Source organism: Lingula anatina, unplaced genomic scaffold (assembly GCF_051362555.1).
Source record: "Lingula anatina isolate TDL-2025a unplaced genomic scaffold, LinAna3.0 unanchor82, whole genome shotgun sequence".
Lineage (NCBI taxonomy): Eukaryota > Metazoa > Brachiopoda > Lingulata > Lingulida > Lingulidae > Lingula > Lingula anatina.
Window position 1 is genome coordinate 2643829 of NW_028257603.1, and position 72089 is coordinate 2715917.

General features: G+C 17.4%; 7 non-coding genes across 7 annotated transcripts; 2 read left to right on the top strand and 5 right to left on the bottom strand.

Annotated features, from left to right (window-relative positions):
* Positions 1-2920: 2920 nt before the first annotated feature.
* On the bottom strand, positions 2921-2993 carry Trnae-uuc (transfer RNA glutamic acid (anticodon UUC)). The gene has a single exon. It is a non-coding gene; the product is annotated as a tRNA-Glu (tRNA).
* Positions 2994-3005: 12 nt separating this feature from the next.
* Trnan-guu (transfer RNA asparagine (anticodon GUU)) lies at positions 3006-3078 on the bottom strand. The gene has a single exon. It is a non-coding gene; the product is annotated as a tRNA-Asn (tRNA).
* Positions 3079-25241: 22163 nt separating this feature from the next.
* Positions 25242-25326, top strand: Trnal-caa (transfer RNA leucine (anticodon CAA)). The gene has a single exon. It is a non-coding gene; the product is annotated as a tRNA-Leu (tRNA).
* A 4922-nt stretch (positions 25327-30248) lies between these two features.
* Trnak-cuu (transfer RNA lysine (anticodon CUU)) lies at positions 30249-30319 on the bottom strand. Its single transcript has one exon. It is a non-coding gene; the product is annotated as a tRNA-Lys (tRNA).
* Positions 30320-33894: 3575 nt separating this feature from the next.
* On the top strand, positions 33895-33966 carry Trnaw-cca (transfer RNA tryptophan (anticodon CCA)). The gene has a single exon. It is a non-coding gene; the product is annotated as a tRNA-Trp (tRNA).
* Positions 33967-71254: 37288 nt separating this feature from the next.
* Trnar-ucu (transfer RNA arginine (anticodon UCU)) lies at positions 71255-71328 on the bottom strand. Its single transcript has one exon. It is a non-coding gene; the product is annotated as a tRNA-Arg (tRNA).
* A 179-nt stretch (positions 71329-71507) lies between these two features.
* Trnam-cau (transfer RNA methionine (anticodon CAU)) lies at positions 71508-71581 on the bottom strand. The gene has a single exon. It is a non-coding gene; the product is annotated as a tRNA-Met (tRNA).
* Between the last annotated feature and the right edge of the window lie 508 nt (positions 71582-72089).

The window sequence follows — 72089 nt, forward strand, 5'->3', positions numbered from 1 at the left end:
AGAAGATGAATTAGTTTCACAAGATATAGTTTCTAGTGATTTTTATGGTGTTATAAATAAAAATTTAATAAAAATTGTTAATAAAAAAACAACATCTATTTTAAAAATTGGAATTTGATTTGATTATGAAACTTCATTTATAAAAAGTGTTTTTAAAACTATTCAATATATTGTAGGAACAATTGGATTTAATAAATAAAAAAAATGGTTAAATTAAGATTAAGAAGAACTGGAAAAAAACATTCACCATCATATCAAATTGTTGCAATTGATAGTAGAAGAGCTAGAGATGCAATTTTTTTGGAAAAAGTTGGTCATTATTTTCCATTAGAAAATAAAGTTGATATAAAAAGAGAATCTGTTTTAAAGTGATTAGAAAATGGTGCACAACCAACAGAAACTGTAAGATCTATTTTAAAAAAACAAAAAATTATTAAAGAATTTACAGAAAAAAAACAAGAAATATTAAAACAAAAAAAAATCACAAAAAATAAAATAAAAGAAAATAAAAAAGATATTGAAAAACAATAAAATTTTTATTATTTAAATAATGTATGACAAATTTGTAAAAAAAATAATTGATAATATTTTTGGCAAAGATAATTCAATATATGTTATTCAATCAGAATTGTTAAAAAGTGATTTTGAAAAAAAAGTCATACAAATTGTAATTTCACCTGGTAAAAAATATTTATCTAGAGTTGTTGGAAAAAATGGTGAGACAATAAATACAATTAGCAATTTGGTTAAAATTAAAGGTTATTTAAATAATTGTCAAATAATTATAGATATTGCAAAATAAAAAATTATTAAAAATAGGAAAAATAATTAGATTCCATGGTTTAAATGGTTTTATTGTTTTTGAAAAATTTTCATGAATTGGAAAATTTGTTTTACCAATAGGAATTAAGATTTTTATTAAAAAGTATAATATTTTTGTTGAAATAGAAAAGTATTTTTTTAAAAAAAATAGACAAATAATTAAATTTAAAGAATTTAATAGTTTAAATGAAGTAAAAAAATTAAAAGATTTATTTTTAGAAATAACATCTAAACAATTTGAAGAAATATCAAAATTACCTTATTTACCAAATTTAATTGGATATGATTGTAATTTTGAAAGTGAAAATATAGGAAATATAATAGATTTTTTTTCAACAATTTCAAATCCTATTATAGAAATTAAAAGTAAAAATAAAAAAATTTTAGTACCATTTGTAAAGTTATATATTAAATATGTAAATAAAGAAACAAAAACTTTATTTTTAACAAAAAAATTTAAAGAATTAATGTTTTAAATAAAAAAAGTTAAAATAAATTTATTATTATGAAAAAATTAAATTTTTATTTTTTATCTATTTTTCCAGATTTATTTGAAGTTTTTATGAATCATTCAATTGTTAAAAGAGCAATTAAAAATGAATATATAAGTGTTAATTTAATAAATTTACGAGATTTTAGTATTGATAAACATAAAACAGTTGATGATTTTCAATTTGGTGGAGGAAATGGTATGGTTCTTATGGTTGAACCAATATATAAAGTGATACAAAAGTTAAAAACAGATAAAAATGGAAATTTAATAACTATTTTATTAACACCACAAGGTAATATATGAAATCAAAATCAAGCAAAAAAAATACTTGAAAACAAAAACAACAATATTTTATTAATTTCTGGTAATTATGAAGGTTTTGATGAAAGAATACGTGATTTTGTAGATTTTGAAATATCAATTGGAGATTATATTTTAACTGGTGGAGAATTATCTTCTTTAGTTGTTTTTAATACATTAATAAGATTAGTTCCAAAAGTTATTAAAAATTTATCAAAAGAAAATGATTCTTTTACAATTGATGGTAGATTAGATTTTCCTGTATATACAAAACCAAGAAATTTTTTGGGTAAAAAAGTACCAGAAGTATTATTATCTGGACATCATAAAAATATAGAAAAATGAAGAAAAATTCAATCTATAAAAAAAACAATTAAAAAAAGACCTGATTTAATTAAAAAATTTCCATTATTAAAAGAAGAAAAAGATTTAATTAATAAATAAAATATTTTTTATTAATTAAATTTTTTTGTTTTAAATGAAAATGGCATTAATTTTTTTATATTCGTTTCAATAATTTCATCTTTACCATTTATTAATAAAACTTTAGTTTCTAAATTAGCTAATTCAACCATTATTTGTCTACAATTACCACATGGTGAAATAAAATTACTTGAATTATAAATAAGTATTTTTTTTATATCTTTTGCTTTTTTGCCAGATATATTAAATGCTGAAAAAGCAACTACTTCAGCACATATTGAAGAAGGAAAAGCAGAATTTTCAATATTATGTCCTAAAAATATTGAATTATCCTTTGTTTCTATTAAACAACCAACTTTAAAATTTGAAAAAGGACAATATGCTGTTTCTGCAATTTTTTTAATTTGTTTAATTAATTCTTTTATTTCCATTAAAATATATTTTATAACAATTAATATATGAAAACAAATAATATAAAAACTGAAATTTTAATTTTAAAAAAAAATTATAATGAATTAATTTTGATTTTAGAAAATTTATTTTATTTATTAAATAATACAAAAATTATAGAAAATAAAAAAATTTCTTATTCTTTTTATATATTTTTAAATCAATATTGATATTTAATACAAAATGATACATTAATTAATTTATTAAAAGAAATAAAAAAAATAGATATTTTAGAATTTTCTTTTTTAAAAATAGATTTGTATAAAAAAGAAAATGAATGAAATAAAAATTTAAAAAATATTAATTTTTCTAAAAAAAATATTTTTTTAATGGTTAAAAATTTAAAAGTTGATAAATATAATAAAAATAAAAAATTAATAAAATTATGAGAAAAAGAAATTATTAATTTAAGTATAAAAAGTTAATTTATGGTGACCCGTAGGAGACTCGAACTCCTGAATGCTGGTGTGAAAAACCAGTGTGTTAACCACTTCACCAACGGGCCATTTAAAAATGGCGCCCAATACAAGATTCGAACTTGTGACCTTTTCCTTAACAGGGAACCGCTCTAACCACTGAGCTAATTGGGCATTTAAATAATATTATAATTGATAAATTGAAATAAATAAAAAATTATTAAAATAATTTAATTTAATATTATTTTATTTGATTATAATATTTAATATATAATTTATGGGGTTTAAAATATAATAATGAAATTTATAAATAATAATAAGCTATTTTGTTTGTATAAAAATGAATGTAAATGTAAAGATAATGAGTCAGTATTTAAGTTTCATCAATTTGGTGAATATATATTAAATAATAATGGAATTAAACATCTATTTATATATGGACCTGATGGTACTGGTAAGACAAGTTTAGTTGATCAATTAAAAAATGTTGATGGAAAATATTTTGAAAATAATAATAATGTTAAATTTTTTTATTTTGATAGAAAATTTGTAAATAATTTTATAATAAATGACAAAATTATAGAATATATAAGTAAAGAATTATTTTTAATAAATAAAAATTTTGATTTAAATTATTTTGAAAAAACAAAAGATTTTAAAAATTTAGATAGTATTGGACAAAAGAAAATGTTAGCATTATTTTCATTTTTTATTTCATTAAAAGAATATTTTTATAATGATAAAACAGATGTTAAATACATTATTGTTTTAGATGATGTAAGTGATTATTTAGATTATTTTGACAATTTTTTGATTGATTTTTTTATTTTTGAATTTATTAAAAAATTTGGATTAAATAAAAAAATACATTCAACATTAATGCTTTCACATAAAATATCATTTTTAAATTTTTTTATAAATGAAGATGGTAACAGAAATGATAGTCGATTATTTAGAATTTTTAATGATAGTAAAAGATTTTTAATTGAATTAAGAATTGAAGATTTAGTTCAAACTGATTATTTATTATTTTCAAAATTAGTTAATAATACTTTTTTTTCAGAAAATAAAATATCTAAATTTGAAAGAAATATTAATTATGTTTTATTTTGATCATTATCAAGAAAAGTTATTGAAAGTATTTTGACATCAATTATAAATATAAAAAATCAAAGTAGTATTAATGTACATAGAAGAGGTTCTTTTTCACAATTTTATAAATATATAGATTTTTTATATTTAAATGAATCAGATGAAAAAAAACAAAAATTAATTCATTTTTTAAAAGTTTGAAAATTTATTCAAAAAACAATTATTGAAGATAATGTTACAAAATGAGTATTTAAATTTAAAGATATAAAAAATATTTTAGAAATTTTTCAAGATTTTTTTTATAAATTAAAATTTTTAGATGAAGAACAAAATAATTTGTGAAATCAAAAAATTAAAAGTTTTGATTTATCAATTGAAGAATTTGAAATAACAGAAAATGAATTTAAGAGTTGATTAGAAAATAATTATCAAAATTTAAAAATGAATAGTGATAATGGTGTTTTACAAAATCTTGAATATGAAAAATATTTTTTAGTTAATTATTCATATACAATTTTAAAATTATTATTAAAAGAATATCCTCATGGTAATAATTTTTCAAAATTTCATCATTCAAATCATGAAGAAGAACACAAAGCTTTTATTTTAATAAGACATGCTGGAAATAATCTTTTTCCATATATTTTTAATTATAATAAAGAATTTTTTGATAATTTATTAAAAATAATAAGTAAATAATTTTTAATGAATTGATTTATAAATGAATTTAGAGTTCAATAAATTTAATAAAGAAATAAATGAAAAAGTAGATATTTTTGATGTTATCAAAGAATATTTAATATTAAATAAAAAAGGGAAAGATTTTATAGCACTTTGTCCATTTCATAAAGATAATAATCCTTCTTTAGTTGTATCAACTAAAAAACAAATTTTTAAGTGTTTTTCTTGCGGAACTGGTGGAACAGCAATAAAATTTGTTGTTTTATTTGAAAATGTTTCATTTTTAAATGCATATAAAATTATTGCAAAAAAATTTAATTTAAAAATTGATGAAGAATTCATTAATAAAAATAAAATTAATCAAGATCAAAATAAAAAATTAGAAATATTAGAAGAATTACAAAATTTTTATAGAATGAAAATTTTAAATCCAACAAAAGAATTAAATCAATTTTTAATTAAAAGAAAAATTAACATAGAAATTATAGAAAAATACAATTTAGGTTTTGCACCAAAAAATGGTTTAGAATCAATAAATTTTTTATTGAAAAAAGGTTTTAATGAAAAAGAATTATTAAAAACAGAATTATTTAATTTTAATTTTAAACATGAATTAATTGATTATTTTAAGGATCGTTTATTGTTTCCATTAACAAATTATGAAAATGTTTTGGTTGGTTTTTCAGGAAGAACAATTTATAATTTAAAAACAATTTCAAAATTTATAGTTTCACGTGATTCAGATGTTTTTAATAAAAAAGAAATTTTATTTAATTTAATAAATATAAGAAATAATTTTAAAAATGTTCAAACAATTTATTTAACTGAAGGTTTTTTAGATGCAATTAGATTAACAGAATTAGGTTATCCAACAGTTTCAACTTTAGGTGTTGAGTTATTTTCTGAACAAATTGGTTTAATAAAAGAATCATTTAAAAAAGTAATCATTGTTCCAGATGGTGATTTTGCAGGTAGAAAATCAACTATTAATAATTCTTTAAAGTTATATGATTTTAAAATTAAAACATTAATTTTTGATCATAAAACAAATTTAGATCCTGATAAATTATTTTTAAGTAACCCAAATATTTTAAAAGAAAAAGAAAATCAAATAATAGAACCAATTCAATTTTTGATAAATCAATATGAAAGTGGATTTTCTAAAGAAAAACAAGATGAATTTATTAAAATTTTAATAAAGTTTTTTTTGTATTTATCAGAAATAGAAAGAGAATATTGATTAAAAAAAGTAGAATTAAAATTTAATATTTCTTATAAATTGTTTAAAAAAGAATTAGAAAAATTAAATATTAAAATTAAAAAACAATCTGAATTAGTTAATAAAACACAAAATAATATATTAAATAATGAAGAAATTTTATTATCTTTTTTATTATTTTTTAAAGAAGTTAGAGAAAAATTTAATTATTTAAATTTTAGATTTAAAAGTAAAGAAAATGAAGAAATAAAAGATTTTATTTTTGATTTTTATCAAAATAATTTATTATTAGACAAAGAAAAAATATTAGAAAAAATAGAAAAATTAAAAATTAATAAAAATAAAATAAAAATTTTATTAGATAATTTTTTTATTAAAACAACATTAAATTTTGATAAATTAAAAAAATATCAAACTTTTAATGAATTGTTTAATAAGTGTAAAAATTTAGAAATTGATAATAAAATTAAAAAAATAAAGAAAATAATGAAAACATCAAATGATTCAAATTTATTTTTAAAATACAGAAAACTATTAAAAGATAAAAAAAATATAGTATTTTTTAAAATTTAATTAGATAAATATTTTAATTTATTATTTTTTTTAGTTTATCAAAAATAACAACCATTGCAAGACTGTCTAAACCACAGTATTTTTTTAAATTATTTGTTATTTTTTTTTCTCATTCTTCTTGTGAAATTAAATTATTTATATAATTATAATATTTTGATAATGCTTGATCACCACTTTGAATTTTTAGATTTTTATATGAAAAGGTAGGATCTAAACTAGGTAAAACATATTTAATTGATAATGAACCCATAAAATCTTTAAAATAAATATTAAAATTACTAAAAAAATCTTTTAAATCAACAATATTAAAAATTATTGTTTCTAATATATTTTTTTCTTTTTTTGTTAATAAATTTGCATCATTTTCAAGAATTTTTTTTATAATTTGTTTTTCAAATGGTATATGATATGCAACATATGTACCAAAATCATATTCTTTAATATATTTTATAAAATGTTTTATAAATTCTATTTTGGGATTTTTTTTAGAATTTATAATAAATTCTTTATGTATTATATTTTTTTTTGTTTTTAAATCATAGTTTTTATTTAAAAGAATATGTATTGAAAATTGAAATGGTATTTGTTGATAAACATTTGAATTTTCAAAAATAGGTATAGCAATTGGACATGTTTCAAAATCAAAAAAATAAATAGGATATTTATATTTTTTTAATTCATTTTTGGCTATTTCTATATTTTCAATTTCTGGTGCATTATTTTTTACAATATCAATTTGTCTTAAATGTTTTTGATTAATTATTTTTGAGTATTTTGTATAATTAAAGTTATTTAAATTAATATCTTTAAAATTATTTTCTGATAATATTTTCCCTTTATTTATTCTTTTCATTCTGTAAAGTTGTGTTATATTATGCATTGGTAATGGTTTTTTTATTAAATATGTACAAAAATTATTTTTTTCTTCTTGACAAAATGAATTATTTTCTATTTTTTCTTTAATATCTTCTCATGAATAATTTAATCATTTTTCAACATCAATAAGATCGCCTTGTATATTTTTATTAAGAAATTTATCAAAATTAAAAATATCATTTATTTTTATTAATTCATTTAAATTTAATTGTTTTTTATAAATATAATCAGAATTTAAATGTACTATATAACAATTTTTAATTTTAATATTTAATTTATTTAATAATCATTTTTGATATAAAAGATCATTTATTAAATCTTTTTTATCAGTTTTAATTCCGCTGTTACCTTTACCTTTTATTTCATAAATATCAAAAGAATTATCTTTATTACGTTTTAAAAGGTCACATTCAGTAATATAATTATTAAATTTAAATGTTGGATGATAAAAAACACTATATTTTTTATCATTTAATAATTTTTTTGTTTTTTTAATTGGAATTGAAAATCTATTTTTTATTATTTCAAAATTAAATGAAGAATATAAATTTGAAAAATGTTTTTTTACAGTTTTTTCAAAATTTATTCCATTAATTATTCTTATTTCAAGTTCTGAATTTACTTTTTGTTTTATTTTTGAATTATATTTAAAATTAGATTCAAATTTTTTTTGTTCTTCTTTATCTAAAAATAATATATTTTTTTTACATCATTTTTTTACTTCTTCATTTGATCGATTTCTCATCAATCACATTAATTTTGGACATTTTTTAAATGATTTAAAATCTGATTTACGTATATTGAAATTATTATTCATCACGTTTTTTAATTTCAGGTCTAAATATATCTTTTGTTTTTTGTTCTTTTTTATTTATATTTTTATGTCTTAATTCTTGTTCTTTTTTTCAATTTTTTATTTTTTCAAATTGTTCTTTTTTATATTTATTTCTTTCTTTTAAGTTTTTAATTTTAAAAGATCTTAAATAAATTTTTCATTTAGTATTTGGTGTTTTTTCTATTAATTCTAAATGTTTATCATAATCATCAAACTCTTTGTTTATAAATCATTTTACTTCATAATCTTTATTGGATTTTTTTTTATCTATATATGTTGCAACACCTTCAATTTCAAAAGCATATTTTTTTATAATTTTATTTTTTTTATTATTTTTTACTTCAACAAAAACATCAAACACATCTCTATATTTATATATTTTTCCATATCTTGATAAAACTTTTACAAAATGAACAGAAACATTTTTTAATTTTTTATTTTCTAATAAATATTTTTTTATTTCTTTTTTTACTTCAAGTTCACGTTTATTTTGTTCTTGTTTTTCTTTTTTCTTTTTTTTAAATCCACTATAAGCAATAAAAATAACAATTCCTATTATTATTATTAAAAATATTCAAGATGTACCAGAACCACCACTTAAAAAATCAAACATTATAATTTTATTTTAATTTAAAAAAAATAAAGATTAAATTTTTTTTAATTTAATGTTAATAATTATTTGTATTTTAAAAATAAATTCTTTTTTATTTTAAAAAAAATATAAAATTAATTAAATGAACAAATTCTATATATTATAAAAAATAAATATTAAAAATAAATATTTTTTATAAAGTTATTAATAAAGTTAAATATATTTATTAATTAAAAGGTAATAAATTTTAGAAAAATAATTATGAAAACAGTTCAAAATAAAAATATTGAAATTATTAAAAAAGAAATATTTAATTTATTTCAAAAAGTTTTAAAACAAAATCAATTACTTATTTTTGGTTTAGAAAAAAAAAGTATTAAAACTTTAAAAAATATATCAGAAAATGAAATAAAAATAAATAAAAAGTATTCTTCTTTATTTAGAAGAATAGTTTATGAGCTTGCATTATCCAATTCATATGGTGTAGATTTGAGGGCAATTATTTCAAGTTCATATATTAATTATGAGTTAGAACGTATTGCAGATTATACAAGTGAAATTTCTTGTTTTATATTAAAAAATATTAATTTTGTTCAAAATATTTCTAAAATATTGATAAATATATTAAAAGAAATAATTTTAGATTTTAAAAAAATAGAAGTATTAATAGTTTCATCAAAAACAAAAGATGTATTAGATTTTTTGAATTTGAGAAAAAAAATTAAATTAAATTCAGATATATTTAATGAAATTTTTGATAATTTGAAAAATGAAAAAGATGATATTATTTTTTCAAAATCAAATTTCTTTTTTCAATTAAGATCTATTTCAAGAATTTATGATCATTTAACAAATATTTGTGAATGGATTTTATTTGAAAAAAGTTTTGTAAAATTTAAAGAATATCAAGAAAATAATTAGATGATTAATTTATTAATAGTTGGTGATTTGTTTGGTAAAGTTGGTAGAGATGAATTAAAAAAAAACATACCAATATTAAAAAAAAATTTAAAATTAGATTTTATAATTGTTAATGGTGAAAATACAACACATGGAAAATCTTTGAGTTTAAAACATTATTTGGAGTTTAAAAATATAGGAATTGATGCAATAACAATGGGTAATCACACATTTGCATTAAAAGATATTTTCAATTACACAGATAAAATGAAAGATGTTATTAGACCATATAATTTTGGTATTGGAGTACCAGGTATTGGTACAAAAGTATTTTTTGTAAAAAATACAAAAATAAGAGTAACAAATTTATTAGGTAGAACATTTATGAGACAAAAAGTTTTAAATCCATTTTATTCTTTAGATGAAATATTAAAAAATGATGATTCTGATTTACATATTGTTGACTTTCATGCTGAAGCAACTGCTGAAAAAGCCGCATTAGCTTTTGATTTTGATGGAAAAATAACTGCTTTAGTTGGAACACATACACATGTTCAAACTAATGATTCAAAAATTTTACCAAATGGAACTTTCTTTATTACAGATATTGGAATGACAGGACCAAAAAATTCTATAATTGGTGTTAAACCAGAATCAATTATTTATAATGAAAGAACTAATCTACCTTCTAGAATGTTACCAGCTTTAGGTGAAGGACAATTTTGTGCTGTTTTTTTAAAAATAGATGAAAAATTAAAAAAAATAATTAAATATAAAACAATTTTTAATTAATAAATTAATGAATACTATAAGTTATATAATTTTATTTTTTATTTTTAGTTTTTTAACAATATTTTTTATTTATACAATATATAAAATAATAAAATTATTTTCTATTAATTGTAATCATATAAAAGTAAATACAAAACCAAAATTAAAATATAATCAAATAATTTTTAGAGATGGATATAAAACAAATTATTCTAAATGAATTGTATTAGGTTCAGATAATGTTTTTGTTTTATTTCATGGATTAAATTCAAGTTTAAATGACATAAAATTAATTCAAAAATATCTTGCAGATAAAAATGAAACAGTATATTCATTTGATCAAAGAAATTATGGTACAAACAAAACAACAAAATGTTATCATTTTGGTACTTTACGAGATGATTATTATGATTTTATTCAATTAATTTTAGAAAAACATCCAAATAAAAATATTATTTTATTTTGTCATTCTATGAGTGTATTGGTTATGTCATTGGTTTTAAAAAAATATAATAATTTAAATAAAAAAATTAAATTTATTTTTTTAAATTATCCAACAAAATATTTAATTAATTCTAAAATTGTAGATGATCCAAAAAAAAATTCAATAATTTTAAAGATTTTAGAAGGGATTTATTTTGATGCAAAAGTAATTTTAAGATATTTAGATTTTGAATTAAAAATAAAATTTTTAAGATCTAAAAATAATAAAAATTTAAATTTTTTTAGTGTTCGAAAAGTACCATTTTATTTATTTACAAATTTTATTTTTACTATGTTTTTTTTTAAAAAAACAATAAGTAATATAAAAGATTATAAAATTTGAATTTTTATTGGAACAAAAGATGAATATACTAATTGAAAAACAATTAAAAAGCATAAAATAAAATTTCAAAATTTAAAAAATATTAATTTTAAATTTATTAAAGATACAAAACATAATATTGTTTATAACAAACAAACTGTAAAAAAAGTTTTTGATATTATTTATAATGATGTTTTAAATTAAATTAATTTTTTATAAAAACCACATCTATTATTTATAAAATTAATCAAATTTTTTAAAAAAATTTCTAATTCTTTTTCTTGAAATTTTGAAATATTTATATTTTTATTTGTTTTTTTAATATTTTCTGTTAATGTTGGAATGTGAAATGTGTTTTTTTCTTTTCTTTTACAAAAAAAACACAAAATACCACCTTCATCTAAATTTATAAATCCTATTTCAATTTTATTTTTACAAATGTTACATTTTTCAAGATTAAAAGAGTAACCTATTTTTTTTAAAAATATTAATAAAATATTTATAATTTTTGATGTTTCTTCTTTTTTCTTTATGTTTTTTGATTTTAAATATATTTTGTAAATAGAATTTATTTTATTTATTTTCAAAACTTGTCTTATTCAAAAATTTAAACAAATAAATCAATTAGAATTATTTTTATTTTCTTCAATTATATTTCCAAATAATCAATTATTTATATTTTTAAAGTTTTTATAATAATTTATTTTTCATTCTTGACCTATTTTTATGTTTTTTGGATAATCTAATTTGTTGCAAAAAATTGTTTTTATTTTTGAATTTTTTTGTAAAAAATCTAAAAAAAAATTATTGTTATTTGTTTTTGTATTTCCTAAAAATATACCTATTAAAATATTTTCATTTTTCATAATTATTTTTATTTTTATTTTTTAACTTTTATTTTTATAATTTAATTTTTTTAAAATTTTTTTATTCAATTAAATATAATATTAATATGTTAAAAATTGGTATTATAGGTCTTCCTAATGTTGGAAAATCAACATTGTTTAATTTAATTACAAATTCAAAAGTTGAAGAGGCAAATTATTTATTTACAACAATTGAACCAAATATTGGAATTGTTGAGGTTCCAGATAAAAGAGTTGATAAATTAATTAAAATTTTTAAACCAAAAAAAGTCATAAAACCTTTATTAAAATTTTGAGATATTGCAGGTTTGGTAAAAGGTGCAAGTAAAGGTGTTGGTTTGGGTAATAAGTTCCTTTCACATATAAGGGAAACATCAGTTTTAGTACATGTTGTAAGATTGTTTGAAGATAAAAATATATTAAAAGATGATTTAATAAATCCATTAGAAGATTTAAAAACAATTAACTTAGAATTAATAATTTCTGATTTAGAAGTTTTAAACAAAAAAAATGATAAATTAAAAAAAACTATTAAAACTTTTTCTATTGAAGAACAAAATTTTAGAAAAAAATTATGCAAAAAAGCAATTAATTTGTTAAATGAAAGTAAAATGCTTTATACACAAAATTGATCAGAAAATGAAAATAAAATATTGAAAGAATGGTCACTTTTAACAAATAAAAAAACTTTAGTATTAATAAATGTTTCAGATGATTTTTATTTAAATTTAAAAAATTTAGAAAAAAAAACTGAAATAATTTCTTATTTAGAAAAAGAAAAAATTGAATATATGTTTATGCCAATTGTTTTTGAAAAATTATTATTAGATTTTTCAAAAAATGAAATTGAAGTTTATAGAAGAGAAAAGAATATTTCAAATAATACATTTGATATTTTTATTAGAAAAGTTTATAAAATGTTAAATTTATCAACATTTTTTACATGTGGAAAAGAAGAGATAAAGGGTTGAACATTTCAAAATGGAAAAACTGCTTATGAATGTGCTGGAATTATACATTCAGATTTTCAAAAAGGTTTTATAAGATGTTTAGTTATTGATTCTGAAGTTTTAATAAAATTAGGTTCTGAACAAAAAGTAAAAGAACATGGAAAAATTAGAAGTGAGGGAAAAAATTATATTGTTAAAGATGGAGATATTTGTCATTTTCTTTTTAATGTTTAGTTTTTTTTAAAATAAAATTATAAAATAAAGTTAAATAGATTATGAATAATATAAATAAAGAAATACCATTATTAATTACAAGAAAAATTTATGTTCTTCCTGGAACAAGTATTAGTCTTACTTTTAAAGAAGAATATTCATTAAATGTTTTTGATTATATTTTAAAACATAAATTAAAAAAACAAATTTTAATTGTTTCACAAAAAAAAATTAATCAAAAATTAAAAGATATATCAAATGTTTATAAAATTGGAGTTATTGCAAATTTTAAGATAATTTCTAGAAATAAAGAAAATAATTCTTTAATTGTTGAGTTTTTTTCAATTGAAAGAATTAAAATTATTGAAATTGAAGAAAAAGAAAAAATTTTATTAACACATAATTTTGAATTTTTAAAAGATAAAAAATTAACATTATTACAAAGAAAAAAAATTTCAGAAAGTTTTTTAAGTAAATTAAAAATAATAAATAAAGAACTTTATACAAAAGTTGAATTAAAAATTTTTAAAACATCTGAAATAAATGGATTTATATACATAATTTTAAACAGTTATCCAATTGAAAAAAGTTATATTAAGCAAAAATCACTTGAAACAAATAGTGTTATTGAAAGGTTTTCATTATTAGAAGATTTTGATAAATTTAAAAAATCTGATTTTTTAGATTTAATGAAAATTGTTGATATACAAATTGATGAAATTGTTAAAAATACACTTTCTGAACAACAAAGAATTTTTTTATTGAAAGAAAAATTAAAAATTATTAAAAAACAACTTGGTGAATATGATGGTAAAAAAAATACTGTAAGTTTATATTTAAAAAGATTATCAAATGAACCATTTCCAAAATATATAAAAGAAAGAATGGAAGAAGAAATTTCTAAATTACAAACTTTGCATCCATCTTCTGGTGAAGCTGGAGTTGTAAAAAATTATATTGATTGAGTAATGAGTTTGCCATGATATCAAGAATCAGAAGATAATAAAGATTTAAAAAAAGTAATCAAAATATTAGATTTAAATCATTATGGTTTAAAAAAACCAAAAGAAGTAATTATTGAACATTTAGCAACCAATATTTTTTCAAATAAAATTTTTGGACAAATAATTTGTTTAATTGGTCCGCCTGGAGTTGGTAAAACATCATTAGGTTTTTCAATTGCTGATGCATTAGGTAAGAGATTTGCAAGAATTTCATTAGGTGGTGTAAAAGATGAAGCAGAGATAAGAGGACATAGAAAAACATATCTTGGTTCTATGCCAGGTAAAATTATTAGAGCTATAAAGAAAACAGGTACAAAAAATCCATTAATTTTAATTGATGAAATTGATAAACTTTCAAGTGATTATAGAGGTGATCCAACAAGTGCTATGTTAGAAGTTTTAGATCCAGAACAAAATTCAACTTTTTCAGATCATTATATTGAAGAACCATTTGATTTATCGAAAGTTACATTTATTGCAACTGCAAATTATGAATATTCAATTCCAACAGTTTTAAGGGATAGAATGGAAATAATTTATCTTTCATCATATACTGAATTAGAAAAAATTGAAATTGCAAAAAGACATTTAATTCCAAAAATTTTTAAAGAATTAAATTTAGGATTAAATAAAATAGAGTTTGAAATTTCGGGAATTTTAGAAATTATTAAATACTACACACGTGAAGCGGGTGTTAGGGAATTAAAAAGAAAAATAAACAAAATTTGTAGAAAAATAATTGTTAAATTACTTTTTAAAAAAGTAAATGAAAAAATAGTTATTAATTCCAAAAATATAGAAAAATATTTAGGTAGAAAAATTTTTGAACATACTTTAAAAAATAAAAATGATGAAATTGGTGTTGTTACAGGATTAGCTTATACTGAATATGGTGGAGATATTTTACCAATAGAAACTACAAATTTTAGTGGTACAGGTAAATTAATACTTACTGGTAAATTGGGTGAAGTAATGAGAGAATCTGCTAATATTGCACTAGATTTTATTAAATCAAATTCAAAAAAATTTAAAATTAATAATAAAATTTTTAGTTTAAATGATATACATATTCATGTTCCAGAAGGTGCAGTTCCAAAAGATGGACCATCTGCTGGGATAACATTAACAACAGCATTAATTTCATTATTTAAAAATAAAAAAATTTCAAATAACATTGCAATGACTGGAGAAATAACTTTAACAGGTAAAATTTTACCAATTGGTGGTTTGAAAGAGAAAGCAATTTCTGCAGTAAGAAGTGAAATACAAACAATAATAATACCTAAAGAAAATAAAAAAGATGTTAAAAAAATTCCTAAAGAAGTTTTGGATAAATTAGAAATTATTTTTGTTTCAGATTATTTTGAAGTTTTTGAATATTTTTTTAAATAAAAATTATTTTATATAAAAATCCAAAAAAAATGCTCCTAAAATTGAATCTGCTTCATCATCATTTATATTTTTTAGATTAAATTTTTTTTCTACTCAAATTATTGTTGATTTTTTTTTAATATTTCTTATAGGAATTTTTTTTAATTTTGTAGCATCTCTTCAAATTGTTCATTCATTTAATAGAAAAAATGAACTATTTTTAAAATAAATAATTAATATTGAAATCATAAAAGAAATTGACATTATAGTTTTACAATTTTTACCAAATGGTTCATAACTTCCAACTTTTTTAAAAATATTTATATTTGGAAATTTATTTTTTAAATAATTGTTAAATAAAATTATTTTTTCTTTATTTGATTTTTTTGCTTTTTCACCAAGATCAAATTTTTCTGTTAATATCAATTTTTGATTTTCAAAAATTGAAAATGCCCCTTTTATTCCTAAATCAAAAAAAATTATCATATAAAATATTAAATAATTTTAATTTAAATTTTTTGATATTTTATTTTTTTAAAAAAATAAAATTTATATAAATTTTTAAAAATTTTTAAAAATGTATAATTTAATTAGTAATTATTGTAAATAAAAAAATGAAAGATTTAAAAATGACAAATTTAAAAATGACAAATTTAAAATATATTTTAGATGAATCAGTTGATAAAAAAGAATATATTTTTTTTGCAATGGCTTATAAACCAGTTAAAAAAACTGCAACAAATGGACAATCATATATTAATTTGTATTTAAGAGATAATAAAAATTCAATTAATGCAAAAAAATGAAACATTTCTTCAAATGATGAAGAAAAATTAAAACATGGTAATGTTTTAAAAATTTTTGGAAAAACAAATTTTTATAATGGTGTTATACAATTTATAATTCATTCATTAGAAGTTGTTTTAGATGAAAAAATAATTAATTTAATACTTCCATCAAGTCCAAATAATATTGAGAATATGTGAAAAGAATTTCAATATTTTTTAAATGAAATTAAAGATGAAGATTATAAAAAAATTATTTCAACAATTTTTGATGATAAAAATAAAAAAAAGTTTAAAGAAACTAGAGGTGGTATTTCAATACATCATGATGTATTTGGTGGTTTGTTATGACATACATTAACAATTTTAAAATCTGCTGAAAAAATTTATGAAATTTATAGTAAAGAAATTTATATTGATAAATGTTTATTATATTCTGGAATTATTTTTCATGATATTGGAAAAATTTATGAAATTGGTGATTTTTTAAATGAAAGTTATTCAAATCAAGGTATGTTGTTAGGACATATTTCAATTGGAGCATCATTAATTTTTAAAGTTGGAAAAGATTTAAAAATTAATGAAGAAAAAATTTATAAGTTACAACATTTAATTTTATCAAGTCATGGAAAATTAGAAATGGGATCACCAGTTGAACCTAAGATGATAGAATCAATAATACTTTCACATTTAGACAATTTAGATGCTAAATTAAATTCTATTTTTAAAGCAATCAAAAATACACAAGAAACTGAAAAATGAACAAATAAAATAAGTACATTAAACAATTCTAAAATTTATATTCCTAAAAAGAATTAATTTAAATATTATTTTGAAATTTGTAGATTCAATAAAAATTAAAGTAAAAGCTGGAAATGGAGGAAATGGTGCATTATCATTTTTTCAAGATTGACACCAAAAAGTTCCTAGAGCAGATGGTGGAAATGGAGGAAATGGTGCAGATATAATTTTTATTTCATCATTTTCAATTAATACATTTTCAAATTTTAAATCTAATCAATTAATTAGAGGAAAAAATGGTGAAAATGGTAATAAATCAAAAAAAAATGGAAAAAATGCTGATCCATTGATTATTAAAGTTCCAGTAGGTACTGTTATTTTTTCAGATGATAAAAAAAATATTTTCTTTGATTTTGATGAAGAAAATGAAAAATTTACAATTGTATATGGAGGGAAGGGTGGTAGAGGAAATGCATTTTTTATTTCTAATAAAAATAAATATGGAAAAAAATTTGAAAATGGAACATTAGGTGAATATAGAGAGATTGTTCTTGAATTAAAAACTATTGCAGATATTGGCTTAATTGGATTACCAAATGCTGGTAAATCATCATTACTAAAATCAATTACTAATGCAAAACCACAAATTGCAAATTATGAATTTACTACACTTTCACCAAATTTAGGTATTTTAAAGAAAGATAAAAAAATATTAAAAATAGCTGATTTACCAGGTATTATTAAAGGTGCAAGTGTTGGTGCTGGACTTGGAAATAAATTTTTAAGACATATTGAACGTTGTAAATTAATTTTACATATTATAGATTTGAATGTAGAATCATATGAAAAATTTTATTCTAATTATAAAATAATAAAAAATGAGTTATTAAAATATGATTTAAATTTTTCAAAAATTCCAACTTTAATTATTGGAACAAAAATAGATCTTGAAAATTCTAAAATTATTGATTCAAAAATTAAAAATAAAAATATTTTTAATTCAAAAAATTATTTTGTTGTTTCATCTATTAGTTTTAAAAATATTAATGAATTAATTTTAAAATTATTTAAATTCTATGATAAAAATAAGAAAAATAAAACAATTTTTGAAAAAAATATTCAAAAAAAATATAAAAATAATTTTTTAATAAAACATTTACCACATTCTGAAATAAGATTAAAAAAAATGAATAAAGGAATATGAGAAATTTCTGGTCAATTATTTGATAATTTATTGAAAAAATATGATATTTTTTCTGATGATGGTTTAGAAAAAATAAATATGTTTTTCAAAAAAAAAGATATAAGAAATTGTTTGCAAGTTGAAGGTATTAAAAATAATGATATTATTGTTTTAGCAGGAAAAAATTTTATTTGAAAATATTAATAAAATAAAATAATTTATTTAAAATTAAATTGCTTATGTTAAAATAATTATTAACAAATATATTATGAGTTTAACAATAGAACAAAAAAAAGAATTACTTAAAAAAAATCAATTACATAAAAATGATACTGGTTCAGTAAATGTACAAATTTCATTTTTAAAAGAACAAATAAAATATTTAACAGATCATTTGAAAAAAAATTTAAAAGATATTGTTGCTCGTAGAATATTACTTAAAAAAGTTGCTTATAGAAAAAAATTATTAAAACAATTAAATAATAAAAAATAATTATTTTTTATTAAAATTTATAATTATTTTTTTTTCAAAATATAAATTTATTGTTTGTAATTGTACTATTAATATTTTTAAAGTATTTTGTATTTCAGTATTTGATTTTAAAACTGTTATTTTTGTATAACCACTTTTATTTTCTATTTTAATTAATTTTTTAATATTTTTTTTATTTAAAAAATTAATTCCACCAAGAATTATTGTTGAAACTATTGCACATAAAGTGCTTATTTTTTCATTTTGTTTAACTTTTTCATGTCCATAAACTTCAAGGATTGAAATATTATTTTTTGTTGATGTTTGTATATTAATTTTAATCATTACTATTTTTTTTAATTGGTCCAAAAAAATGTTTTTCAATTTTTATTTTTAAATTATTTTGTTTTGAATAATTTTTAAAAATATCATACATATGATTTACAAATTCTTCTTCCATTTGATGTCCTAATACTATAACTTTTTGTTTGTATTCTTTTGCTTTTAATCAATATTTTCACTTTAATTCACCAGTTAATAATAAATCTATATTATTTTCATATGCTGTTTTTAAATTTGAACCACCAGAACCTGGTGAAATTAAAATAGTTTTTATTATTTTTTCTTCATCTCCAAAAAAATCACAACTTTTAATGTTAAAAATTTTATTAATGTATTTTATAAAAATTTTTAATTTTTTTGGTTCTTTTAATTCACCAGCTATACATAATTTGTTTTTAAAATCTTTTTTATTTATTATTTTAATTTTTTTTAAAAGAACATGTTTTAAAAAAATCTCATCATAATTTGTATGTAATGAATAAACAGAAATATTATTTTTTTTTAAAATTTTGAATTGTTTTTGTTTTTCAATTACTTTTATAGCTTCTTCTTTGTTTGGATAAAAAAATGGATGATGTGTTACTATTAAATTTGTTTTTGTTTTAATTGCTTTTTTAATAATTTCATTTGTACAATCAAGTGAAATCAATATTTTTTCAATTTTAATATTTTCATTAAAATTTAGTTGTTCACCAACAAAATCGCCTTCTATAATATTTTCAATAGGACAAATAGATTCTAAATATTTTTTTATATTTTTGTATTTATTCATTATTTAATATTTTTTCAATTTTTTCAATTTTATTATTAAATTTTGTTTTTTGTTCTTTATTTTTAATTTTTGTTATATTTATTTTTAAAAATTTTAATGTTTTATTTCAATATTTTATAAAATCTTTAGACTTTTCTATTATAAGTAATGGACCAAAAAAAATTTCATTTGTACTTAATTTTTTATATTCTCTTTTATTTTTTGTAATAAATATAGAATGATAAAAATGTCCTTTTTCTTCTAAAATATTCTCTTTTTTTATAGAATATTCTTTTATATTTACTCAATTTCTTATTTGTTCTAAATTTTCTTTAGTTTGTATAATTATATTTTCTTGTAAGTTACTATCTAATTTTAATATTTTTAAGATTTTAATAATACCCATACCAGCAATTATTATTAAATCTAATTTTTGATCTTGTAATGGATTTAAACCAAAACCATGAATTCATTTTATGTTTTTATATATTTTTTCATCATTTAATTTTTTAATAATTGATTTTACAATATCAATGCCAAAAATAAATTTATTTTCATCATTTTCTGAAAGTTTAATAGGTAATTTACCATGATCAGTTCCAATATCTGCAATTATTTTTAAATTTTTTTCTTCTTCAATTCATTTAATTAATAATTTCAATCTTTTGTTAATTTTGTTCATTTAATTATAAATAGAATTATCAAAAATATATTCTTCATTTTTTAAATTAGCATTTGTTAGCTTAATTATTTCTGAATTCAATTTTTTTACTTTTTGTAAATCAATTTTTGGTTTTAATATCAAAATAATTATAATTGTAAATATTTTGAAAAATATTAATAATGAAATAATTATTTTTATTACTATATCAATGTTTTTTATTAAATTATTTTCTTTTTCTTTTATTTTATTATTAATTTCTTTATTTGTAAATGTTCATAAAATGATTATTAAAATTATACAAAAAATTATTGATAATGAATAAAAAGATATAGAAACATTATATTTTTCTGTTTTTGTATTAAAGTTTTTAAAACTTTTATAAATTATAAAAAAAAATATAAAAAAAAATAAAATTCATATTAATCATTTTTTAAGGAAAAAAATTTTTAATATAGCATCTTTTGCATATTTTAAATAAATAATTCCATAACCAATAAAATATGTTGATATTATTAAAAAAACAAAAATACCAATTAATCTTTTTAAATATGGTATAAATTTTGGTTTTCTATCATATAAGTAAACTTTATTAAAATCTATATTTTTATTTATATGTTTTTTCATTTTTTTTTGTTTTTTTATTTTGTTAAAAATAATTTAAATACTAATTCTTTTGTTAAAAAACCACTTTTAATATTATATTCTAGTAAACATCATTTTTCAATTATTGAACTTAGATCATTTTTTCTTTGAATATTTAAAATTTTTATTAAATTTAAAATAAAAAATTGATTTTTATTAAGTTTAATTGCTATTTTTTTATAATTTAAATTTTGCTTTTGTAAAATTTGTATTTTTTTTATAATTCAAATATATGTTTCTAATAATATTAATATTGAATTAATTGAAGTTTTTTCTTTTAAAATTTTATTGTATATTTTTATACTTTTTTTAATATTATTTTTTAATATTTCATTAAATAATTCAAATATATTTTTGTTATTAAAAACAGTTAAAATTTTTTTTACATCATTTAATTTTAATATTCTATTTTTTGCAAAAAAATAAAATATTATTTTTTGCATTTCATTGTTTAAAGTAAAAAAATCATCTAAAACATTTAAAGAAATTCAATTTATAATTTCTTTTTCATAAAATATATGATTTTTTTCAAGTTGATTTTTTATAAATTTTTCTTTTTTAATTTTAGTTATTTTACTTATTTTTTTTAAAAAAGAAATTTTTTCAATTTCTTTAAAATTTTTTTTAATTTTTAAATTATTTCAAAAAAAAATAAAATTTTTTGATTTTTTAAAAATTTTTAATAATTTGTCTTGTTCATTTTTTGTTATTTTATTTCAATTTTCTAAATTTATAATTATTTTTTTAATAAAGAAAAAATTATTTGTATTGATTTCATTAATTAATTCATTTATTTCATTTTTTTCTTCTAAATTAAATGAGATTGTTTTTATTTTTTTATTTAAATTATTCTCTTTCATTATTTCTTTTGTTTTTTCAATAAAAAGAAATTTATCTTGACTATTTATTAAATATAAAAGTTCCATATTTTTATTTTATGTTTTATTTTTAAAATTAAAATTAAAATTCAGTTTCAATATTTAAATTTTTATCAAAAAATATTGTTAAGTTTCCATTTTCATTAGTGTTATAAACTTTACAACCATTTTTTATTAATCTATTTTTAATTTTTGATTTTTTATTTGATGAAATAAAACAAACTTTTGGTCTTATTTTTTTTATGAAATTTATACTACTTGATGTTTTTGAGCCATGATGTGCAACTTGTAAGAAATCTATTTTATGATTTAATTTATTAATTAATAATTTTTCTACTTTTTCTTCTATATCAAATGGTAACAAAATATTTTTATTATTGATTGAAAAATTAAGTATTAAACTTTTATTATTTTATTTTTTAAAAAATGGAAATGATAAATTTTTTATATTTATATTTTTTATTACATATTTTTTTTGAAAAAAATTATTATTATAAATTTTTTCAATTTTTATTTTCTTTTTTAAAAAAATTAAATTATTATAGTGATCTATATGTTTGTGTGAAATAAAAACTGCATCTAATTTTTTTATTCCTAATTTTAATAAATTTTTTAAAATTAAATCATTTTCATTATTTTTTTTAAATTTATTTATTCCTGCATCAAATAATATATTTATGTTTTTATATCTATTTGTAAATAACATAGATAAACCATGATTTGTATTAAACATTATTAATTTATAAATATTTTTATATTTAAAAGTATTTATTATAAAAAATGAAAATGTAATTAAAATGATAAAAATTAATAATGTTTTTAATTTATTTTTTTCTTTTAAATAAAATAAAAAAATTAAACTAGAATAATATATTAAAATTAAATATCATTTAATTTCTCCAGTTATTATTTCTATATTAAAAGAATCAAAAAAAATAATAATTTTTTCAAATAAATTTATTATATAAAATATAAAATTATAAATTGGTAAAATTCATATTAATATAAAAAAAACAGGATAAAACAAAATTATTAAAATTGAAAAAAATGTTGTATTTAAAACACTAAAAATAGAAAATTTATAATTAATATTTAATGTTATTGGTAATAATAATATAAAAATTAAAAAATTTATTTTTAAAATATTTATTAATCAATCTTTTAAATTTTTGTTTTTTGTATTTCCATATAATAAAGAACATCAAAAACTTGCTAAAAAACTTAACTGAAAATCTATTCTTATTATAAATCATGGATTGTAAATTAAGTATAATATTCCTAAAAATGATATAAATTCATAAGTTTTTATATTTTTTTTAAAAAATAAAACCCAAAATAAAATAATTAATGATTTTGTTGTACTTAATTTTCAATTTGTTAAATATGTTAAGAAAAAACAAAAAGAAAAACCTATAATTTTAAAAAATAATTTTATAATTTTGTTTTTTGTTTTTTTACTAAAAAATATTCATATTCAAGAAAATGCAAATAAATGAAAGCCACTAATTATAAAAAGATGATTAATATTTAAATTTTTGGTTTTTTCTTCAAATATATTTAATTTGTCTGATTTTTCTTGAAAAATAAGAAATTTTATTCATTTTATAAATTTTTTATTTTTTATTTTTTTAAAATATTTAATTATTTTACTTCTTAAGTTTTTTGTTTTTTTTATAATTAATTTACAGTTTTTTGTATAAATAAAAGCTTTAAATTTTATATTTTTACTTTTAAAATATTTATTTGAATAAGTTAATTTATTGATTTTTAAACAATTATTAATTTCATCATTTATTTCAAGTTCTAAACTTTTGTATTTATTATTTAAAAAATATTTTTTATTTAAAATAATTTTATTATTTTTAAAATCATTAATTATATAAGAGTTTTTATATTTTTCAGAAATATAAAATTTATTATTTTTTGGAATTTCATTATTTCCATTTTTTATTATTGAAGTTATTAAAATTTTAAATATTATTAAAAAAATAATTAAAATAATTAAAATAATTTTATTTTTATTTAAATTTTTTATTATTTTTTCTTTAAATAAAATCAAAATTAAAAAATTAAAAACAAATCCTATAAAACCAATAGTATTTATTAAAATTCCTCAAATTAAACTAGATATAAAAAGAAATGTAAATGAAATAGTAAAAACCATTAAAACAAAATATGCTCTGATATTTTTTTTAAAATTTCTTCTTTTTTTATATTTTGTTTATTTAAAAAATAAGAAATTTTATTTTTTATTTCATTTTTGTTAAAATTTTTATTTTTCATTAATTTAATTATTAAATTAATTAAATTTTCATTTTTAAAAATTTTTTTTAAAAATTTTTTTTCTAAATTTTCTCTTTTAACTAATTTAAAAGAAGTTATTTTTATTATTAAATAAATAGGTTTTTTTAAATTTAAATAAATATCATTTAATTTTTTATTTAGTTTAAAATATTTTTTTAATTTTGGAAAATAATTTGAAATAAAAGAATCTATTATTATTTTGTTATCATTTTTTAACAAAATTTTTTTAATTGGATTTAAACTATTTAAACTTTCTTTTGTAAGTGGTCTTCTTTCATTTAATTTAAATCAAAAATGTTTTTTAAATTCATTATTTTGTTTATAATTTTTTTTTATATTAAAATTATTTTTTTTATTTCAAATAAAAATTTGCATTATATATACTGTTAAAAATATTAAAATTAAAAAAGACATTATTAAATAAAATTTTTCTTTTTTCATTTTCAAAATAAAATTAGTTATAAAAATAAAAAATTTCTTTTTTTATTTCTTTTTTCATTTAAAATATTAATTAATTATGGCAAATATAAAACAACAAAAAAAACGTATATTAACAGATCAAAAAAGAAATTTAAAAAATAAAAATTTTAAATCTCAAATTAAAACTGCATTAAAAAAAGCAAATAATGCAATTAAAGAAAATTTAAAAGATAAAAATAAAATAGTTAGTTTTGCAATAAAATTACTTGATAAATCAATAACTAAAAAAATTAAAAAAAGAAACTATGTTAATAGAAAAAAATCAGTTTTACAAAAAGAACTTTATAATTCTAGTAAAAGTGATTCTATTAAAATAGTTAAATAATTTATTAATTATTTTTAAATTTGCCCAAGTGGTGGAATTAGGTAGACACGATAGACTCAAAATCTATTGAGATTTTTCTCGTACCGGTTCGATTCCGGTCTTGGGTACCATTGAAATGAATTTAAAAGAAAAAATATTAAGTATTAAAAATAGAGGTTTAATTAAAGAAGAAACTGATTTAGAAAAATTAATTGAACTTATAAAAGAAAAAAAAACTGTTTATTGTGGAATAGATCCATCATGTGATTCGTTACATATTGGACATTTAGTTCCTTTAAAATTAGTTAAAGAATTATATGATTTAGGATGTAAAGTTATAATTTTAATTGGTTCAACAACTGTAAGAATTGGTGATCCTAGTTTTAGAAAAACAAAACGTAAAAAAATTGATTTTGAAATTATTAAAAAAAATATTGAAAATATAAAAAAACAAATTAAAATTTTAATTCCTAAAGCTAAAATATTAGAAAATAATCAATGATATAAAGATATGTCAATTATTGATTTTTTTGATAAAGTTGGTAATTTGTTTACAATTAATAAAATGTTGGAAAGAAAATCAATTAAAGAATCTTTAAAAAATGGCATATTATTTTATGGTAATTTTTCATATATTTTAATGCAAGCATATGATTTTTATTATTTATGAAAAAATTATAATGTTTCAATACAAGTTGGTGGAAGTGACCAATTTCCAAATATTATTTTTGGCATAGAAATGATTAATAAGTTAGAAAACAATAAAATCAATAATATTGTAGGTTTAACAACACCATTATTAGAAAAATCTAATGGTGAAAAATTTTCAAAAACAGATAATGAAAATATTTGAATTGATCCAAATAAAACAAGATTTTATGATTTATTTCAATTTATTTTCAATATATCTGATGAAGATATAAAAATATGACAAAATATATTTTTACCATATGAAATAAATTATAAAAATAAAAAATATAGAAATTTACAAAAAAAAATAGCTTTTTATTTAATAAATTGAATTTCTAATGATAATTTAATTGAAGAAAAAATTAAAAATGTTTTAAATTTATTACAAAAAAATAAAAATTTAGAAAATATTGATTTTAATAATTTAAAAGAAATATTAGGTTTTATTGAAGTAAAAGATAATGAAAAATTAATTGATATTATGGTTAAAAATTCTATTTTTAAATCTATTTCTGATGCAAGAAGAAATATTTTACAAGGAGGAATAAAAATATTTAATAAAAAAATAATTGATATAAATTATAAAATAACAAAAACATCAAATGAAATCAAATATTTTTTATTAAAAAAAGGTAAAAATAATTGATATATATTAAAAGTTATTTAAAAAAATACTTTTATATTATTAATAATATAATAATATTTATGTATTTCAAAATTTAATTATTAAAACATAATTAAAAATTATTTTAAAAAAATTATGAATCAAAAACAACCTATAATTACATATTTTTGATTATCTTTGTTTTTTATTACATTATCTTTATTTTTAGGAGTGTTGATAACACTTATTTGTTTTTTTGGGCATTCATACATTTTTTGATTAATTTTTTTAGGAATTCATACATTTTCAATATTTGCTTTAATGATACATTTTCAATTATCAAAGCATTTTGTAGAATATAAACTTGTTTGAATTTTTATTGTTGCTTCTTTACCATGATTAGGTATTTTTGCATATTTATTAATTGGTAATTATTTAAGTTTTAAAAAAAATGGTAAAAAATATAGAAAATTAGAAAAAAAATATTTAAAATTTGAAAGTTCAGAAAATACAAAAATAATTTTAAATAATAAAAATATAAATAGAAAAATAAAAGATATTTTTACATTTTCTTCTTATTTATCAAAACATTCTTTATATTTTGATCTTAATATGAAATTAATAATAGAATCAATTCAAAAATTTGAATTATTAAAAAAAGATTTAGAAAATGCTAAAAAGTATATTTATATAAATTATTTTATAATAAGGGGTGGTGACTGTCTTGATTTTATATCAGATATTTTAATTAAAAAACTTAAAGAAGGTGTAAAAATTAGAATTTTATTTGATTTTCTTGGAACATTTTTTTCAACTCCATTAAGTTCTTTTTATAGATTAAGAAAATATGGTGCAAAGATTAAAATTTATGGAAATTATTTTCCAATAAAACCAATTGTTTTATATAGAAATCATAGAAAAGATTTAATTATTGATGGTGAAATTGCATATACTGGTGGTTATAACATTGGTGATGAATATTGTCATATGTCATCTGTTTATGGAATATGGAATGATACACATATTAGAGTTGAAAAAGAATTAGCAAAAAGTATTGAATATATTTTTTTAAAAGATTGAGAATTTATTACTTCAAAACCAATTAAACTATTACCAATAAAAAAACAAAATGGTATTACAATAGATAAAAAAATAAAAAATATTGTTCAAGTTATTGATGATGGACCAAATGATATAAGTACAAAAACAAAAGATTTATTTGTTTTTCTTATTGGAAAAGCAAAAAAAAGAGTATGGATGATAACTCCATATTTATTAATTGATGACTCTTTTGAAAAAGCTTTAATTGCTGCAGCTAATATTAATGTAGATGTAAGAATAATAATTCCAGAATTTACAATTAATTATGTTCTTGCAGTTATGAGGTTAAAATATATTAATTTAATTAAAAATAATGTAAAAATTTATGAATATGCTTCTGCATATATTCATTCAAAAATAATATTAATAGATGATGAAATTTGTACAGTAGGAACATCCAATTTAGATTATTATTCTTTTTATAGTAGTTCTCAAACAACATTATTAATTTATAGTAAAGACATTTGTAAAGATATGAGTGAAAAAATTTTTAAAAGAGATTTTAAAAATTCATATTTAATTAAAGAAGATATTATGAAAAGATATAATAAATTTCAAATTTTAATCATTAAATTAATGGCAATTATTAGTGTTTTTGTTTAATTTTTTAGAATAATTAATTTCTTTTTTTTTATTTAAATATATTAATTTCAATTAAAAAAAAAAAAAAAAAACATATTAATTTTTTATTTTTTATCAAAATTTTTTAAAAATTTATTTTAATTAAATAAAAAGTACTTGAAAAAAAAAAAAAAAAAACAATAATAAATTTATATATTTAAAAAAATATTATAAATATTAAATTTTATATGAAAAAAAAAAAAAAAAAATCATTGTAAATTTTAATAATAATTTAAGTAAAAAAACACTTGAATATCATTTATTAAAAGAAAAGAAAAATATAGATTTAAAAAGTTATCAAAAAGAATATAAAAAAAATAATAAAGAAAGAATTTCAAAATATCAAAAAGAATATAGAGAAAAAAACAAAGAAAAAGCAAAAGATTATCAAAAAGAATATAGAGAAAAAAACAAAGAAAAAGCAAAAGATTATCAAAAAGAATATATAGGAAATAACAAAGAAAAAATTTCAAAATATCAAAAAAAATATAGAAAAAAAAACAAAGAAAAAGCAAAAGATTATCAAAAAGAATATAGAGAAAAAAACAAAAAAAAAGCAAAAGATTATCAAAAAAAATATATAGAAAATAATAAAGAAATAATTTCAAAATATCAAAAAGAATATAGAGAAAAAAATAAAGAAAAAGCAAAAAAATATCAAAAAAAATATAGATTAAATAAAAAAAATATGAATAAAAATAAAAAATAATATTTTTTTTTATTTTTTTTAAAAATAAATAAAAAAAACAAATTTAATTTTAAATATATAAATAAATCATAAAAATATTTAAAAAAATATTTCAATAATATAAAATATTAATTAATAATATTTTTTTGGAGCAATACCCAAGTGGTTAAGGGGGCTCATTGCTAACGAGTTAGATCAGAAATAATCTGATGCATGGGTTCGAATCCCATTTGCTCCGCCATTTTATTTTTTAAAATATTATCCATATTAAAAAAAATTTAATTTTATAATTAAATTAAATTTTTTTAAAAAAGTACTTACAAAAAAAAAAAAAAAAAAGTTAATATTAATTTATATGTTTGAGAAATGATATAAGTATATATCTTTTATAATTTTTTTTATATTTTTTATATTTTGTATATTTTTAAATAATTAAAATAATTTTTCAATTTTAAATTTATTTTTTTAAATTTAAAAACTTCAGATATAAAATAAATTTTAAAAGAAAAATTAAATAATATAACTTTACTAAATAATAATATAAATAATTTGTTATCAAAACAATTATATAAATATTATGAATTAATTAATAAATTTACTACTAGTTACATATTTATTACATCTTCAATAAAAAGTTTATGTAATAATAAATATCTTGTTTTAAAAAATAAAAAAGGTTTTTATTTATTAAAATGTAATAATAATAATAATAATAATAATAATAATAATAATAATAATAATAATAATAATAATAATAATTGTAAAAACAAAATTAATATTAAATGATTTTAATTCTTCTGTTTTATTAAAAATAAATAAAAAAGAAATAATTTTCAATGTTAAAAAAATTATAAAAAAAGAATTAGATCAAATGAAAGTTCAAAAAAAGAATTATTAGTTAAATTAAAAAAAAAAAAAAAAAAGATATAGAAACTATTAATTTTTTTAAAATTATGATTACAATAAATTTATTAATAAAATTTTTATATAATAATTATTTTGATCAAAAATTTAATAAAATATTTTTTATTGATATTTGATAATTAAATGATAATGATTTAATTACAATTTTTAAAATAACATAAATAAGATAATAAAAAATAAATTTTAAATAATAATATATTATTGATATTTTAATATGAAAAAATAATATTTTTTAATCTAATAGATTGAAATAATAAATTATTTTTTATTAATATTTAAATAAAAAAAAACAAATTTATTATTAAAAATATATTTTATGTATTAATTTATTTTTATTATTTTTAATTTTAATTATTTTTTCTTTTTATTGTGTTTGTAAAAATAGTTTAAAAAATTAAATTGAAAATTAAAAATAAAAATGGTGAACGATGCGGGAATCGAACCCGCATTTTTTGGTTAAGAGCCAAATACTTTACCATTAAGTTAATCATTCAATAAAAAATTAAATTATTTATATTTTATTATAAAAAAAATACTAAAATTAATAAAATAATCTTAAATTTAATTTAAGTTATTTTTTAGTTTATTTATTTATAATATAAGAAAATAAATATTTTTTATTTAATAAATTGAAAAAAATTAATATAATTTATTTTATTTTTAAAAACTTATGGTGAATATTGATACTGAATTTGATTTATTTTTTTTAATTTTTATTATTATTATTTTTTTATTTTCATTATATTTTTTTATAAAAAAATATAATGAAAAAGACAATAAAAATATTAATGATGTTGTAGATGATGAATGAAAAATAATTTCAACAAATTTTTGTTATTATTATGGTGGTTGAAGAAATAAAAATTTTTATTTTAAAATTCAATTACCAACTTTTAAACAAATTTTAGTTCCAGAAAAAATTTTTTATTCTTTTTTAGATGAAGAATCACAAACTGTTTTTTTTGAAACAATAAGTTCTATTTTAACTAAACAAAAAATTAATAAAAAAGAAAAAGAAAAAATATTTTTTTTAGAAATAGAATCTAAAAAAATAAAATGTTTTTTTAAATTTTATAAAATTGATCCAAAAACTGAAATATTAAAAGGTTATATGACAAATATTTTTAAATATTAATTAAATTTGAAAATTAATAATTTAAAATAAATAAATATATGAATAAAAATAATAATTTTATTAATTTGTTGAAAGAAACAAATATGTTTATTTATGGTCTTTTTAAAGGCACCATGATAATGACACCAAGATCTACAAAAATTTGAGAATTGATAAAACTTTATTTAGATAATGATTTTCGAAAAAATGATGTTGAAAATGTTAATATGCCTGCTTTAATTCCATTAAAGTATATGAAAAAAGAAAAGGAAAACTTTAAAGGGTTTGAACCAGAACTTATAACTATAACTGAAATTGGTAAAAAAAAATTAGAACAAAATGAAAAACTTATTTTAAGACCTACATCTGAAGTTTTATTTTCATATTATTTTAAAAATATTTTAAAATCATATCGTGATTTACCAATACTTTTAAATCAATGATCTAATGTTTGACGTTGAGAAAATAATACAAATCCATTTTTAAGAACTACTGAATTTTTTTGAAATGAAGGTCATACATTACATTCAACAAAAGAAAAAGCATTTGATTTTTGTAATAAAATTTTTCAAATTTATAAAGAATTTATTAATAAAAAATTATTAATTCCAACTTTAGAGGGTCAAAAATCTTTTTCTGAAAAATTTGCAGGTGCAAAAAATTCTTGAGCAATTGAAACAATTTTGCCAGATGGTCAATTTTTACAATTATCAACTGTACATTATTTAGGACATGGTTTTGTGAAAATGTTTGATATTAATTTTTTAGATAAAGATAATAAAATTTCTTTACCACATCAAACATCATGAGGTGTTTCAACAAGATTAATTGCTGGTTTACTTTTAACACATAAAGATGAAAAAGGTTTAATTTTACCAACTGAAATTGCAGATAAACAAATAATTATAATTCCTATAATAAATAAAAAAAATGATAATTTAAATATTTTAAAATATTGTAATGAAATAAAAGATATTTTAAAAAATAAAGGATATCGTATTCAAATAATATATAAAGAAAACAAATCATTTAGTTATCTTAAAAAAGAATATACAAAATTTGGAATACCACTTTTAATTGAAATTGGTATTAATGAATTTAAAAATAAAACAATTACTTTTAAGTTAAGAACTGAAAATAAAAATAAAAATGTTTTATTTAATTATTTTTTAGAAAATATAAAAATAATATTTCAAAATATTGATAAAACTTTATATAAAAAAGCAATTGAAAAATTAAATAAAAAATTTCAATGAATAAAAAATTATGATGAATATAAAAAAATAACTAAAAAAGATATGATTTATCAAACTTATTTTTGTGGAAAAGAAGTGTGTGAAAAAATAATTAAAAAAGAAACTAATACAACTTCAAGACTTTTAAATAAAATTAAAGAAAATAAAAAATGTTTTAAGTGTAATGAAAATACTAAATTTAAAGCAATATTTGGTAGATCATATTAGTAATAATTAATAATTAAAAAAAATAAAAGGGAGTGTTTAAATGATTACATTTGGTAATAAAAAAAAATATAAAATGACTATTGAAGGTTTTTTTCAAAAAAATCATAAAAAATTAAATAATTGATTAATTTCAAAAAATGAAGGTTCTTATTCGACAATAAGTGAAAAAAATAAAATATATTTATGTTTAGGTAAAGAATCAGAAATAACAATTGAAAAAATAGTTCAATTTATTTCACAAGCTTTTGTTACAAAAAGATATGATTTAGATTTTGATTTAAAAACATTTGAAACAAAAAAAATTAAAACAAAAGAAATTTTTTCTAAATTAGTAGAATCTTTTTATTATTTAAGACATAATCCAGTTTCATATAAAAAAGAAGTAAAAAAAACATCATTAAAAAAAGTTCATTTTATTTTAGATGATGATAAAAATGAAATAAATGAAATTTTAAATTCTAAAAAAATCATAATGGAATCTGTAAATTTTGCAAGAGATTTACAAGATAAAGCACCTAATTTTTTAACACCAAAATCATTTGCTGATGACATTATTAAAGAATTTAAAGATTTAAATAATGTTGAAATTAAAATTTTAAATAAAAAAGAAATAATAAATGAACAAATGAATTTATTGTTAGCAGTTAATTCTGGTTCACCAAGAGAACCTAGAGTTGTTGTAATTAAATATTTTGGAGATAAAAAAAATAAAAAAACAACTGCTTTAATTGGAAAAGGAATCACTTTTGATTCTGGTGGTTATTCTTTAAAACCATCACAATATCAAATTGATATGAAATTTGATATGTCAGGTGCTGCTATTGTTTGTTCTACAATGAAAGCAATTGCAAAATTAAAATTAAATGTTAATGTTATTGCTATTGCATGTTTGACAGAAAATTTAATCGGTTCAACTGCAACATTGGTTGAATCAGTTATTAAATCAAAGTCTGGATTAACAGTTGAAATAACTAATACTGATGCAGAAGGTAGATTGGTATTAGCTGATGGAATTACATATGCAATTGAAAATTTAAAAGTTAATGAAATCATTGAATTATCAACATTAACTGGTGCTATTTCATATACTTTAGGTGATTATATGAGTGGTTTATTTTCAAATAATGATATATTTGCAAATAAATTTTTAAATGCATCTAAAAAAAGTGGTGAAGAAGTTTGAAGATTACCGGTTCATAAACAAAATTTTAAATATATGAAATCATCTGTAATTGCAGATTTATTAAATGCTTCAAAAGAATATAAAGGTACTTCATCAAATGCTGCTGCATTTTTATTTTCATTTGCAAAAAAAACACCATTTATTCATTTAGATATTGCAGGAACTGCAGATATAAATCATAGAGGTAGAGGTGTTATGATAAGAACAATAATTGAATTTTTAAAAAAATAATGTTTTAAAAATTAAATTTTTATTTTAATTCTTTATATATTTATTAATATTTTTTAAATTAAAATATTAATAATATAGACAATATAGTTTAATTGGTAAAACAATGGTCTCCAAAACCATAATTGTAGGTTCGATCCCTTCTATTGTCGCCATTATAAAAATAAAAAATAAATTTTTATTTTTTATTTTTTAGTTATTTTATAATTATTTAAATGAATAAAGAAAAATTTTTAAAAGAAACAGAAATTAATATCGAATTTTTAGATTTTTTACTTCAATTTATAGAAATTAATAATTTTTGTGTTAAAAATGATAAAAAATTAATATTAATTTCTGTTAAATTTAAAAAAACATTTGATTTAAAAGATTATAAAAAAATAAGTTTATATTTTAAAAATAATAATAAAAAAATAAAAATATTTTGAAATAAAAATGTTAAAGATTTTTATAACAAGAATCAAATTTTAGATTATTTAAAATTTTTTTTAAAAAAATATGAAATTAATTGTATTTTTGAAATAATTATTTCAAAAAATTTAGAAATAATTTCAAAATCATATAAAGAAATCGAAAAATATAAAAAAAAATTATTAATTTTTTTTGAAAAAATAGGTATTTTATTTGAAAATATTATTTTTAAAAATGAACAAAATATTGAAAAAGATATTTCTTTTTTGGAATATAAAAATAAAAAAATAGAAGAATATAAAAATATTCAAAAAAAACTTATTAAAAATAAAAATTTAAATAATATAAAATCGGTTTTATCTAACAATATTATTGTTAGAGGTAAAATTTTAGATATTGAAATTTCTGTTTTTAAAAATAATAAAAGAATTAAAGTTTTTATAGATACAGAAAAAAGTGCAATGTTTGCATTTTTAAATAAAAATATTATAAAATCTGAAAAAGTAAATGATTTAAAAAAAGATAATTGATTTACATTTGTTATTAAAAAAACTGTTTGAAATGATAAAAATTATTATAAAATTACTGATTTTGATAAAATTGAACCAATTTTTGATAGAGAAGACACATCAATTGAAAAAAGAATAGAATTTCATGTTCATACTAAAATGTCTGCTTTAGATGGTGTCGGAGAAATTAAAGAATATATTAAAAAAGCAATTCATTTTGGACATAAAGCTATTGCATTTACAGATCATGAAAATATAAATAGTTTTTTTGAAATAAATAAATATATAAAAAAACATGATAATTTAAAATTAATTTTAGGATGTGAATTTAATTTTTTATCATTTGATGGAAATATAATAAGTAAAAAAACAAATAATTCATTAGAAGATGAAACTTTTGTTTTTTTTGATACTGAAACCACTGGATTAGCAACTTATTATGATGAAATAATAGAATTTGCAGCAATTGTTGTTAAAAATGGGATTGTTTTAAAAAAAACATCATTTTTAATTAAAACTGATAAAAAAATTTCAGAATCTATACTTAGTTTGACCGGAATTAATATTGATGAGTATAATAAAAATTCAATTTCAAAAAAAGATGCTATAAAAAGAATAAAAGATATTTTTTCTAATTATATTTTAGTTGCTCATAATGCTAAATTTGACATTAATTTTGTTAATAAATTGTTTCGAAAATTTAATTTAAATAAAATAAAAAATCCAATTTTTGATACATTGATGTTTTCATATTATTTAAATAATAAAATTCTTAAAAGTCATCGTTTAGGAAAATTAGCAAATTTTTATAATGTTGAATATGAAAAACATAAAGCACATCGTGCATTGTATGATGTAGAAATATTATCTTTAATTTTTTTTAAAATGTTTAATGATAATGATATAAAATTTGAAGATGTTTATTTTTTAAATAATGATTTTAATATTAGAAATAATTTATTTACAAATCATATAAATGTATTAATAAAAAATCAAAAAGGAATTAAAAATCTTTATAAATTAGTTTCATATACACATACAGATTATTTGTATAAAAAACCAACTTTAGAAAAAAATGTTTTAGATAAATATAGAGAAGGTTTGTTAATTGGTGCAGGTTGTTATAAAAGTGAAATATTTGAAGCGGCATATTTAAAAACTCAAGAAGATTTAGAAAAATTAATACAATATTATGATTTTATTGAAATTCAACCACTAGAAGTTTATTCACATTTAATATACAAAGAAATAATAAGTAAAGAAAATTTAATTGATGTAATAAAAAGAATTATTCAAACATGTAAAAAATATAATAAATTAATAATTGCAACTGGTGATGTACATTATGTTGATCCAAAAGATAAGTTATATAGAGATATTTTTATTTCTACAAAACAACTTAAAGGATCTATACATCCATTAAATGATTTTGATGGAAAAATAAAAGAAACTCCAAATCAACATTTTAGAACTACAAATGAAATGTTACAAGATTTTAATTTTTTAAATGATAAAGATTTAATACAAGAAATTGTTATTAAAAATACAAATAAATTATCTGATTTAATTCAAGATAAATTAATTTTTGAAGATAAATTAAATTTACCTGAAATAAAAAATGCAGATAAAATTTTAAAAGAAATATCTTTATTTAAATTTAAAGAAAAATATGGAACAAATTTTGATAAAAAAATATTAAAAAGATTTAATTTTGAGTTAGATCAAGTTATTAAACAAAAATTTTCTACTATTTATTTATTAGCTTATGAATTATCAAATTATTCTTTAAAAATGGGTTACTTAATTGGTTCAAGAGGTTCAGTTGGTTCATCATTTTTAGCTTTTTGTTTAGATATTACAGAAGTAAATCCATTAGAGCCACATTATCATTGTAATAAATGTTTTTATTTTAAATGAGCAGATAATAAAAAATATTTATCTGGTTTTGATATTCCAATTATGTTTTGTCCTAATTGTAATATAAAATTAAAAAGAAATGGACAAACAATTGCTTTTGAATCTTTTCTTGGTATTGATGCAAAATCTGTACCAGATATTGATCTTAATTTTTCAGGTGAATTTCAAGAAAGAGCTATTAAATTTGTAATTAATTATATTACTGAAAAAATAGGAAAAAATAAAGTTTTTCGTGCTGGTACTATTTCAACTGTTGCAAAAAAAACAGCATATGGTTATTTAATGGAATATATAGAAAAAAAAGATATTTTAGATAAATATACATTTGAAGAAAAAATGAAAATTTCATATAATTGTGTTGGTGTAAAAAAAACTACTGGACAACATCCTGGAGGACTTATTATTATTCCAGCTAATAAAAATATTTTTGATTTTACACCATATAATTTTCCATCAAATGATAAAAGTAAATCATTAACAACACATTTTGATTATCATGTTTTAAAAAATAAATTATTAAAATTAGATGTTTTAGGTCATGATGATCCAACTGCTTTAAAGATACTTTTTAAATTAACAAAAAAGGATCCTAAAAATATTGATTTTTATGATTCAAAAATAATAAAATTATTTTCAGATATAAAAGTTTTAGGTATTAAACCATCAGATGTTTTAAATGAAACAACTGGTACAATTGGATTACCAGAATTTGGAACGATTTTTGTTAGACGAATTTTAAAAGAAAGAAATGTTTCTTCATTTGCAGATTTAATTTCTGTTTCTGGTTTATCACATGGTACAAATGTTTGAGAGTCAAATGCAAAAGATTTATTAATGAAAAATGAAGATTGAACTTTCCAAAATGTAATAGGTTGTCGTGATGACATTATGAGAATGTTAATGGAATGAGGTTTAAGTTTAAATGATGCATATAATTTTATGATAATTGTAAAGAAAGGTAAGGGTTTAAATATAAAACAGGAAAAAGAATTACAAAAAAAACAAATTCCAAAATGATTTATTGATTCATGTCAAAAAATTTCTTATATGTTCCCAAAAGCACATGCTACTGCATATACAATTATGGCATGTCGTTTTGCATGATATAAAATTTATTATCCTGTTGAATTTTATACAACTTATTTTTCAATAAGAATGGATGTTTTTGATTTAAAAACAGTTTTATTAGGTAAAAAAGCAGTTGAAAAAAAACTTGTTAGTTTAATTAATATTTTAAATAATAAAGAAAAAAAACTAACACCTAAAGAAAAAAAACTGTATACATTTTATGAAACAGCAAATGAGATGTTAGCAAGAGGCATTAAATTTGAAAAATTAAATTTGGAAAAATCAGATAGTTTAAAGTTTCAAATTATAAATGAAGATGGTATTAAAAAAATTATTCCACCATTGATTTCAGTTGATGGTTTGGGTATAGAACTTGCAAAAAAAATTCTTTATGAAAGAAAAATTAAACCATTTAGTTCTTCAAATGATTTTAAAAACAGAACAAAAGTTAATAAAACTGTTTTTAAAGTTCTTCAAAATATGGGTGTTTTAGAAAAACTTGATAAATTTAAACAATCAAAATTTATTTTTTAAAAATTTATATAATTATCATTTAAAATATTTATAAATATTAGATATATAATATTTATAATTATTAGATATAAAAAATATCTAATTTTTCTTTTAAATATGAAAAAAAATGAGATTAATATAAATTTACAAATAGATAAACTTAAAGAAGAAAAAGGTATATCAAGAATTCAAATTTTTAATATTATTAAAGATGCAATTAATAATACTTATTTAAAGTCAAAATTAGTAAAAAGAGATTTAATTTTTGAAGGTAGTGAAAAAGATGGTATTTTAAAATCATTTGAAGAATTAGATGTTGTAAAAACAAAAAGTGATGATTTTCCAGATTCAGAAATTTTATTAGAAGATGCAAAAAAAATTAATAAAAATATACAAATTGGAGAAACTTTAATTGTTCCATTTGATTTATTGTCATTTTCACATTTTTCAGTTAGTAGAGTAAAACAAAGAATAAAACATGCAATAAATATTTTACAAAGTGAAAAAAATTATGAATTATATTCTTCTAAAAAAGGAAAAATTTTATCTGGTACTGTTGAAAATATTGATTATAAACGTATTTTAATAGATGTTGGTGGAATAATTGCATTTATTCCAAGAGAAGAATTGATTCCATATCAAACATTTTTACCAAATCAAATTGTAAAATTTTATGTTAAAGAAGTTTTTTTAAATAATCAGTATGGTCAAATAATGGGTTCAAGAACTGATGTAGAATTTTTAAAATTATTATTTAAATTAGAGGTTCCAGAAATAAATGTTGGATTAATTAAAATTGTAAAAATTTTACATGTACCAGGTGTAAGAGCAAAAGTTGCAATAAAATCATTAGATCAATCAATTGATGCAATTGGTTCATGTGTTGGAAAAGGTGGAACAAGAATTTCTGCTATTTCTGGTGAATTAAAAAATGAAAAAATAGATGTATTTTTATGAAATGATAATATAGAAAAATTTTTATTAAATGCATGCACACCTATTAAAGTTGTTAATTTAAAAATTATTGATAAAGAAAATAAAAAAGTAAGAATTATTGTTATTAAAGAACAATATGAATCAATTAGTAGACGTGGAAATACATGAAAGGAATTATTAGAAAAAATTACTGAATTTGAATTTCAAATTGAAACAATTGAAGAATTTGGGAAAGAACTTAATGAAATTTTATTAAATGGAAATCTTTCATATGAAGATCTTGAAAATTTAGAAGTTTCAAAAGAAATATTAGTAAAGTGTAAAGAGATTGAATAATTATAATATTTAATTCTCTTTTTTATAAAAAAAGATGAATAAATTAACATTAACAAAAATAAGAGAATTAAATAAAAAATTAGAATCTTTTGCATTTATAGAAAAAGATTTAATTTGTTATTGTGGAAAACTTTCTATTGAAAAAATAAATGATTTTTTAAATATTGATTTTCAAGAAATTAAAAAAAAATTAAACATAATAAACCCTTTAAAAAAATATAAAAATGATGAATTATTATCAGATGAAATTTTACAAGAATTATTTTTGGAATTGGGTTTTGAATTTAAAAAAGTTAATAAATTAGAATTTTTTGAAAAATTACAACATTATTTTGAAAAAAATAAAAAAATAAAAAATCAAAAAAGACCATTAATTGTAACAATTATGGGACATGTTGATCATGGAAAAACAACTTTACTTGATACAATTAGAAAATCAAATATAACATCAAAAGAAATAGGTGCTATAACTCAAAAATTAGGTGCTTATAAAGTTTGATATAAAAATAAAAAAATAGTTTTTATTGATACTCCTGGCCATGAATTTTTTAATTCAATGAGACAAAGAGGTACTGAAATTACTGATTTAGTTATTTTATTAGTTTCTGGTACTGAAGGTGTAAAAGAACAAACTATTGAATCAATTAAATTAGCAAAAAAATCAAAAATACCAATTATTGTATTTGTAAATAAATTAGATTTACCAAATTTTAATATTGATAATATTGAAAAAAAATTATCAGAATTTGAATTAATTCCAAGTAAATGGGGTGGTAAAACAATTTTTATTAAAGGTTCGGCAAAAAATAATATTAATGTTAATGAACTTTTAGATTGTATTTTAGATAAAGAAAAAGAGATAAATCCAAGCACAAAAGAAAGTAATTTTTGTAGAGCTATTGTTCTTGATTCATATATTGGTTCTTCAGGTCCATTAGTTTCTGTTATAGTTAAGTCAGGTAAATTAAAAATAAAAGATTGAGTCATTTCAAATCAAATTATTGGATGTATAAAGAATTTAAAAGATGATAAAGGAAATAATTTAAAAGTTGTTGAAGCAGGTGATTGTGTTTTAATAAATGGTTTTCAATCAACACCTTTAGTTGGTTCTTTTGTTTATAATTTTGAAAATTCACAAATTGTAAAAAATTTATCTCAATTTAAATTAGAAAAAATTGCTGAACAAAAAAATAAAATACTTAATAAATCATTTGATAATATGTTTAAAAAAGATATTAAAAATAAAATTAATATCATTTTAAAAGTTGATACAAAAGGTTCAGAAGAAGTTATTGTTAAATTAATTTCTAAATTATTAAAAATAAATACAAAAAATAAATTAAATTTTATTATTTTAGATATTGGTGAATTAAACATAAATGACATTAAATTAGCACAAAAAAACAATTCTTTTGTTTTAACTTATAATTTAAAAATTAAATCTTCAATTAAAAAAGAATTAAAAGAAAAATCAATTAATTATTTTGAATATAAATTAATTTATAAATTAATTGAAAAATTAGAAGAATTTATTTATGGTAAACATATAAAAAAAGAAAAAATCAAAATAATTGGAAAAATGAAAGTTACAAATCTTTTTGTTCATTCAAAATTTGGAACAATTGCTGGTGGAATTGTTGAAGAGGGTGTAATATCAAAATCAAAAAATTTATTAAGAGTTATAAGAAATAAAGAAATTATAATTGATAAACAAAAAATATTAACAATACGTCATGAAAAAGATGAAATAGATTCTGTAAAAACAAAACAAACATGTGGTGTTTTGTTTTTAAAACCATTTAAATTTGAAATAAATGATATTATTGAACAATTTGAAATAATTCAAGAAAAAAATGATAAATAAAATTTCTTATACTAATAAAAAATTATCTTCTGAATTTCATAGAATTTTAATGAATGTATTTATTTTTATGACAAATAAAAATTATAAATACATAAATATAAGTAGAATTAAACTTACAAAAGATTTAAATCATGCAATTATTTTTTATACTTCATCAAATAAAGAATTTAATGAAGAAAGATCAATTGAATTTTTGAAATCACAAATATCATTTATTAAGAAAAAAATATCTATTAAATGACATCATAGAAAAGTTCCTAAATTAATTTTTAAATATGACAAAGAATTATTAGAATTAGAAAAAATAACAAATATATTTGAAAATATAAAAGAAAAAAATTAAAAAATTATTTTTTTGATATATAAAAATCAAAAGCTTCTTTTCCAATTTTTGTTAATTTAAGACCTTTGTTTTTTATTTTTTCAACTTGTTTAAAAAATGTTTGCTTAAATATTTTACATAAACTTTTATTTTTTCAAATTTTTTTTAATTCTTTAAAATTTAATCCTGTTTTTGAAATTTCTAATTTATCAGCTATATATAAAATTTTTGCTAAATCATTCATATTTTTTTTTGCAGTTGTATGAAATTTTATTGCATCAAGAATATTTTTATTTAATATTTTTAAATTGTTTTTTACAAATAAGAAAGATGTTTTACTATGTCAAATTGGAAATGGTATTTTTTTAATTAAGTTTAAATTAACATTTAAATTTTTTAAAAAAAATAAATGTTTTTTTTCATCTCATTCTTTTGTTAAATCATGAAATAAACCTGCAATATATGCCATTTCTTCTAATTTGTTTAAGTTATAAAAATTTGCAATTTTTTTACTTAATTTAGCAACTTCTATAGAATGTATAAATCTTTTGTTTGACATATTGTTTTTAAGAATATTTTCAAAATATAAATGTTTTTCAATAATATACTTTTTTGATATTTTAGTTAAAAAATTTCATGATTTTCCTGTTCTAATTTCAGTACTATTAAAGTTATTTATTTTTAAATCTTTAATTAATTCAACATCATATTTATTTTTAACTTTTTTATCAAATTTAAAATTTTCTCTTGGAATTGCAATAATTTTAGTTAATTTATTTAATTCTTCAGATTTTTTTCAGTTTAATAAATTATTAACCTGATCCATACCAAGGATTAATGAAAAAGAATAATCTTTATTTTTCTTTTTAAAATTTTTAATAATTTCTTGAGTAAAAAAACCAATAGGCTCTTTAAATATTTTTATTTTTTTATTTTGTAAAATATTTAATTCAACCATTTTTAATCTATGTTTAAAATCAGAAATTATATTTTTTTCTTTTGAATTTTTATTTATTAAAATTCAAAATTCATCATATTTTTTATTATTTTTTAAATTTTCAATTATATTTTTATGTTGAATATGAAATGGATCAAAACATCCAGGAAATAATAAAATATTTTTTTTCACAATAATTTTTTTAAATATTTTTAATCATAGGTATTATAAATGGTAAATTATTAATTTCTTTTTTTATAATTTTTTCACTTATTTTTTTTACTAAAATTGATATATTACTTGGTATTTTTATTTCATTTATTTTATTTATAAATAAATCTTTAATTCCTGTTTTTATTTTTTTTTCAATATTTAATAATTTTTTTTCATTTGAATTAATACCTATAAAATCAATTTTTATTTTTGTAGAAAGAGTGTATTTTTCATTTTTATATCCAAATCCAAGTGAAACAAAAACAATTCCAAAAGTACCTAAAATTCTACGTTCATTTAATATTGATTCTTTTATATTATCAAATGTTAATGTATTTATAAAAACACTACCATTTTTAATAGTTGTTATTTCTTTTGTTTTTATACCATTTTTAAATGTTACAACATCACCATTGTTTAAAACCAAAATTTTATTTTTATCTAAACTATCAGATAGTTTTTTTTGTGTCAGATATATTTCTTTATGATATGCATTAAATGGAATAAAGTATTCTGGTTCTATTTGATTACATAAATATCTTAAATCTTCAATTCCGGCTTCAACTGGAATTATTTCTTTTTGTGAAATAAAAAATATTTTAGCATCTGTTTTATATAATTCATTTAAAATATTTACAATTGATAATTCTAAATTAAATTTATTTTCACCAAGTAATAAAACTGAATCTTTTTTTGTTAATTTTGTATTTAAATTTGTTTGAGAAATAAGTCTTGTAATACGTGAAAAAAGTCATTTTTGATCACCAGTTAAAATTATAACATTTCTTTTAAAATTTGAACGTTTAATATCTGTAAAATCTATAAATTTTACAGAATTATATATTGGATCTGTGTTTTTCATAATTTTTAAGTAAAAATCATGAAATTTTTTATCAAAAAAAGAAATATTAAAATTTTCTTTAAATTGTTCTAAATTTTTAATTATATTATGAATTTTATATCAATCATTATCATAACAACATATATAAATATTTTCTCTTGTTGAATCAATTGCTTTATTTAATCATGTATCAACTCTTGTTTTTGGTACACTAAAACTATTTGTGTTTGCATTTGAAACGTTACTTATTAATAAAAGTACTTTTTTATTATCATTTTTTATATTTTTTAAATTTGTATTAAAAATATTGTTTTCTTTATTAGTTTCTAAAACAAATGAACCAGTATAAATTATAAGTCCATCATTTGTTTTAATTGAAAATCCACAACTACCAGGTAAATTTGATGCAGTATTAAATTTTTTAACTTGATTTTTACCAATTTTTACATAATAATCTTGTATGATTTTTACATTTTTTGTTACTTGCTCTTTTGTTAAAAGACCAATATCTGACATCATATCTTTATTTATTTTAGAAGTATAAATATTTATTTTATTTTTAAGTGATGAAAGTAAATATTTAATAGAATAAGCATCACTTATGTCTATTTTTGTTATAAATATTCCTTTAATTTTATTTTTATTTTGTATTAAATAATCAAAATCTGGAATTATAATATTATCTCCAAGATCAATATTATTAAAATATTTTAATCCTGCATCAAATACATAAATTTCATCTTGTATTTCAATTACAAAACATACTTTTCCTAATTCATCTAAACCACCAAGAGTAAAAGCTTTAATTTGCATAATTATTTAATTTTTTTTAATAATTTAAGACTAATTTGTTTTTTTTCGTTAATATCTATAATTTTAACTAAAACTTTTTCATTTAAAGTTATAAAATCTTCTATTTTTCTTATATATTGATTTGATAAATTTGAAACATGAATTAATCCACTTGTTTTTGTGTCAATTTTATTTACAAATATACCAAAATCCATTATTTTTACAACCTTTGCAATAAATTCGTCTCCAATATTTAAATTTTCATTATTACCATTAATGTTTTTTATCATTTGTACTGCTTTTTCAATCATTTCTAAATCTTTATGATAAATATAAATTATTCCATCATCATTTATATCAATAGATGTTTGTTTTGTTTCAGAAATTATTTTTTTTATATTTTTACCACTTGGACCAACAATTTTTCCAATATCATCAATATCAACTTTAATTTTTTTAAATTTAATTGCATTTTTAGATAATTTAGATCTTGGTTTGTCAATAATTTTGTTTAATACTTCAAGAACTTTTAATCTATCAATTTTTGCTTTTTTTAATATTTTTTCAATAATATTAATTGGTAAACCACTTATTTTTAAATCTACTTGAATTGAACAAATTCCTTTTTTTGAACCAGAAACTTTAAAATCCATATCGCCAAAGAAATCTTCTCATGCTTGAATATCAGAAAGTAAATTGTATTCATCTCCATTTTTAATCAATCCTGTTGCAATACCAGCTATTTGTGTTTTAACTGGAACACCAGCAGCTAATAATGATAATGATGCTGAACAAATTGCTGATTGTGATGAAGAACCATTTGAAGATAAAACATCTGAAATTATTCTTATTGTATATGGAAATTCTTCAATACTTGGAATAATTCATTTAAAAGCTTTTTCAGCTAAAAATCCATGTCCAACTTCTCTTCTTGATACACCACGTAAACGTGTAACTTGACCAACTGAATATGGTAAAGCTTTATAATGATGTAAAAAATATTTTTCTTCTTGTTTTGTAATATTATCAATTATTTGTTTATCTGAAACTGGACCTAATGTAAGAATTGATAATGTTTGTGTTTGACCTCTACTAAAAATTGCAGAACTGTGTACTAAAGGTAAAAAGTCTATTTTTGCTGATAAATTTCTTATAGTATTAAAATCTCTTCCATCAATTCTTTTTTTGTTATTAATTGTATAATTTCTTACTTTTTCTTTAAAAATTTCTCAAAGACAATTTATTAATTTTTCAGAAAAATTTTCAATATCACTGTATTTTTCATCTTTTAAAAATTCATTTTTAACTAAATTTTCAATATTTTTTGTTTTTTTTGTACGTAATTTATTAGAAGAATTTTCAATTAAATCATTTATTTGACTATTAAATTTTGAAATTATTTCTTTTTTTAATGTATTTTCATCAAACATTTCAAATGTATATTCTTTTTTAATAATTTTTAAATCTTTTAAAATATTTTCTTGAAATAATATAGTTTCTTTAATATAATTATGACCAAATTTAATTGCTTTTAATAAAGTTTCTTCAGGAATTTCTTTACCACTCATTTCAATCATATTTATCTCTTCTTTTGTACCAGTTAAAAATAATTCTAATATTGATTCATTCATTTGATTATTATTTGGATTTATTATAAATTCATCATTTACAATACCAACAACAACAGAAGAAAATTTAATATTAATTGGTAAACTAGAACTATTTAGTGCTAAAGACACTGCAATTATAGATATAGTTCTTATATCAACTGAATAATCAATTGACAATGGATTAACAATTATTTGTATTTCATTTCTAAAATTTTTTGGAAACAAATTCCTTATTGAACGATCTATTAATCTAGATGATAAAACACAAAAATCTGATGGTTTACCTTCTCTTTTTAAAAATGAACCAGGAATTTTACCAACAGAATATAAATTATCTTGAAATTCAACAGATAATGGTAAAAATGAACCAGAAGTTGGTTCAGAACCAACACATAATGTAATTAAAGAAACAGTTTCATTTCATTTTATTAAAATTGTTTGTTCAGTTTGATTTGCAATTGTATTAAATTCTACAACTACTTTATTATTTTTAAAAATAAACTCTTTTTTTAAAGAATCATTTTCAATAAAAATATTATTTAAATTATTTGACATATATTAATTAATTTTAATATAAAAAAAAATAATTAATTAAAAATTTATATTTTTAAAAAAGAAAAAAAATAATTTAAATTCTAATATTTTATGAAAGGAATTAATATTTTTTATGAATAAAAATTGAAAAAAAATAAATAAAATTCAAAAATCTAAAATAAAAGGAGGAGCAAATTTTCTTGCTGTTTGAGCAATGAGTTTAATAACATTTTCAGTGTTTAGAAGTTTATTTTCAAATAAATCAAATTTACATATAAATGGTTTTGGTAAAGCTTCATGAGAAGATCATGAACAAAAAGAAATAAAACAAGATGAAAAAATAAGAATAGGATTAAAAAATTATTTTGAATAAAATGAGTTTTAAAAAAATTTTAAATTCTGAAAAACCAAGAGAAAAAGCTTTAAAAAATGGTTTTAGTTCATTATCAAATAATGAACTAATTGCTTTATTTTTAAGAACTGGTTCAAAAGATTGTTCAGTTTTAATAACTGCACAAAAATTAATTGAAAAAGCAGGTGGTTTTTCAAAACTTTTAAATATTGAAAGAAAAGAAATAATGCAAGTAAAAGGTATCGGAATTGCAAAAGCTATAGAATTACAAGCAACATTTGAATTTGTAAAAAGAATTAAAGTTTTTAAAACAGAAACAGAGATAACAAAAATTAAACATCCAAAAGATGTTTATAAATTTTTAGAATATGAATTTGAAAATGAAAAACAAGAACATTTTTATGTTTTATTGTTAAATACAAAAAATGAAATTATCAATAAAACACAATTATATCAAGGTACATTTAGAGAAATAGTTATTGATTTAAGAGATATTTTTAGTTATGCATTAAAAAATAATTCAAGAAAAATGATATGTGTACATAATCATCCATCCGGAAATTCAAATCCATCAGAACAAGATATAAAAACAACATCAATAATTAAAGATATTTCATATAAATTAAATGTTCCATTAATAGATCATGTTGTTTTTGGGAAAAATGAATATTTTAGTATTTTTTTACAAAAAAAATTCAAAGTTAAAAATTTAAAAAATGATTAAAAAAATTAAAATTCAAAATAAAAGAAAAATATTTTTATTGTTACTAATAATTTCATTAATTGCAATAATTTCTCTTTCAATAATTAATTGTATTTTATTTAAAAATAATAAAAAATTATTAAATGAAAAAAAAGAAAATATTAAAAAATTAATTAAAACAAATGAAAATACAAAAAACAAAATAGATTTTTTTAAAAATAAAATTAAAAAATTAAGTTCAAATTTAAATTCTGATGAATTAAAATTATTATTAAATATATTTTTAGATTTAAATGAAGATCCAATTAAAAAATTTGATTTAAAAACAATATATGATGAAATTGTTAAAGAAGATGAATATATTAAATATTTAGTATTGAAAAAAAATTCTTTTTTTTACTTAAATTATGATGAAAATAAAAATAATTTTTTAAATATTGATAATGATGAAGATGATGGTAGTGATTTAGATGATAAAGGAAATTTAAATATTATTTCAAATAAATTAAAAATTAAAAATTTTTTTAAAAAAAATAAACATATTTTAAAAAATTTTTTAATAAAAAGAGTAATTGTATTTAATCAAAAAATATTAATAGAAAATATTTTTAAAAATTTATTAAATGAAAAAAAATCTAAAATTAAAATAATTAAAAGTTTTATTTTACAATTTATATCTAATTTAAATAAAGAAAATTTTAATTTAGAAAAAATTAATAATTTTAAAAAAAATGTAAATTCTGAAGAATTTGATGATGAAGTAAATAAATTAGATATTGAAAGATTTTGGTTATGAATTAAATCAAAATCAAGATTTAATTTTTGAAAAACAAGAAATCCAGGAAAAGAATTTTTTCCAAATTATTTTGAAATTAGAAATGCAGGTAATTATGCTATTTGTGAAGGTGTGGTAAATGAATCAATATATTTTTATTTATATAGTAAAAAAAGACTTTACTATCAAAAACCTACAGGAAAATATCTTGATGAAACATTTACAAATCAAACATTAATTCAAGAATCTTTAAAAAATGGATGAGGTTATATTTATAAATATAATCAAAATAAAAAAAATTTATTAAAAATTACAAATATTTTAAATAAAATAGATGAATATTTATTGAATATAAATGATTTTTTAATTAAAAAAAATATTAATTTAAATAATAATTTTGATTCTTTTTTTAATAAAGAAAAAGAAATTATAGATTTATTTGAAAATTTTTTAAATACATTAATCATAAATAACAATTTTATTATGGAAAAAATAAAAGAAAATCCATATTTAAATAATAAATTTTTTAATTTGTTGAAAGAACAAACAATAAATTTTGAAAAAACAAAAACCGAAATTCAATCTATAAATAATGCAAATGAAAATATTGATGAATATGAAAGTAGAGGTATTATAAATTATGGTGATTTTTCATTTTCAAAAATTATTAATAAGCCTTTTTTTGATATAAACAATATGAATAAATGAAATTTATTTGGAAGTATTTTTGGATCAATTTTAACTTCTGGATTAGTATTTATTTTTTAATTTAATAAATCATTAAATTTTAATATGAAATGATTGTATTTATATGGTGAATATATTTTAAGATATTTTACAATATATGTTCAAAAATAAAGTTTTGTAAAAAATAAATCTGTTTTAATTTTATTTGTTGGATTAAAACGTTTTATGAATTTAAAATTATATTTTTTTCTTTCAAAATTTACAAATGTTGCAATTGCTAAAGAATATCCTAAATTATAATTAATTTCTTTTTCAAAAATATTTTTATTTTTTATATTATAAATTAATAATTCAAAAAAATTTGCATATAAAATAATTTTTTTATTTGAAAATTTTTTTCAATTTACATATGTTTTTGATTTAAATTCTGGAATAATATTTTTAATTTTAAAATTATTTTCTTTTAAAAAAATCATTATTTTTTTAAAATATTTTTTTTTAAAAAAATTTAATATTTTTTTTTCAATTTCGGTTTTTTGTTTTATCTTTTGAGATGAAAAATTAATTAAATAAAATATAAGAAAATATTTTATACAATTATTAATATTTGTATTTATGTTTTCATTTATTAAATCTAAAAATATAAAAAAATATAATGTTAAAAATTTTATTTCTTTTTCAAAAAAAAATAATTTAAAAATATTTTTTTTTAAAAAAAAATAATAATAAAAAAATGAATAATTCATTTCATTTTTAAATTGTATTGATAAATCATAAACTATATTTTTTATTAATTTTTTATATTGTTTTATTTTATTCATTATTTATAATTATTATAAAAAAAATTGATATAAAATTAATATAAATTATGAATAATAAAAATTTAAAAGAAAATAAATTATTTTTAACAAAAGAAAATGTTAAAGAATTAAAAGATGAATTAAAAGATCTTAAAGAAGTAAAACGTCCAAATATAATTAAAGAAGTTAAAACTGCAAGAGAACAAGGTGATTTATCTGAAAATGCTGAATATGATGCAGCTAAAGAAAAACAAGCAATAATTGAAAAAAGAATTGTTGAATTAAATGAAGTTCTTGAAAATTACAAATTAGTAAAAGAAAAAAATGATAATTTAATTAGAATTGGTAGTATTGTTGAATTTAAAATTTTAGATACAAATAAAATTATGAAAGTAAAAATTGGAACAAGTTTTGATGTTGATATTGAAAATAATGTTATTTCAAATGTATCAATTTTAGGTAGTTCAATTTTAAATAAACGAAAAGGTGATACAATTTTTATAAAAAATCCAATAAATCCATATAGAATTGAAATTTTGGATATTAAATAATTTTATAAAAAAATAATTTATTATGAAATTTTTTGGAATTCTGAATTTTTTTATTTTTTTGTTACTTATTATTTTTACTTTTTATTATTTTAAATTTGATTTAGATAATTATATAGATAAAAATGAAGTTTTAAAAACATATAAATTAATAGATACAAGTAATAATAAATATTATTTAAAAATTAAAGATAATATTTGAAAAAAAGTTAATGATTGATTTGAAGACAAAAAGAAAAATTTACCAAATGGAAAAATTAAAAATGAGTATGCTTTATTAGTATTATGAAATGAAGATGATACTTTTGATATTATTGAAAGTACAAAAGGACTAGAAAATAAAGTTAATCCTGGAATAATTATTAAAAAGTTTTTTGAATTATTGAATAATTCAAAATTTAAAAAAAAAATAAATGGTTTTTTTTTAGTTCATAATCATCCAAGCATTGATAAAAAAATTACATTTATAAAAGATGGTTATACTCATACAATTAAATTTGATTCAAAATTAGGTGCAAGTAAATCAGATTTTAAAGTTTATAAAGATTTAGAAAAATATTTTAATAAAAAACATAAGAAAATTTATTTTGATAGTTTTATTTATAAAAATGATGATGAAAAAATAGGATTATATTCTACAAGATTTAATCAAATATTTTTTGAATTAAAAAAAGTAATAGAATCAAAAAATGACGAAACAGATCAATCAATTACTCCATCAATTACTGAAGTAAACAATGATTTTGAAGAAAATAGTGAAGAAAAAATATTGGAAGATTTTTTCAATAAAATAAAAAATATTGATTTAAATAAAAAATTAGGACCATTAAATATTTTTGATCATTTATATAAAAAATAAATTAAAAATATTTAATTTAACATATTTTTTATATTTTAAATATGTTAAATTTATTATTTTAAAACTTAAATAATTGAATTTTAATATTTTAATACTTATAATTCATTTTTAATTAAAAATGAATTAAATTTATTAAATTCTATAAAAAATAATAAAAATAGGGTATTTATAATATTTTAAAAATATTTTTTATTTTTAAAAAAAATTATAAATAAATATTATATGAAATTAATAATATATTAATAATTATATTAATTTAATATATATGTATTTTTTTACTTTTAATATTAGATTTTTTTGTTGTTTACAATATTATTTACAAAGTTGTTGACAAAGTTGTTGACAAATTTATTTTTATGATTTATAATTTAAGTATGAAAATTAATTTATTTTTTTTAAATGGTGAAAAAATTTGGATTAATGAAAAAAAAATTCAAAGAGAAGTAAAAATATTTAATAAAAAAATTAAAGAAGATTTACAAAGTAATTTTGATAATAAAAAAAATCATGAAAAAAATATAATCAACAAAATTGTTTTGTTGTTAAAAGATATAGGATATGATCTAAATTCAAGAGAAGTAAAAAATATTATTAATAAAAAAAACCCAAGTAATAAAATGGAAAATATAATAAATAATTTATATGATGTTTTAAATATATTTTTAACAAAAAACAAACCTATTCATCGTGGTAATTTTTTAATGTTATTTCAAATGTTGGATAATGATGAAAATAATTTTGAAAATAAAATTTTTAGAACAACAAATGAAATAGTTTTGTTTGATAAAAATAATTTTATAAAAATACAAGATTTTAACAAAATAAATACAAATCTTGATCAATTTATTGAATTTATAAATGAATCTAAAGAAAGTGGTATTTCACCATTAATTAGTATGCATATTGTTAATATTCATAGTTTATTAATTTCACCATTTAATAAATATAATTTATTACTAAGTAAAATAATTGCAATGTGATATTTAAATATTTTTGAAAATGATTTATTTAAAAAAATACCATCTGATTTATATTTAGATGTAATTCAAAAAAATAATAGAAAATATAAAGAAAAAATAAAATCATCTTTTAAAGATAGAGATTATACAGATTTTGTATCATTTTTAATCAATAAAATGAATGATTATTTAGATATTTATAATTTAAATAAAAAAATAATTTCAATTTTAAAATATAGATTTAAAAAATTTCTTGCAAATCATGAAAAAAAATTTTTATTTATGATTTTACTAAATAATTTAGATGAATTTGATTGAAAACTATATAAAAAATTATCACAATGAAAAGCATCTAAACAATATATAATACATAATTTAACTAAACTTGAAAAACAATATAACTTATTAAAATCAAAAAAATTTAAGAATAGAAAGTTTTTTTATATTTCACAACATTTAAAAAATATTATTAAAGAAATAAGTGAAACAAAAACATTAGGAGAAGGAATTTATTAATGAAAATAAAAAAAGACAAAATAGAAAAAGAGAAAAAAAAAGATAAAATTTCAAAAATAAATATTGAATTAGAGATTTTAAAAAAAGATAAAAAAAGATTATTAGCTGAAATAGCTAATAAACAAGAACAATGAAAGAATGAAAAACTTGAAATTTATAAATATTCTAATCAAGATTTAATTGAAGATTTAATTGAAATTTTAAATATTTTTGAAATTTCTTTAAGTTGTAAAGTTAAAGAAAAAGAAACAAAAAATTTTTTAAAAGGAGTTGAAATAACACAGATGTTGTTAGAAAAAAAACTAGAACAATATGGATTAAAAAAAATTATTATTAATGTAGGTGATTCTTTTGATGAAAAAAATCATGAAGTTGTAGAAACTAAATGAAACAAAGAATTAAAAGAAAATACAATTTTAGAAATCAAACAATCTGGTTATAAATTACATGATAGAATTTTGCAACCAGTAAAAATTATTTTAAATAAAAAAACAATTGAAAAAAAGGAGATTAAAAAATAAAATGAGTAAAATTATTGGAATAGATTTAGGTACTACAAATTCATGTGTAGCAATTATTGAAGGGAAAAATGCAAAAATTATTGAAAACCCTGATGGTGCTAGAACAACACCATCTGTAGTTTCAATAGATAAAGATGGCAATTTTATTGTTGGTATTCGTGCAAAAAGACAATCAATTACAAATCCCAATACTGTTTCTTCAATAAAAAGATTAATGGGTACAACAACAAAAACAAAATTAAATGGTAAAGAATATACTGCAGAACAAATTTCAGCAGAGATTCTTCGTTATTTAAAAGAATTTTCTCAAAGAAAAATAGGTCAAAAAATAACTAAAGCAGTAATTACTGTGCCTGCTTATTTTAACAGTACACAAAGACAAGCTACAAAAAATGCTGGTAAAATTGCTGGTTTAGAAGTTTTAAGAGTTATAAATGAACCAACTGCTGCTGCATTATCATATGGAATTGATAAAGATAAAAAAGAACATAAAGTTCTTGTTTTTGATCTTGGAGGTGGTACATTTGATGTTTCATTATTAGAAATTGATAATGGAACATTTGAAGTTATTGCAACAAATGGATTAAATGATTTAGGTGGTGATGATTTTGATCAAAAAATTATTAATTATTTAATTGAAGAATTTAAAAAAGAAAATGGTATTGATTTATCAAAAGATAAAATGGTTATGCAACGTCTTAAAGATGCTGCTGAAAAAGCAAAAATTGAATTGTCAGGTTCATTAGAAACTACAATTTCATTACCATTTATTACACAAAGTAATATGGGTCCATTACATCTTGAAATAAAATTAACACGTGCTAAATTTGAAGAAATAACTGAAGATTTAGTTAATAAAACACTTGGGCCATTACATCAAGTTATAAAAGATAGTAAAGTTGATATTAAAGAAATAACTGAAATATTAATGGTTGGTGGTTCAACAAAAATGCCTATGATTTCAAAACTTATTGAAAGAGAATTAAATAGAAAAGTTTCATTTTCAATTAATCCAGATGAAGCTGTTGCAATGGGTGCAGCAATTCAAGCAGGTGTTTTACAAGGTGATATGAAAGATATTTTGTTATTAGATGTAATTTCATTATCATTAGGTATTGAAACAATGGGTGGTGTAATGACTACTTTAATTACAAAAAATACAACAGTTCCTACATCAAAATCACAAGTATTTTCAACTGCAAGTGATAATCAACCAAGTGTAGACATTCATGTTTTACAAGGTGAAAGAAAATTTGCAAATGATAATAAAACATTAGGAAGATTTCAACTTTCAGATATCGAACCTGCTCCACGTGGTATACCACAAATTGAAGTTACATTTGATATTGATGAAAATCAAATTTTATCTGTTAAAGCAAAAGATTTAAAAACAAAGAAAGAACAATCAATTGTAATTAGAGATGCTGGTTCATTAAGTAAAGAAGAAATTGATAGAATGGTAAGAGAATCTGAAGAAAATGCAAAAAAAGATGAAGAAAAATTACGTGCTGTTACTTTAACAAATAGAGCAGATTCTGCAATTTATCAAATGAAAAAATCTTTAGATTCTGAAACTAAAGATTTAAATGAAAAACAAAAAGAACAAGCAGAAAAAGGTAAAGAAGAAATTAAACAAAAAAAAGAAAAAATAGAAAATCTTTTAAAAGAAAAAGATTGAGATAATCTTGAAAAAGAATTAAATGATTGAGATAATAAAATGAGACAAGCACACCAATATGCTCAATCACAACAAAAAACATCTGAAAAATCAAGTGATAATAATACAAATAATAAAGATGCAGAAGATGTTAAAACAAAATAAAGTTTAAAATAAATGAGTAGTTCTAAAAATAAAAGAGATTATTATGAGATTCTTGGCATTCAAAAGAATGCCACAGAATCTGAAATTAAAAAAGCATATCGTAAATTAGCTAAAAAATATCATCCAGATGTTTCAAAAGAAGCAAATGCTTCTGAAAAATTTAAAGAAGTAAATGAAGCTTATCAAGTTCTTTCTGATTCACAAAAAAGAAAAAACTATGATCAATTTGGTCATAAAGGTACAGACTTTGGTTCAAGTGGTGGATTTAGTGGTTTTGATTTTAGTGGTTTTCAAGATTTTGGTAGTTTTGATTTTTCAGATTTTTTTAGTGGATTTGGTGGAAAACGAACAAGAAAAAGACAAAACACAAATTTAGATCTTTTGTACAAAATGAAACTTTCGTTTTTTCAATCAATGGAAGGTTTGAAAAAAACTTTACAATTTGATTTAGAAAATATTTGTAATGATTGTAATGGTACTGGTGCATATTCTAGTTATGATGTTAAAAAATGTGATGAATGTAACGGAAATGGTTATACAACAAATACAGGTAATAATATATTTGATATGTTATTTAATCAAAAAGCAGAATGTGAAAAATGCTTTGGTGAAGGTCAAATAATAATAAGAAAATGTAAAACATGTAATGGTTTAAAAATTATTAAAAAAACAGAAGAAATTGAAATTGTTATTCCAAAAGGTGTAAATACAGGACAAAGAATTGTTATTGAAAATAAAGGTAAAATTAATTGAAAAAACAAAAAAAGAGGTAATTTATATATTGAATTTAATGTAGAAATGCATCCTATTTTTGAAAGAATTGATGATTTTGATTTATTATCTGTTGTACCTATTTCATATCTTGATGCATTATTAGGAGCAGATATTTTATTACCAACAATTGATGGTGAAAAAACAGTTGAAATAAGTCCATATACAAAAGATGGAAAAGTTATAAGATTAAAAGGTTATGGTGCATATGATCCAAATAATCAAAGAAAAAGAGGTGACCATTATTTTAAATTAAAAATAAAATATCCTGAAAAATTAAGTAAAGATGAAATTTTAAAATTAAAAGAAATTTTAAGAATTTCAAAAGATAAAGTAAATAAAGATTTTATAATTAATTTAAAGAAAAAAGGTTATATTAAATAATTTAAATAAATAATAATTTTTCCAAAACCCTTAAAAAATTTAAGGGTTTTTTATTTAATTAAAGTAATTTTAAAATTTTTAATTATTTTTTCATTAATATTATCTTTATTTATTATTGTTAATTTAATAATTTTGAAATTATTAAAATATTCAAATACTAATTTTAAATTAAATTTAAATAATTTTTCACTTATTATTTTTATTATTTCTTTTTGAAATAATTCAAAATCAAATTTAAAATTACTTTCTTTGTATAAATTTATATTTTCATTAATTTTGTCTAATATAATTGTGTTTTTTAATATTTTTGTATTTGAAAAAATATTTTTAGATATTTCAATAAATGAATTTTCATTATTTATATTGTTTTCTTTTGAATTTTTTTTATTAATATCTATTTTTTTGACTATTTTTTCATTATTTATATTTTTATTTAAATCATTTGATTTTAAAATAATATTTCAAATAATACCAAAAATACTTGAAAAAAATAAAATTAATATAAAAATTATAAAAAAAACATTAATTATTGTATTTCTTTTGATCATTTTTATGTTTTTTTTAATTCTAAATAATATTTATTAAAATTTTTATAATTATTATTTTTTAATTTATATAAAATTTCATTTGGAATAAAAAAAATATTTTCAAAAATTTTTGTTGTTTCATTAAAATTAAAATCAGTTTTTATTTTAATTTTTTTATTAAATGTATTATTTTTAAATAAAGATTTTTGTTTTAATTTTAAGTTTAAATCTATAAAGTTAAATTTAAAATTAAGACTAGCATTAAAAAAATTTTCTAAATTATTTTTTTTAAAATTTATTTTCTGATTTAAAGAATCATTATTAATTTTTAAAATATAATCAAATTTTAAAAATGGTATATTAATATTTTTTATATTTAATATATATTTTTCTATTTTTTCATTTAATTTTAATAAATTTAATTTACTTTTTTCTTTTTTTAATAAAGAAATTATTTCTAAATTTATATCAGGATCTATATTTAAACTTAAATTATTTTTAAATTTTCTTATTTCATTTCAAATTAAATTAAAGTCAAAATAAATAATAAAATTTAAAAAATTTTCATTATTTATTGAAAAATTTAAATATGTTAAATTTATTAATTTATCTAAAAAAATATTATCTATATATTCTTCTTTAATTAGTGACTTTATAGCTAATTCTTCAGAAAAAATTTCTTTAATTAATGTTGTTTTTTGATTAAAATATGTTTTTATAAAATAAAAATAGGGGTTTTTTAAATTTATATTTTTTATTAAATTAAAATTTTTTTTTATATTTTTTGGAATAAAAAATCTTATTCTTAAAGTTCCGCCATTTTTTTCTATTAATTTATTTAAATTATTTGTTGGATATCATCAAATTTTAATTTCATTTCAATCATTTTTTAAAAAACAACTTTTTTTAAATAATAATCCATCTTTTTTATTTACTAATGCTTTTTTTGTGTTTGAAGAAGTTATACTTCTATAATTTTTTTTATCACTATCTATTTTTCAACATCCATCTTTTTTAAAATTATTATTTATATTAAATCCCCATGCTAAATTTCAATTTTCTCTTTTTTGAAATAATTGATTTGCTGTTAAATTATTATTTAAAGATTTTATTTGATATCCAATAAATAATTTTATTAATTCTTCTCCTTCAATATTAAAATATGGAAAAAAAGATAGTCCAACATATGGTTCAATAATTATTTTTCTTGATTCATTTTCTTCATAATTTCAATTAAAATTAGTTGCACCACTTCAATTTGCATCTATTTTAATTTCATTTTTTGTATTTAATATTGTTTCAATAGAAGTGAACATATTCAAAAAAATATTAGTATTTTTTAGTTTATTTTTCTTTTAAAAATAAAAAAATTATAAAATATATTTATGAATATTGAAGATATTAAAAGATTAAAATATGAAGTTGAATTTTATAAACAACAAATAAAAGAACATCAAAATGAAATTAAAAAATTAGATAAAAATTTTATACATGATATTCAACTACATATAAGACAAATAGATTATTATAAAACAAATATAAAAGATTGCATTTTTCTTATAAATGTAATTAAAAAACAATTAAAATTAAAAGATTAAATTTTTAATAATATTTTTTATTTCAATTCTTTTTTGATTAGTTGTTTCTCTATTTCGAATTGTTATACAATTATCTTTTTCAGTATCAAAATCAATAGTAATACAATACTTTGTTCCTATTGCATCATGATATAAATATCTTTTACCAACACTTTTTTTTGTATGTAAAACAATACGTAAATTTGTATTTTTTTTTAAAATTTGAAATATTTCTTTTGCTTTAACATTTAATTTTTCAGTTAGTGGTAATATAGCTACATTATAATAACAAAATTTAGAATCTAAATTTAAAACTAATCTTTCTTTATCTAAATTTTTTTCTAAAATTAATTTTTCAAATAACATTGCTAACATTAATCTTTCAACACCAAAAGATGGTTCAATAACAAATGGAATAACTCTTTTACCATTTGAATTATATAATTCAATACTTTTTTTTGAATGGATTTTATGATTTGTTAAATCATATTGTCCTCTATGTGCTAAACCAATTATTTCTTGTCAACCAAATGGGAATTTATATTCAAAATCAGATGTAACTTTTGAATAATGTGCTATTCCAGTTGTTTGTCTATTTTCTCTAAAATTATTTTTACTTAAATTTAATTTATTTTCTAAAAAATAATTTATTTCTTTTACATATTTTTCAAATCAAAACATTGTATCTTCAGGTTTTTTATCTTCACAAAAAAATTCAATTTCCATTTGTTCAAATTCAGTAGTTCTAAAAATTGATTTTTCAGTTGTTATTTCATTTCTAAAAGATTTACCAATTTGTGCTAAACCAAATGGAATTTTTAATTTTAAAGATCTTGCAATTTGTGTTGCATTAATAAATATACCTTGTGCTGTTTCTGGTCTTAAATAAACAAATTGTTGTTTATCAAAAGAATTACCTTTTTCAGATTTAAATAAAAGATTAAAAGATTTAAAAATATATCATTTTATTTTATTTAAACAATTAAAACATTTAATAAAAGATTCAATAATTTGATTTTTATTATTAAATTTACAAAATGTTTCATTTTTATTTAATGTATTTTCTTTTTTACAATTAAAACAAATTATTTTTTTACAATTACAAAATAATTCTAGATTTTTTAATGATTTTAAATTTTTAATTTCTTCATTTGAAAATTCTTTTGTTTTATGACAAAATTCACATCTTGAAATATATTGTCCTTGAAATGTTTTTAAATGTCCACTAGCAAATAAAACTTTTTCATTTGTTATAATCCCTGAATCCATTCCATGAATCAATTCATTTTTTTTAACAAAAAAATTTCATCATATATTTTTAATTTCTTTTTTTATAAACATACCTAATGGTCCAAAATCATATGTTGATGATAAACCACCATAAATTTCAGAATGTGGAATTATAAATCCATATTTTTTTGAGTAATTATTAAACTCATCTAAAGTTAATTTTCTATTTTGTATTTTCATAAAATTATTATATTTTCTTTTATATTTTTTTTGAATTCTTTAAAAAATATAAAAGATATAATTAATAAAAAGAAAAAAAATAAAATAAATTATGAAAATAAAAATTAAAAATGATTTATATTTAAAAATTTTATGATTTATATTATTTATTTTTTCATTAATTTCTATTATTTTTATTTTTTTAAAAGTTTTTTATATTTATGAAGGGAAAAGAATAGAATTTTTAGAAAAAATAATATTTCCATTTTATGTTTCAAATATATCACTTTTTTCATCTTTTTTTATTTCAATATTAATGTTTTTTAATATTTTTAAAAATAAAATTAATATTGAAAAAAAAATAATTATTTTTAATACAATTAATTCTTTTCAAGTAATTTTGATTTTTTGATTAGCATTTGTTTTTAAAAAAAAATATGATGAAAAACAATATTTTTTCAAAAATATAATTAATGCAATTTCTACAATTTTATTACATGTTGTTGTTCCATTTTTATCTATAATTATTTTTTTTATTTGAAAAAACAAAAATATTATTCTTATTAAAAAAAAGAGTTTAAAAGAAATATTAAAAAATTCATTTTATTTATTAATAATTCCTACACTTTGAAATTTAATAATAGGTATACCATTTTATTACTTGTTGTTACCAAGTGGACCAAATAAAAATACAGCAATTTATTTTTTTTTAGATTTTAATACAAATGGATTTAAAAAAACAATTTTATATTTTTTTATAATTTATTTTTCATATTTTACAATTACATTATTTATAAACATATCATTAAGTTATAAAAATTTAAAAAATATAAAAAAAAGAAAAGAAATTAAGGAAAAATATGTCAATATCAGCACAAAATAAAAAAATAATATTTGGTAAAAAAATAGTTAAAGTTCTTTCAGAAAAAAGACCTGATCTTATAAAAAAAATAATAATTTCAAAAGAAAATCAATATTTAAAAAAAGAATTTGGAAATTATTTTATATATGAATTTTGAACAAAAGAAAAATTTAATAAAAATTTTCCAAAAGAAATACATCAAAATTGTATTGCAGTTATTAAAAAATTTAAATTTACTGAATGGAATGATTTTGTTACAGAAGTAAAATTTGAATCAAAAAAAAATAATTTAATTTTAATTTTTGATAGAATTCACAACACAACAAATTATGGTTCAATAATTAGATCAGCAGTTGCAACTGGTGTAAGATATATAATTGTTCAAGAAAATGGTAGTGCAACTATAAATGCAACTGTTGCAAAAACATCAGTTGGTTCATTATTTTCAATAAAAATATTAAAATCTAATAATTTAATTAAAACAATAAAATCATTAAAAAATCTAGAATTTTTAATAATTGCAACTGATGTTACAAATGGAAAAAAATATGATAATTTAAATATTAAAAATCAAAATATTGCATTAATTGTTGGAAATGAAAATGATGGTGTTGATAAAAAATTAATAAATGAATCAGATTTTAAAATAAACATTCCAACAAAAAATGTTAATTCTTTAAATGTTACAGTAGCAACATCAATAATTTTATTTGATATTAGAAGACAACAAAATTTTTTTAATAAATAAATAAATAAATAAATAAATAAAAAATTATAATTTAAAATATAAAAAATTTAAAAGGAGTAAATATGACAAATTTAATAGATCCAACAAAACAAAAAAAAATTGAAGGTTTTAATCCTAATGTTGATAACATCATAAAAAAACCAGTTGTTGGTAATTTAGGGAAATGAGGTTGATATTCAACTTTTATTTTATTATTACCAATCATTTTTCATATAAAAATGAAGAATGATTTATTTTATTTACAAACAGAAATTAATGAGCTTTCTTCTGGTATTGATGTTCAATTAAAGAAAAGAAAAGACACATTAATTAAATTATTAGATTCTACAAAAGGTTATATGAAATATGAAAAAAAATTATTTCAAGATATTACTAAATTAAGAAAAATGAATGTTTTAAAAGTTGGTAAAGAAAAATTAAATAATACTACAGAATCAATTTTTTCAAAACTTATTGCAGTTAGTGAAAATTATCCAGATTTAAAAACAAATCAAAACATTTTAAATTTAATGGAACAAATTTCATATTTAGAAAGTGAAATTTCTGCTTCAAGAAGACTTTATAATTCAAGTGTACAAAAATTTAATAGTAAATTATTTATTTGACCTTATAGTGTAGCATCAAGTTCTTTAAATTTAAATACATTTCCATATTTTGTAGCTTCAAAAGAAGATAAAAAAGATATAAAAATATATTTTAATATTTAAAAAATATTTATTTTATGAAAAAAGTTTCAAAATTATTAACAAAAGAAGAATTTAATTTAAAAATTAAAGAGAAACTAAAAAATGAAATATCTAATAACATTTATAAAATAAATAAAGATAAAATTTCTGAAACACAAAAATTTTTAACTTCTATAAAATTTATAATTATTATTTCATTTTTAATTTTTTTAAGTTTTGTGTTTTTGTTTTTAATTTTTATAAGTAATAATAAAACAAATTATTCTTATTTTATTTTATTTGGTTTGTTTTTGTTTTTATCTATAATTTCTTTATTTTTATATTTTAATAACAAAAAAAATATTTTAAAAATTTATAGACAAAATTTTGATCAAAAAAAATTATGAAAAATGAGTTTTAATAATTTAAAAGATATTGAATTATTAAATGTTTTTGATGGAACAATACCAGAACTAATAACAGATAGAAGAAAAATAATTACATATCCATACACAATATTAAATAAATCAAAAATTTTTAGATTAAAAATAAAAGATAAATATTATGTAGAAATACAAACAGCATATTTTAGATATAGAAATTGAAAAAAAACTACTTTAAATACATTATTAAGATCACAAGTTAATAATAGTTTTTTAAGAATTGCTAGTTATCAAAATGATTATTCTTATGAAAATTCAGGAGTTATTAAAATTGATTTAAATAATATTCATTTAAATCATAATTTTAATTTTGGAGTTTGAAAAGAAAATGATAATAATTTATCAAAAATTAAATTAGAAAATAGAAAATTTAATAATAATTTTTACATTTATTCAAATGACAAAGTAAAAATTAGAATGATATTTACACCATTAACAATGGAAAAAATACTTGATTTAAAAAATAAAATGTTAATTAATAATTTTATATTAAAAAAACAAAAACAAAATATAATAATAACTTTTGAAAATTTAAAAGATCAATTACAATTTAATGGTTTTTATCACCCAAATATTAATAAAACTATAAATCAATTTTATAATGATATTTTAAATGATGTTTATTTTACATATCAATTAATAGGATTGGTTTTAATTCCACCATTTTTATAATTTAAAATTTTATTATTTTATGAATTAACTTTATCTTCAATATCTTTTATAATTTTAATTGCATTTTTAAATGAATTTGTTTTAAAAATTCTTTTTTTTGTTCTTTCATTATAATTAAAACAACCAGTTATCATTTCATTTTTAGAATATCCTGGAATTTGATTGTTATTTTTAAAATTAATTCTAAAATCACTAAAAATAAGTATTAAATATTTATCTTCTTTTAAACATTTTTCAAAAGCAATACCAAGTTCCATAAAAGTACCTTCATCTTTACTATCAATATCAAAAATAATATATTTGGATTTTTGAATTTCTTTATAATCTTTTGAAAATATATCAAAACTTTTTGGTGCTAAATTATAAGAACCACTATCAAATTTAAACTCAATAGGATTTAATAATTTATAATTTTCAGAAAAAAATTTTTTAAAAATTATACTTTCTCTTTTTCTTTGATTTTGTTCTGCTTCTGAAAATAAAGCTCCAGCATTATAAATGTAAATTTTTTTATCTTTCATATTTAATATATATTTTAATTTTTTTTATGAAAATAACAAAAAAATTAAAAAAAAATAGTTTTTTAATATAAAATTATCTTTAATTATGATAAACAAAACAATGAATAAAGAAAAAAATAAAATTAAAAATAATTTTGTTGTTTTTTCATTTAAAAACAATCAGTTTAAAGTTTGTGAAGGTGACAAAATACATATTCCATATGTTAAAGAATTAAAAGAAAATGAAAAAATCAAATTTGATAAAATTTTATTAACAAATAAAAAGATTGGTTTACCTACTGTTGATGGTGTAACAGTTGAAGCAAAATGTTTATCAAAATTACATAAAGGAAAAAAAATAATAGCATTTAGATATAAGTCTAAAAAAAATGTTAGAGTTAAAAAAGGTCATAGAGAAAAAATGACATATATTGAAATTACAAAAATTAATTTTTAAAAATAGTATTATGAATAAATTTTGAAAAACAAAAAACTTTTTATATAATTTACAACAATTTGCTAAGAAAAAAGGTGCTGGTTCTACAAAGAATGGACGTGATTCAAATCCAAAATATCTTGGTATTAAAAAAAGTGATGGTTCATTTATTAAAGTTGGTGAATTAATTTATTTACAAAGAGGAACAAAAATTCATCCTGGAAAAAATGTTAGAAGAGCTAAAAATGATGCTCTTTATTCAATTAAAGATGGGTATGTTTCGTTCCATTATATTTCAAGAAATAAACGTGCCGTTTCTGTACTTGAAGAGAGAAAAAAAGATTAATTTATTTAAAAAATAATTAAAAACTTTCTTTATAATTTTTTTTATATCATTGTGAAAAAGAAAAAAATATTAAAAAATATAAGTATATTTATAATCATGATTGGATTATTAAGTATTATTCCAAGTGTAATTATAACTAAAGTTTTTTTTTTAAATAACGAAACAAAAAAACAAATGAACAAAAAAATTAGTGATAAATTAAAAAAAACTTTTAATTTTTCATCATTTGAAAACAAATTAGAAAATAGAAAAACTAAAAACTTTATTTTATATATTGGTGGTGATTTTTGTCCAAATTGTAAAAATTTTAATAAAGAATTGAAAAAAGAAGAAAATAAAAATTTAAATAAAGATATTGAAAAAATTTATTTTAATTCTTTTTTTTTAAATAATAAAAATATTAAAATGGAAAAAAAAATTTTAAAAGATTTTAGAAATACTGATGAATGAAATGTTTTTTGAAAAAAAATAATAGACAAATATTATGTAAATAATAATTCTAAAGAATTAAAAAAAGATTGAAAAAATATTCAAGTTCCTGTTCCATTTTTTATTTTATTTGAATGAGACAATGATAAACACAAAATAAACTCTTTATTTAGTAATCCTGGTATTGAAAATTTAAAACAAAGATTTAATTTAATTAATAAAAATAAAAATAAAAATGAATAAAAAAGAAATTAATGAAGAAAAAAAACAATATAATCCAATTTTAATTGAAAATGAAATAATTGAATGTTGAAATAAAGAATATAAACCTTTTAAAAAAACAGAAATAACAAAAGATACATTTACTATTTTGCTTCCACCTCCAAATGTTACAGGTTCTTTACATTTAGGACATGCATTGAATGGATACATTCAAGATGTATTGATTAAATGAAATCAATTAAATGGAAAAAAAACAATTTGAATCCCTGGTTTTGATCATGCAGGTATTGCAACTGAAGTTTTAGTTAAAAAATGAATTCAAAAAAATAATTTTGTAATAAATGATTTAACAAATATTCAATATTACTTTAACAAATGAACAAATAAACAAAAAGAAAATATTAGAAAACAATGAAAAAGACTTGGTTTTTCAATAAATTTTGAATTTGAATCTTTTACATTAGATCAAATTTTTAAAGAAAATGTTACAAATGCATTTGTTGAATTATATAATTCTGGTTTAATTTATCAAGATAAAAAAATTGTAAATTGAGATCCAGTATTAAAAACAGCTATTTCTGATATTGAAGTTATTAGAAAAAAAGTTAAAAATAAACTTTATTTTTTTAAATATTTTTTAAAAGATAATCCTAAAATTTTTTTACCTGTTGCAACAACAAGACCAGAAACAATGTTTGCAGATCAAGCAGTTATGGTTTCATCAAAAGATGAAAGGTATAAAGATTGAATAGGAAAAAAGGTTGTAAATCCAATAAATTTAAAAGAAATACCAATAATTTTAAATGATGATGTTGATATGGAATTTGGTTCTGGTGTTGTAAAATGTACACCTGGACATGATCATTTTGATTTTGAAGCTGGTAAAAAGAATAACTTAAAAATTGTAACCTGTTTTGATAATGAAGGTAAAATGACAACAAACAATCAATATAAAGGTTTGGATAGAATTAAAGTACGTTCTAGAATTTTGAATGAATTAATTAAAAAAAATGCTTTAATTAAAATACAATCTCATATTTCAAATTTACCTTTTTCATCAAGAAGTAATTCACAAATTGAACCATATGTTACAAAACAATGATTTATTTCAACAAAAAAATGATCTAAAGAATTAAAAGAAAAAAAAGATAAAATTAATTTTTTACCAAAAAAATATAATAAATATCTTTGAAAATGATTAGAAAAAATACAAGATTGATGTATTTCTCGTCAATTAAGTTGAGGACATAGAATTCCAGTTTATTTTAATAAAAAAACAAATGAAATCAAAGTTTCTAAAAATAATTTAGGTCCTGATTGAGAACAATCAAAAGATGTATTGGATACATGATTTTCTTCTGGACTATGAAGTTTGACAAATTATGGATGAAATAATATTGAAAAAAAAGAATTTAAAAAAATGTTACCTATTGATTATTTAGTAACAAGTTATGACATAATTTTCTTTTGAGTAGCTAGAATGTTATTTTTACACAATAATTTTAAAAATGAAATTCCATTCAAAAAAATATTAATACATGGATTAGTTAGAACATCAAGAGGTGAAAAAATGTCAAAATCAAAAGGAAATGTTGTAAATCCATTAGAATTAATTGAAAATTATGGAAGCGATGCATTAAGACTTTATTTAATAGGACAATATAAAATTGGAGAAGATTTAAAATATTCAAAAGAAAAATTAGTTTATTCTTCACAAATTTTAAATAAATTATGAAATATCAATAATTTTATTTCAAAAGATGAATTAAAATTAAAAAATAATTTTAACCCAGAAAAAAATAAAGAAGAACAAAACATTTGAATACATAAAGAATTTATTAAAATTTATAAAAATATAACAAAAAATTTTAATAATAATTTATTTTCATTAATCATTAAAGATTTTGTAGATTTTGTATATAAAAAATTTAGTAACAACTATTTAAGAATTGTATGAGCTTTAAGTATTGATTCACAAGAAAAAACAGTTGAAACAACTTTAACTATGAAATGAATTTGAAAAAATTTATTGATATTAATTCATCCATTTATTCCATTTTTAAGTGAAAAATTATATAAAGAATCATTTGATAATTCTATTAAAAATGAAAAATTAGAAATAAATACAATTTTTAAAGTAAAAGAAACAAAATTAATTGATTCTTTAAATGAAATAATTGAAACTTGTAGAAAAGAGCAAAAAGAAACTAATGAAGAACATTTTAGAGTTATTATTTATTCATCAAAAGATAAAGAATGAAAAAATAATTTTAAAATATTAAATCAAATGTTATTACCATTTAAAATAAAAATAGATAAAATATATTTTTCACAAAATCAAGAAAAAATTGTTGCTAAACCTTCTAGTTTTTCAAACAAAAAAAAAGTAATAAAAAAAGATTATAAAAAAGAAAAAGAATTTTTATTAAATGAAATTAAAAGAGCTAAAAATATTTTAAGTAATAAAAATTTTTTAAAAAAAGCAAATCCAAAAATAGTTTTAAAAGAACAAGAAAAATTAAAATATTATAATAATAAACTAAAAAATTTAAAATAAATTTTCTTTTTCTTTTAATTTATTTAATTAAATAAATTATGAATAAAATAGTTAATTATAAAGAATTAATGAATAAATATTTTTTTTATTTAAAAAGAAATAATTATTCAAATAACACAATTAAAACTTATAAGTCAGTTTTAAAAGCATATTTTAATCAATTAGATAATATTGGTTTAATTAAAAATAAATTAAAAGAAAAATTTAATAGTCCAAATACTGTTTGGGTTCATTATAGTGTTTTAAGTTCATTTTTAAAGTGAACAAAAGACAAAAGAATAAATTCATTAAATAATTTAAAATTACCACATATTCCAAAAAAATATATGTTAACTTTTAATAAAAAATTTTTATTAAAAAAAACACAAATTTTTGAAAATGATTCAAAATTATTACAAAATAAAAAAATAATAATAAAATTTTTATTCGAAACTGGAATAAGAGCAAATGAATTAAAAAATATAATTTCAATAGGAAAAGATACTTTAAAAATTATTGGTAAAGGTAACAAAATAAGAGAAGTTTTTTGTACTGAAAAAACTTTAAATAAATTTAAACAAATAAAATTTTTTCAAACAACAAAAACATTAAGATTATGGGTTAAAGAAATTTTAGGTGAAAAATTTACACCACATAGTATAAGAAGATCACATGCAACACATTTATTATTAAATGGTGCTGCGCCTAAAATGGTTATGTTACAATTAGGACATGAAAAAATCGAAACAACATTTAGATATTTACAACTTTCATATGAAACAAATAAAAAAATATATAAAAAATATTTTTAAAATATAATTTTTTATTTTTTAATTACATTTCTTTAACAGGTTCTATACCTATTAAATTAAATGCATTTTTCATAACTTGTAAAAATACTTTTACTAAATTTATTCTTTCTTTTAATAAATTTTCATCAACACCAATAATTCTATTGTTTTGATAAAAAGTATGAAATTTTTTACTTAATTGTATTAAAAATTCTACTATTAATTGTGGTTCTTGTTTTTTTGCAGACATTTCAACAGTTTTTTTAAATTGATAAAAACTTAAAATTAAATCTTTTTCTGAATCAGAAATTAAATTTAAATAATCTTTACAAAAATAATTTTTATCTAATTTTTTAACTAATTGATATGCTCTAGCATATGCGTATTGAACATAATAAAGTGGATTTTTAATATTTTTTTCTTTTAATAATGAAAAATCTATTTTAAAATCAGTTGTTCTTTTTCTTGAAATAATCATAAAACGTATAAAGTTAATACCATATTCTTTTACTATATCTCTTAAAAATATTGTGTTTCCTGCTCTTTTTGATAATTTTAGAAATTTTCCTTTTGAATCAATTAATCTTACCATTTGAATGAAATTAACATCAAATTTTGTTTCATCTCATCCTAAAGCTTTAATACCTGATTTTACTCTTATAAAATGTCCATGATGATCAGAACCTCAAAGATTTATCATTAAATCATATCCACGTCTATATTTATTATCATGATACATAATATCACCAGAAAAATATGTAGTTGAACCATCTGATTTTTGAAGTACAAAATCATCAGGAGAACCATATTTTTTGGCATTTAATCATATAGCACCATCTTTTTTATAACTAATTTTTTTATCTTCAAATTTCTTTTTAAATAATTCAAATTGATTATTTTCATAAAGACTTTCTTCAGAAAATCAAATATCAAAATGAATACCAAAAATTTCACAATCTTTTTTCATTTCATATAAAAAAAAGTTCTTTACATGTCTAGAAAATTCAATTTCTTTATCTTTTAAATTATTTTTTAAAAATTTTAAATCTTTATATAAATTTGAATATTTTTTATAAATATAATTTGCTGCATCTTTAACTTCTGGATTTTTATACATTCCATCAAAAGAATTAAAATTTTGTTTTATTAATTTTGAATAATGAAAATATACACTCATTGCAGATTTATAAACTTGTAATCCAGCATCATTTATATAAAATTCACGATAAACTTTATAACCTGCAAATTCTAAAATTTTGGTAATACAATCACCAACAATAACATTTCTTGCATGTCCAATATGTAAGTAACCAGTAGGATTTGCTGAAACCCATTCATAATTAACTTTTTTATTTTTTCCAATATCAGAAGATCCAAAATTATTTGAATTTTCTAAAATTATATTTATTACATTATTTAAATATTTTAATTCATGAAAAAAATTTAAATAACCATTTAAAACATTTATTTTTTTAAAATGATATTTCTTTTTATCTATACAATTAATTATTTTTTTAGTAACTAAATCTAAATCTAAATTATATTTATTAGAAATTATTAATGCAACATTTGTAAATAATTCACCATATTCTTTTTTTTGTACCTTTTGTATAAAAAATGGTATATCTTTTGGATTTCAATTATTAATTTTTAAAGATTCAAGAATTGCATCTCTTAAATTTTGATAAATCATGATAAATAAATTAATTTTTAACAATTATTACAAATAATTGTTCCATATTTACCTTCTAAAATTTTTTCAACATTTTCTAATGATGTAATAATTGCTTGACAACATGGATTTTTTTCAACAAAACTAATAGCAGCTTCAACTTTTGGTTTCATTGATCCTTCAGCAAATTGTTTTTCTTCAATATATTTTTTCATTTCTTCTACTGTTGTTAGTTTTAATGATTTTTGATTTGGTTTTCCTCAATTAATAGAAACATGATCAACTGCAGTTAAAATAATAAATTTATTTGCATTAACAACTGATGCTAATGTGGCTGCTGTTCTATCTTTATCAATAACTGCTGCAACAGCTTCTAAATTATTATTTTTACAAATTACAGGAATTCCACCTCCACCACCAGCAATTATAATTTTATTTTTTTCTAATAAATCTTTAACAATATCTTTTTCAACAATATCTTTTGGTAGAGGAGATGCAACATATCTTCTTCAACCACGACCTGCATCTTCTTTTACAATTCAACCTTTTTTTGCAGCTAATTCTTTTGCATCTTTTTCAGAATAAAAAGATCCAATTGGTTTTGATGGATTAAGAAAAGCTTTGTCATTTTCATCAACCTTTGTTTGTGAAATAATTGTAACTACACCTCTATTTATTTTTTGTTTTTTTAATTCATTATAAATTGCATTTTGTAAATGAAAACCAATATAACCTTGACTCATACTTCCAGCTTCTGGTAAAGGAAGTGTTGGAATTTTACCATTTGTTGCTTTATTTGCTTCATCAAATCCAAGATTAATCATACCAACTTGTGGTCCATTACCATGACAAATAACTACTTCATTTCCTTCACCTGCTAATTTTACAATTGCATAAGCAGTTTTTTTTACAATTTCTTTTTGTTCTTCTGGTGAATTTCCTAATGCATTTCCACCTAATGCTACTACAATTTTTTGTTTATTCAAAATTTTATTCCTTCCTATGTTATAAAAATATTATTTAATCAATATTTTTAAATTTTATTTTATTAAATTTTAAAAATGGAGCCCACGGAGGGAATCGAACCCCCGACCCAAAGATTAGAAAACTTTTGCTCTAAACCACTGAGCTACGCAGGCAAATAAATAAATGACCTATAATACTCAAAAAGTAAATCATTTATTTTTTTAATATTGTTGTTTTTTGTTTTATTAATCATTTGTAAAATTTATTTTTTTAACAATAATAAATATATTATATTTTTTTTCAATTTTTTTGGTATTTTTTTTAATAAAAAAAGTATTTTGTTACAAAATGGTGACAAGGACGGGACTCGAACCCGTACTCTTCCGGATATGAGCCGGACGCTTTAACCAGTTAATCTACCTTGCCATTCTTATTAATTTATTATTATATCTAAAATCATTTTTAAGATTTTAATGTATATTTTTTTATAAATATTTTAAATTATCATTTCAAGAAAATTTAACAAAACATTTTCTACATCTTGGTTCATACATACATTTTCCACCAACAAAATCTTTCATTTCTTTTATATTTGGTTTAATTGGATTACCATTTATATCAATTTTTTGAGTTTTATTTGCAATCTTTCCACATCTACCACATCATGCAGTAAATTTAAAAATTTTATCTGCAAAAGAAAACAATTTATTCATTACAGGTAAATTATGATCTGAAAAACCTCTATCTAAACCTGCTAAATAAAAATTTATTCCTTCATCTAATAATTTATCTACAAAATCTACAAAATTAATTGAAAAAAATTGAACTTCATCAATTGCAATAGCATATAAATTATATTTATTTTTTTCATAATAATTTTTAATTTCTTTTCAATTTGAAATACTTATAGCTTTTAATGTATTTTTGTTTCTAC